The 70,302-nt window shown below is 38.9% G+C and overlaps 6 protein-coding genes across 8 annotated transcripts; 2 read left to right on the top strand and 4 right to left on the bottom strand.

The window, feature by feature from the left end:
• The first annotated feature begins 2,116 nt into the window (after positions 1 to 2,116).
• Positions 2,117 to 6,668, top strand: LOC140935705 (uncharacterized). Its single transcript, XM_073385278.1, has 3 exons — positions 2,117 to 2,231; positions 4,496 to 4,660; positions 6,257 to 6,668. Exons 1-3 carry the CDS (start codon positions 2,183 to 2,185, stop codon positions 6,478 to 6,480), a joined length of 438 nt encoding a protein of 145 aa, XP_073241379.1. The 5' UTR covers positions 2,117 to 2,182; the 3' UTR covers positions 6,481 to 6,668.
• Positions 6,669 to 21,740: 15,072 nt separating this feature from the next.
• On the top strand, positions 21,741 to 25,348 carry LOC140934671 (uncharacterized). Its single transcript, XM_073384255.1, has 4 exons — positions 21,741 to 21,807; positions 24,436 to 24,670; positions 25,044 to 25,062; positions 25,148 to 25,348. The coding sequence occupies exons 1-4, from the start codon at positions 21,759 to 21,761 to the stop codon at positions 25,346 to 25,348; spliced, it is 504 nt and encodes a 167-aa protein (XP_073240356.1). The 5' UTR covers positions 21,741 to 21,758.
• LOC140933569 (uncharacterized) lies at positions 24,722 to 30,924 on the bottom strand. The gene is made up of 4 exons (XM_073383175.1): positions 30,646 to 30,924; positions 28,409 to 28,600; positions 26,631 to 26,825; positions 24,722 to 25,811 (listed from the first exon to the last, which is right to left on the bottom strand). The coding sequence occupies exons 1-4, from the start codon at positions 30,689 to 30,691 to the stop codon at positions 25,453 to 25,455; spliced, it is 792 nt and encodes a 263-aa protein (XP_073239276.1). The 5' UTR covers positions 30,692 to 30,924; the 3' UTR covers positions 24,722 to 25,452.
• Positions 30,925 to 33,501: 2,577 nt separating this feature from the next.
• On the bottom strand, positions 33,502 to 38,715 carry LOC140933568 (uncharacterized). Its single transcript, XM_073383174.1, has 4 exons — positions 38,532 to 38,715; positions 36,080 to 36,195; positions 35,331 to 35,604; positions 33,502 to 34,614 (listed from the first exon to the last, which is right to left on the bottom strand). The coding sequence occupies exons 1-4, from the start codon at positions 38,683 to 38,685 to the stop codon at positions 34,361 to 34,363; spliced, it is 798 nt and encodes a 265-aa protein (XP_073239275.1). The 5' UTR covers positions 38,686 to 38,715; the 3' UTR covers positions 33,502 to 34,360.
• A 1,943-nt stretch (positions 38,716 to 40,658) lies between these two features.
• On the bottom strand, positions 40,659 to 48,155 carry LOC140933566 (uncharacterized). Of its 3 annotated transcripts, none has more exons than XM_073383171.1 (9): positions 47,995 to 48,155; positions 47,710 to 47,853; positions 47,457 to 47,576; positions 47,168 to 47,289; positions 46,978 to 47,033; positions 45,349 to 45,414; positions 43,870 to 43,948; positions 42,637 to 42,733; positions 40,659 to 42,196 (listed from the first exon to the last, which is right to left on the bottom strand). In XM_073383171.1, the coding sequence occupies exons 1-9, from the start codon at positions 48,079 to 48,081 to the stop codon at positions 42,044 to 42,046; spliced, it is 924 nt and encodes a 307-aa protein (XP_073239272.1). In that variant the 5' UTR covers positions 48,082 to 48,155; the 3' UTR covers positions 40,659 to 42,043. The 3 variants fall into 3 exon arrangements, with proteins under 3 accessions (XP_073239272.1, XP_073239273.1, XP_073239274.1); XM_073383172.1 differs by having other exon boundaries at positions 42,637 to 42,731; positions 43,874 to 43,948; XM_073383173.1 differs by having other exon boundaries at positions 42,637 to 42,728; positions 43,874 to 43,948.
• Positions 48,156 to 52,121: 3,966 nt separating this feature from the next.
• On the bottom strand, positions 52,122 to 65,915 carry LOC140933565 (guanine nucleotide-binding protein G(q) subunit alpha-like). The gene is made up of 7 exons (XM_073383170.1): positions 65,612 to 65,915; positions 64,851 to 65,035; positions 64,511 to 64,665; positions 63,744 to 63,872; positions 62,987 to 63,116; positions 59,775 to 59,928; positions 52,122 to 56,117 (listed from the first exon to the last, which is right to left on the bottom strand). Exons 1-7 carry the CDS (start codon positions 65,727 to 65,729, stop codon positions 55,927 to 55,929), a joined length of 1,062 nt encoding a protein of 353 aa, XP_073239271.1. The 5' UTR covers positions 65,730 to 65,915; the 3' UTR covers positions 52,122 to 55,926.
• Between the last annotated feature and the right edge of the window lie 4,387 nt (positions 65,916 to 70,302).

Genomic DNA, 70,302 nt, shown 5'->3' with positions numbered 1-70,302 from the left:
CCTGGAACAGGCCATCAATGGAGCGACTAGCTTGTTTACATTAACCATTTACAATTTTTTCTGGTTTAATGGTTGCTATACCTTAGTTTGACCGGCGTGCGTAGTAAACAGAACTCCATGATCTTCTTATAAGCAAGTTTGCCCCTCGAGATGAATATTTTGTCGAAATGATTTGCGATCTAGATAGAATTTCCCAGTAAAGTTTGTGTTCCCCAATCAATGAGCATGCCTTAAACCAGGAAAGCAATATTTAAAATTAACACTAAAAAAATTAGAAAAGTATTGAAATTTCAATTTGAAATTTATCATTAGGGCATTAATTTTACATGGTGTGAGCGAGGCTTCTTTAATTTGGCATCGAGAACGACTGGGTAAACTATTCCATAAATTAACTACGGACAAATTGGAAATTTTAAAGGCAAAATTATTAAGGGTGGATTCTTTTATGGTTTTTGCGATATTTTTAATTGTGTTTATGGCAAATGTGACGGCTATTTATTGATTACGATGCAAATGAATCCGCCCTAAAAATGTAGTACGTGCTCAAGAGCAGTAGTTTTAACAATAGCTATAATTAACTTATCAGACTTCCTAGAATAAAAATATCCCATCTTATTATAATAATGATAAATATGATTGTATGTATAATTTTTACATGTTAGTAGGGAATGTAACTGATCCTGAATTCGGTCGCTGGCTAAAAATGCAAGTATCTCTTGAAGCAATATAAAAAGCTGTTGTCTTTACCTAGTAAACACAAAAGTTGGCGTTGAAAGTACTAAAATACATGACGATCGCTGCCAAGTAGTCATCCAAACTGAACTTACTTCCACATCTGTCTCGCTTGAATCGATGATGTCCTGGAGAAAGTATGTGTTGATCGCTCTGTTTAGAAGTTTTAGTGCAACATAAACATAGAATCAGCTGTAGAATGAACTGTTATAGCCAAGTTATATCAGTCTTGATAAAGCACCCCCAAAATTGAAACTTGACTATAGACAGGAGACGGTTCTGTCGTGAATTGTAATCCTGTCGTAAAATTGAATTGCAATAACAGTCGTGGTAAATTGTAACAACATTTGTCGAGAATTTGTAATAACCAAGCTATCACAAATTGTAATAACAAGTTGTCGTAATTTGTAATATGGCGGTTAGCTGCCGTGAATTGTAACTTATGACACTCTGTCGTACTTTGCAATACCTGCTGTTAGAGCTTATCAACTGTAACTGAGTTTTGTTGTCCATCAAAAACATGTCAGCTATTATTTAGCCAACATTATAAAAAGGTAAAGACGCACATGAACCAAAGGCTCAAACATGAAGCACCTAAGAGTATTGCTACTCCCCCCTGGACGGAATGCTAGTCCATCGCAGGGCTACCCCCAAGCAGTATGTCGCCGGTGCCCATTTATGGACGGACCATTAGAGAACTTATCGGGGGGGGGGAGGTACAAAAAAATATTCGCGCAAGGGAAAATTAAATTTAAAAAAATTCATGCGCGCCAATGAACCCTAAAAAATATTCATGCTATGGCCTAAAAAAAATTCATACAGGGAATTTGATAACGAAAAAAAATTCCTGCGGCTTGAAAATTCCCGGAGGGTGTTATCCGTCTTATCGCGTTATCCGGAGGGTGTTATCCGCCTTGGCCTACGGCCTCGACGGATAACACCCTCCTCCTCGATCTCCACAATTCTTCATAAGAAGGCTATAAGATACTCAGCCTCATTCATTAATCGCGCTGGCTGAGATAAGAACTAGACAGATTTTAAGAGAAAAAGCGGACTGCGCCCAGTCTAGCAAGGTAAGTCGATTTCCAAATACTATGAACAGCGATAATAGTATTTTTTTAAATTAAGCGTAATTCCTTTATTCATCATGATAATAGCTCAGGTTCTACCCATGGCGTTCATGGTAACCAATGAAAAAGACTCCTGTTCAGTATCTTAGAATAACAATAAGCGATGACAGATCTAGAAGCTTTCACCGAGTATTAAAATGTCACTAGAACAATAGGAATTTTTCCCTATGGACCAACTGAACGCAGGTCTCGTACTGCCTATTCAGTTTAGAGGTCCCGCAAACATTGCATTTGCAAGCATTTGCATTCCAAGAAACCTTGGCGGACGCAAAATCTCGCAGTACTTACAACACCCCGTGAGACAGACGCTGCAAGTCAACATGAAGATCTTGTTGGCTACGCTCATTATCTTGATTCTCTGTGCAGTAGGTATGGTACCTCCTACTGGAGTTAATCTTGATGTAATGCAATGGACTTCAGGTCATTTCCAGTCATACGCATTTCGCTGATCTCGCTACAAGTCGTCTATTCACTGCACATCAAAATCGTTTCGCAGCAGTGTCTATTCGCTTTAATTCGGAATCTTTTTGGTGATTATAAAAGGACCGTTAGTTTGCTACCTTTGGCGCATTCTCTATTTCTGTATTCTCCCTTTCTAGCATACTTTTCTGTGGTGGATTCGTTTCAACGTTTGTCGCTGGAAACTAGTCTGTTATGCTCTTACGTGCAGGAGGTTATTACACTGGCTTTACGATGGATAAACTTCACGAGTCAGGGGAACGGAGAGTAAACCGTCAATTACAGTGAAAATATGTGTTTTAAGCGACTCATCTCCTATTAAGAACTCGCTAATCTATTTCGTGCCGCAGTGAAACGAAAAAAGCTTTGCAGCAAAAAGACCAGACACCGCTAATTAAAATTAATCGCGCTCGCCAACAGAACTTTCATCTTTATTCTTCAAGTTCGATTGACTTTTCTAAAGTTGTGAAACACATCGAAAAGCTCGTGCCCCTGATGATGCTAGTAGTCGAGGGTTAGCTAGTTTTAGAGCCAAATACAGTAGGGCAAAGAGATCTAAATAACTCTTTAGAGGCCCTATAAATATTTAAATTTTATTCAAGCAGTTTTATACTTCAGTAACGCTGAGTTAAGTGCAAGTGCTAATGAAGGTGTACATGTTAGCCAAGGTGGGATTGAGATTCTAGGGTTTGAGTTAAGGACGTAAGTCACAGCCGCAAAAAAAACCCAACCCACCAACGACAACTTGATTGTCCAAGATAACGTTTGCCTTACACCGGTTTCGCTACTTTTTCAAATTCGCCGGCTACGGCTACTTCGCTACCTACATATACTTGGCTCGCTGCCTATTTACAAAGTCCAAAACTTACACCACCAGAGGGGTAGGCTTAAAAGAACGAGAAAAGAATTATTTTTTCTAGTCGATTGAAGGAGTTATTTTCAATGGTTTATTGAAAGTAATGTGTAGCGAACGTGTTTCGAACTAGGAGGTAGCGAATTCGACGAGTAGCATAACCGCTAATTGTTACATAACATTTATATAAGGTTCAAAATCTTGGCGCACGCTTCTGTCTTAGTAGAAACATCTAATTATGGCCAAAAACAACGCCACTCTCTTCACAAAAGGACTGTGTAATTCATGTTGTCGAAGGCGCGGTGCATTCCTTTCTTTCCCGCCAAAAAGCACTTGATAAATAAAGATAATTTTGGCCGGACGCATAGTCGAGATAAAACAGGGAAGTACTTTTCCCATGGTGCAAGCTCAACAAAGCAGAGCATTCAAACGTACTTTTGCGAGATACGAATTCTCCAATCTGATATTTTCTCTAAGAATTTGTCAGTGAAAGGATTTTACAAAAGATCGCAGCATTTTCCTTCTTTTGATCATTTCAATGATTCTCAAAACTTTTTCTCTTAACTTATAAGAAAATTGATGTGCACTCTTTGGTCTTGCAGTTATCGGTTTACATGAAAAAAATAAATCCGTTCCGGACTCGGCGCTTTTACAGTTTTTACAAAACAAAGTCGTTACAATCTACCTAAAATTGGCCGTGAAAGCTTGAAACTAGTATGGCATGGGTTAATAAAGAAATATGGGACAAATAAGTTTCCGTTTGGAAATAGAACCAACCGGTAAAACAATAATGCCTTTACAAACTTTCAGTTTCGGACATTTTCGGACCCATTGGCACGACCTAAAGCTTTACTTTAATGGTTAACAAGCAAGAGTTATAACAAGTCTAACGGCTTTTATAATTCACCAGCAGTTTCAATACCAGAGTAAATGTTGGCTGGACTATTATGGACTCAGTGTGACATGGTTTTAACTGAGTCTGTGGACAAAACTCTATTGTGTAACCATTCAAAGGAAATGTCTTTTTTGATACTTTCGCCTGGAACTATTTGGTTTTCAGAGTTTATGATAAAATTTAGGAGTTTTGTTTGAGTTTGGCTTTGCTTTTGGTCGTGGAAGGGTTTATAACAATAAGTCATCTTTTAAAATGCTTAATGAAACCCATCTGGGAATGAAAACGTCGACCATACAAATTAAAGAAATCAATTTTTACTGATACTTTCCATGGGCCAGGAATATTTGCTGGTGTAGTACTTTTACTAGAAATATGTACTAAAAAATGTGTCACCTGATTATCTCTTGAATTATCTCACTGTTTAAGCTTGGTCGCTTACTTGCTATCGATGCGGTGGAACCTCTCCAGCATGTACCAGTTCCAGTAAAGATACAGTGGCATGTGGCGACGAATCGCTACCGAAAGCTGAGTACGGCTGTAGGGTGTACACGGTTAACTACACTTCTCTCAATTCGGTCATCGACATCAAAGGTAAGAAAAAGTACCAACAAGGTAACGTTGTTACAGAACTATTGCTCTCACAATTTCCTAAACAAACAACAAGACAACAACAAAATTTCATTTCCAGAAAAGAATAACACTGACACGCAGGCTAAGTAGCAATTACTAGGCTAGGCGGGACAGACGAACAACTGAGGGTTAACCTTAAAAGTTCTTAAAGAAACGCTAACTTATAAAAAAAAAAACCCGTGACGCAATCGTCGTTAAACCTTAATGATTATTTACGCCCTTGATCTAAACGTTAAGCACTTAATGGGAACAGGAGCCCTGCCCTACACTAAAACCTGGTTCGCTACTAGCCCACTAGTAGTGAAAAGCGGGGGCTTTTTGCCGGCAAAAAAGGACTCATGTCTAGCTTTAACTAGCTAAACTTTCTTTATTCTCGATATTTTTTACCATTTAGTTGGATTTTACTAAAGCGATTATTTCCTCGAGCCCGAACGGGCTCGGCCTCATGGGCTATTGACTCAGAGGCCATGAGGGCGAGAGGAATAATTGTTAAATATTACTTTAAATTTGGTAACAACACATCAATCACTATGCAACAAACAAGTGAATGGCGAACACATGACATTTACCCTATTTACATCTAGAAACTTTAAGAGTGCGTAATTTATTGTCTCACAACTACAAAAACTTAAACAATTAACAGCTAGCATGCGGACGCAATCTTTTTTGGTAACCGAACTAGCTATGCGCATGCGTTCAGTCACTGTGGAAGAGTCCTGCGTCTTATGACCCATAAAACTAGCCAAAAGTGCAAATTATGCTAGCAGTGCTTTTTTCTATAGAAAATAGATAAAAATTATGTTCGTAATGAGGAATTATGCCACAAATTATGCCAGTACAATCTATTAACGCCTAGCATGGAATCAGTGCCTCGGACATTACGTGGGTAGTTCAAAGCCAAATTTCAATCTCAAAGTAGTACGTTTCTAGTTTGTTCTTGTATTTAACCCGTGTTTTAGCATTAAAATTGTTTTAAAAATCTATCCCCTCACTTAGTTCATTCTTATTCATTGATCGGTTAGTTATTTTTATATTTGTTACTCATAGAAATTTTACTAATAAATAAATAATTACTTGACTTTTTTAATTAACTGAGGATCTTTCTGTAAAAACCCTTCGTTATGTCAGAATCCTCTTTAATTTTTTTTTTCACTGCGGTTTTTCTGTAAAACCTTTCGTTATGTCAGCCTTCTCTTTAAAAATATATATATAATTTTGTTTTTTTCAACGCGGGTAACCAAAGGAGCCCGCAGTCCTAATCTCCAGCCTTCTATTACACATGCGCGGCATGTATTTAACCAGCATTCGTTTGGTCTTCCTCTAAGGATGAATGAAAATGCGCAAAACATAACCTGATCACTCGCATTTTGAACCATTATTAGTCTTAATCTGATCATGTTCGTTTTGACCTTCTATCATGTGAACTTTTCGCAAAGACTGACATTGTTGCAGTAAGAGCCGCATTTTGACCTTGGATCGATCTAGCCTGCACTCCCTTACCTTTGGTGATAACTAGTTTATCAGATTCCAAAGAATTTTTCTATTTTTGGTTATCAGGTTGCTGTTTTGTTGAAGACTGTAAGAAAGATCCGTGCGAGGGATCTGTACAAGGTGCAGTTTGCTCCAACGTGGCTAGCTGCCAATCAGACAAGTGCAACTACAACTACACCACTGCAATGGCTGGTCCTCGGCCGACGGTTTCTTCAAAGGCTAACATCGTTTTTTACGGCCATCAAGTTACAGCTCTTATCATTTTCGCTATTCTTTACTTGTCCATGTGAGAAGATAGTGTCAGGCGCATTTTTCAAAGTTATTCTTTTTCACAAAACCGTACTTCTTTATCAGTATTCAGTTTGATGTTTGATTAAGGGGCTAAACCAGGAAAAGGAATGACCACTTTGTTTTCAAGGCAAGGGCTAATTAATGTGTGATTCAAGTTTGGTTATGAAATAAATGACCATTTCTATAACTAGAATCTCGTATATGACTTAAGGTTGCAATGTACACCCAATCATTGTTTGTCCTTTGGGAGGGGACAACGCTGCCAGGTTACAAAAATGAAGGGGCCCTACCGAAAGGCACAACTAGAATCTCGTTTTGAAAATTTACTTGTACCTTGAGATTAGAGCGGTTTTCACTTGACTGTCGAAAGTAATTGGTTTTGGTTTTGGTTTTGGTTTTACTACGCCCTTTGGTTGGCTAGTGTATTTACTTTGGTTTTGGTTTTACGACAGTCAAGTGAAAACCGCTCTACCTTAGTGGTATTGATTAGTGGCTTTGAAATTTTTGATTACAATAAAGATCGTGTACAGTTTAAAAACAGTTCCCGACATTTTCGGCATTTTCAGTCCTCCCGTACTGCGAATCTGGTAACGCCCTGATATTCTGAATTAAAGATCACCTCAAAGCTTACGCTAGAGGCATTATAATTATATCCCATGCACAGTATAGCACTGGCTCTGAAGAAGACTTGTCCTACCAGTAGTTGAGCGGCCTCCGTCAAGCAGCCGCGGCTAACTTTGTTGTCACCCTAAAGAGTTTTATAAGCCTGTTGAGTACAGCTGACCCTCTCTTCAAACAAAAGGCGGGGAGACGGAGACTCTCACCCCCCAATATTTTTGAGGGGAGGCGGAGGCGGCTGTATATAAGCTATCAGAGGCCGCTTGATAAACTTGGTTTGGCATTATTTTAAAAACATGATGAAGGAAAATAAAATCCAATTTAGAAGGGGACGACTGATTGTGGACCAGTAATGCCGCTCCCGTTGACTGTTGGTGTCAAAATAACATAACGTTTCAGCAAGAGATTATGCTAATTTATGACAAACCTCTACTGAGTGGTACACCGTAATTTTTAGGGAGTTATTATAACTTCAAAAATGGAGTAAAAATTTTAGGTACAGGATAACCCCTTTTTTGGGGTTATTTTAACTCCTAATTTAACTCCGAATTTGGGGTCATTTTTACTCCTGAAAAAGAGTTCTTTTTACTCCCAGTCTGGAGTTAAAATTACTCCGAAATGGGGTTACTTGTACTCCTTACATGGGTTGTTTTTACTCTTTTTGGAGTTAATTTAACTCTGAAAGTGGAGTAAAAATTTTAGGTACAGGATAACTCCTTTTTTGGGGGTTATTTTAACTCCTCAATATCTGGGGTCACTTTTACTCCTGAAAAAGAGTTCTTTGAACTCCTTTTTGGAGTTAAAATAACTCCACGAAAAATAACTCCACTGTAAGGAGTTAAATTAGCCCCACTAGAGGAGTTATTATAACTCCCTGAAAATTACAGTGTAACCACCATTAAGCGGCCTGACTTACCGGTACCCCGGGGGTGGCCAGCGCTTAATGGAGGTCCAACTGTATTGCCCTGATCACTGAAAGTGCCTTTTTTCCGAACAGATATTTCCTAGAAAACGGTCGTTGGATGCCCTGTGCTAAATATATTGAAAACACTTTTTAGGCTATCCAGAATACTTTAATTTAGATCTCTAAGTGGCGCTATAAAATTTGTATCTGTTCGGTCATCCAAGGTGAACTTTAGTCTTTTCGAAATTACAAGGGCTTCAGTACTTTGCCGAAGCTTTTAGATGCAATTTAAAGTTTTACCAAAGTGAGAACTTTTCTGATTCCTCTCTCTATCACATTTTCTGATTAGAAAATTTTAGGTTCCCTTTTCTAAGAAAAATAACTCAACCTGTGGAGTGAAATGCGAAAAATTAAACCTTTGAAAATCGTAAGAGATTTATTTGATAAGCTTCGAAAATTGTACATGGATGGAACGGTCATCCAGAATTTTTTAGCCTTCCTCAACCTGTAGACAATTTTAGGCAATTTTTGCTTCTCCGTGAGATATTTTACAGAAAACCGTCGTTGGGTGCCCCTGGAAAATGGATGCCATGGGCTCTATCATGCTAAGGGGTGGTTGCGTCAGGTCCACGATGAATTTTCCTAAAGACAGTTTATAATCGTTGTCTTTTGTTAAACTCTAAGGCATTATCCTAACTATTAATGTAAGCCACACTGAACATTTTTTATTTTCATCAGGCTACGCTGTTTTATTAATTATCCCAGTTAATCAATAATACATGAAGACATGTTTCTCAGCCGCAACACCATACCCCTTCTTATTAAAGAATCACTGACCCTAATACAACAGGAAGCTGACACGAGATCAGCTCAAACCAAGTTAGTTAGCGGAATATAGTGTGGCGGTCAGATTTTGAATATTTTCTTAATTGCACGGGACAGTTCGTCAGCAGCAATATCGGAGCTCTCGTCTGCACCAACACTGGAGCCTTCATCTGCGCCGATGCTGGAACCTTCATCTGCAACTACACTGAACTCTCCATCTTTAACACGGTCTTCATCTTCCGAGAGGTCTTTACTGGGGAAAGCAAGCGCGTTGGAGAACAACACTGCAACGGATAATTGATTACAACGACATCGGTAATTTTTTGACAGGATTTCGATCAAAACACTGTTCTAAACAAGGCTAGACTAGAATTGACCTTAAGTTCGTGTGCCACATACAGCAACTCCAATACCACATCTATCCCCTTAAAATAATCACTGCACTTTATTTGCCAGAGCTGAAAACTATCTTTTGAAACTACATGGGATATAACATCAAATAATAAATTTCCCCTAGAAGTGTTCAAAGTTAGTAGCGGAATTTTCTGGAAGGACGGATTGACTGAACTTTAACATGGATCGATGAAAAAGCACGCCTCGTGCCTCTTTAATATAGGCTTAAGAAGAGTTTTATTCAAAATTACACATTAAAGGAGGTGAAAGTTCGTCCAGTGTTACGTCGATAGTATTTTGAGTATTACGTCGGTACTTGCACGATTAGTGACGCAGAGGATTCCCAAGAAGATTTCTTTACCTTTTCTCATTTACTTTTTCATTTACTTACCAAACAGGCAAAAGACAAGAAGTGTCCTCATCGTAGCTTTCACTGGCCGGGCGTTTTAGGATACCAAAAAGCGCTCAATGCGGAGTTTACAAAGCGATAAAATGCCCGTTCCCTAAAAATTGCTTTTATTGCACTTTAAGTCAATAGGAAAAGACTAATCAGTGCGCATTTTGTCAACAGTGTAACGATTTTAAATTACCTTAGTATCTCCTAGATACTGAATGAAAGTTAACTTTGGATTGGTGATGCTGCTTATATATTAGCCGGGGGAGCTGATATTTGGTCAGCATAGGTAAGGGCTTGATGAGTATGCGAGAAGAACAAATTAAAAACCACATGATTTCGTCGTCAAAAATTGCTCTTCCCCCCGGCCACAAATATATGTCTTATTCAACTAATTGTTGCAACATGCTTGCAATTCAGTTGCGCTCCTGATCAGCATTTCAATTTGAAAAAAGGAATTTGGTCAGTGGTATGCTAATTAACAACAGCAACAATATTAAAGGGTGCTGGATAATTAAGTACCGTTCACTGATTTGAATTAGTTGGGAACGGTATACGTCTCAAACCATAGTCAGTATCCGCCTTTAAGAGAGTGAAAACTGAATGAAGAAAGGGAGCGGAAACAAATCTAGATGTCTGATACAGGATGGTGTCCTTTAAGCCCCGGTAAGTATCATAGTGTGGAAAATTAATTAAGAGGCCGAGGGTAATATTCTTCCCGAAACCCTTCTTCCCACCCTAAGATATACAGAACAGTTTTTTTTAAGAGAAGTACGTTAACTGTATGTTAACCGCACTGTACAAAAAAAAACGTTGGTATTGCACATTTAAACACTCATTGCCAGCCTTCTCACTCTTCTAAAGGCTCCCGGACCAGACCCCGTGGTAGGGGGATGCCCGGTCTTTTTCGACCCTTCTCGCCTCAGTTTGATCTAAAAATAAGGGGGGGGGCTCCCCAGGCCACTCCCCTGTATCCGCCATTGGGGAAAGCACATTTCGAAGTAACTCTATTAGCATGACTCAGATGTAATCTAGGGTAAATAATTCGTTCTTGTCAATGAATGTAGTCAGTAACTCTACCTGAAGAGAACTTGGAACTTTCATTTCGTAACCTAAAGTTACCTGGTATCGTCATTAACTCTTATTTATCTATGCTTCGCTGATTTTTAATTACAGCACTCAGTGGACTTTATTTCTTTAATTAAAGCGCCCAATGAATTTAAGTATGATTAAATACGCTAATGTGCTTTATCACATAATTGCACAACTCTGTTTAACCCAAGTTTGACGATTTCTTCGAACCTTCACTAACGATGAGAGCACGGGGGAGATGATATGAGAAAGTTCTTTCTCAGTGGAGCACTGAAATTCAGGTTTGGAAGTGTGGAATTTCTATGGACTGGGCTCAAGCATTTACTTGATTTCTTTTATACCAATTAACAACTTCTAATCTAGTCTATTACAATCTTTTGACCGGCCTTAAGCTTGTAATACTGCCGTCTGGGCTTCTATTGAACATAAAAAATCATGTTCTTTTATGCCAGGAACCGGTCAGATATTTTAAAAAATTTCACGACAGTTAATTTTCTTTCTTTTTTATAATAATTTTTGGTATCATAAATTATTTTTACCATGTGTTCTTTCGTATATTGTCTTTTAAATCAAACAATCATTGAAAGTTCAAAAAAATATTTGTCCAGAACTGCACCTGAAATCACAAACGCCGTAATTTTTAATGAAAAGGTTTGCCCAACGGGCTATTGAAAAAAAAAGAAGAAATATTGAACTTAGGGAGGGAATCTAAAAGGTCATGTAATTTACAACATAAACTAAAAGCAACGGTATTTTACGTAAATCCATGGAATAATTTTGTTATTTTTACCTTATAATTACAAGTAAACAGCAAGATAATTTATGACATAGAAGCGAAATAACGGCTGTAGATTACGTTCACATTATTGCAAAAAGTCTGTGAGTAATTTTTTTTCATTACTAAGTATAGCTGAAAACTCTAAAACCAATTTGACGCCAAAGTTATGGATCAACTGATTTATGTTTCTGGGAAACTGCCTACCTACCCCTCCCCTAACCCAACATTTTGCCCTAAGTGAGAAGAAAGTGTTAATGTTGACTTAGGGGAGGGGTAGGTGGGTAGTTTCCCAGAAACCTACGTTGATACAAAATTATTTCCCAGGTACAGGATAAGTGTCTGCTTCTTGAACGCTAAAAACGTTAGTTATTGATGTTTCTTTGTAGCTGCCCAAAATTTCAAATCGAGATTTCTCGAAAACGTTCTTAGAAAAATCGCTTAAATACAACTCGAGAAAGTTTTATGAAATTCTCAAACTCATTAATAATTTATAAAGAAAATTGATGGAAATTGAGGGAAATTGATGTTTAACGAGTGCTGAGTGGAAATCAGATGAGAAACTGATCAATTTTGTATACTTAATTTTTCCTGCTAAAATCATATTTTTGAGAAGTAATATCAAGCATTCGACACAGTGTTTCATCACCAGATGAAACACCTCGAAGTTCGTTCAATATACACAAAACAAAACAAATTGCGATCAGCTTTGCAGTAATCTTTGAACTTCTCATTTTTTGGTTCATAATATTTTAGCGGATTAGATCTCTTTCTAGAGATCCAACGTTTATAACCAGCAGGATCTGCGTCCACGGTTTTTGCAGTTAATTTCATTAATTTCTTCGTCCAAAATACTCCGCTGCGCGTCGTATTTTCAACTCTCTTCTCGATCTCGGTGTTTCATCTGGTGATGAAACACGGCATCTCATACTTGATACATTACTTCAAATCTAACAAGCAGCTTCATAGACGAATGTTATAGACGAATGTCAGTAAATTTTTTAAAAAAACGAGGAGGTATAGGTGTTGCCATGGATACGCCGATCTCGGAAAACTAACCTTAGGGGCCGACCATTTAACTCTTGAGGGGAGGGGTGGGTGATTTTCATTCATTCATTCATTCCTTCTTTATTTGCCGTATATGCAAAATTTTACAATGCAAGGTTGGAATCATGAGATCATGAAGAATTTTTTTTCTAGCAATCTGGTGGGCAGGATATTTTTTTCCCTTTTTTTCCCATTAGCTTTCTATTACATTTGTGCTGCATGCAATTTTTTTCTTCCGACAAGCGCTTGCAGGAAGTTTTTTTTCAAAATAATCCACCCCCCCCCCTCGAGAGTTAAATGGTCTGCCCCTTATTTGGAAACTCTAGTCTGTACCCCTTAAATTGGTACAATTCCATTTTCTGCTTTGTTTGAGACATATTTACGTTTCGTGTTCAAAGAGAGCAGGTGTTGTCATTGAGAAACTGGGCCCAACCACCTTAATTAGGTGCCGAAGTCAGAGAAAGCTTAAGCAGGGGCTTCGAGAGGAAAAAAGTCATAAAGTGAACATTCTTTAAACTAGTTCTAGTCCTCGCAATTTATCGTTTGCATTTTTTAACTGTTTCCAGAGGCCTTTGACAATAACCGAGCGCAGCCTAAAATTAGACAAGTATGCCCGTCCCCAGGCTCCGCCGTCTAATTGGAAAACAAGAAAACCTTGGGGAAGAGATTTCCGGTGGAGGCCATGATGCATAGTAATTTTTAATTCATTCATTCAGTGCTATGAGAACTAAATTTGTGTTCTCTTAAGTACCGACATTGTTCATTCCCTCTTTATTCTTTGTCACTGTTAAGGTGAATGATATTATATCAAAACAAAACACTGAATGTCAGGTCCCTCGGGAAACCAGTTAGTTTTGCTTCCCTCCAGTCCTATTGATTTCCTCAACTTCGTCCCGGGAGACATCAGGACTCTCGGGAACAACAAATTTAACTGTTCAGGGCCCTCAGACCTGACATGATACACAGCATGTCTCGTAAATTTAAACCGCCCAAAACTCACATCAACAAACCACAGCATATCAGGAATACATCAAGTGACGCTGGTCACAAGGATCGCGTCTCCGGAGACGAAAACAAACAGAGAGGACCGAGAGTTTTTCCAGTGTCACGCAACAATAGCAATTAGCAATCATTTTGGCGTTGTCTTTTCATTGGATCTGAATGAAACCTAGTCTGTTTGTTCTGATGGCAGTGTTGTTTGAAACTCACTGAATTTGAAAAGGATAAACATCGTCTGCGAATAGAAATTGCAAACCCTGCAAACAGGAAGTTGAAAACATCGATATTTTTAAATAGCTAAACATCCCCAGTCACCCTTCCCATGCAACATAAATCGACGCGGTGCTCTTGAACTATAATGGTTGATTTTAGTCATGCAAATTTTCCCCGAAAATTACTGAAAACAATAACTTGGACGCCGAGGCGCAAGCAGGCAACCGGCATTGAAAATAATGGCACGTATGGTTGTGCTAGGATGCTGTCTCGTTATTATACCGGCCATGGGTAAGTTAACTTCACTTTTTTACTGTGTTCTAATATGATCACTGCTCAAGAGATGATTCGATTTTCTTGTAATACCGTAGTTTTATATAAGGACAGTGAACTCGCTAGCTCAGAAGGTCAGGCGCACTTGTTTTTCTACCGAGAAATAAATAAATTTAACAGCTCATTTCATCGAGTCGCAGCTATGGTGGAAGAGCTAGTCCGTACCGGCGGGTTTCAAACTTGCTCCCGTTTCGCCTGTATAGTATAAATTTGAAAACAGCAGATTCAATAGCTCTACTCAAGTTGTACACCAGTTTTATGGCGCAGAGTGTATCGAAAATGAAGTCTCCTGGCTGACAAAGAACAGGCTTTCCGAGGTCGAAACGTAGCAACGTGTCATCATACGAAGTAAAAAACTTGCAATGGTTGTTCATACCTCGCCCAAAGTGTCACGAAATTTATGTTTTGTGGTTACATATACATAAATTTACTTTTCCCTTATAATGTTATTCCATCATTCATTCGTGGGCGATAGTTTAAGGACGAATGCTTTTGGCCTCATTTCATAAGCCAGGTTCTTCTTGTTATCATTTTTCGGTACATAAAGAAACTGCTATTAATAAATATACAGAATTCGTTGTGACACTGAACACTGGCGAAATATTTATTGTTGATGACAGTGCTGTAGAAATACTATCTTAAGGTCCTTAAGCTGCGTTAGTTTTGAATGAATTTTGTTGTGCGTACGTCCGATCAACTTAGTACTACGTTCGATTGCCACTAACGCTACAGCACGTAATTCTGAAGAAGTCACGCGACATTTCAAAATGCCCTGAAAATCAACATTTCCCACAAAAAAAACTACCTAAATTTTTTTCAATTGTTTTCTAATTTCATGTATTGTAACGCACGTTAATTTGGAATGAAATATATGTTTCCGAACAATTGTGAAAAGTAACCTTTTCCCCGTCGTTTATTAATTATTAAGAACTAAAAATTGCGAATATTTTTTGAATAAAGATGTCGGTTGCTTGAGAACTCTTAAGACGTCTTCGGTTATTCCGTATCTAGGTTAAAGTGTTTACATTCTCAGCATGTTTCTTTTGTGTGTGTATGCTGATGTGTTAAAAATATTCGATAAAATGTTCGTGTTGCTACGAGTAACATAGAACTAACTATACTCTGTATCAGCTATTCTCCTGTCGTCAGACGAATGTAGTATTTAATAGCACTCTTCCCTTCCTTTTCCTTTCTCGGGTCATGTGGTGAAGGAGTATTTTTCTTTTTATTATCGCCCCCGCAGGGATTTCGACCAGAGGGCGAAATCCCGAAGTACAAAAAAAAAAAATATGCTGCGCAAGGGAAAATTAAATGAAAAAAGATTCATGCACGATGGAAGATTACAGAAATTCGCTGACAATCAAATTCTGTGCTGATTGATTCCCTGCTCACGTATGTCCTTCTATAAAGTTTTAAAAAAGACTAGAACGCGCGAGCGTGAATTGATCAAACCTTTTAATTTCTCCGGCAAATAAAATTAACTGAACTTACATGGTTCAATTTTGACTTGTAACCATGCCCCCCAGCACCCCTCCCCCCCCCCACTCCCCGGGCACACTCGCGGAGATTTGCAATATATTTTTGTCTTTCTTGGAGGCCTCAGATTCCCCACCCCCGGGGTTTCAGAAAGTAGACCATTCCCCACCCCCGAGCTCCTAATCGACCTCATATACGTTTTTTGCTCCCTCTTTTTGATCCGTACAAGAGAAAAACGACACGTTTTCAAAACTTTTATATCCGTTTTCCAGAGTTTATTGAGAGAGGGATAATGGATGTCATGATGTAGTTAAAACATGAACAATAAATATGAAAACGAAAACGAAGAAGAACAACTCTTTAAAAAGCGACTCCTTGATAGAACACTTCAATAAGAACACTGGACCGAATCTCTGATTCTCTCTCTATATATACTGTGTATCAAAAGCCAGGAGCCGATTACTATCGGCTCCGACAGTCATCGGCTCCTGCAAAAGCCTTGTATTCGTTTTGATATAAGTTTTCTTTTCATTATTTAAACTTGGCCTGAAGAAATATTTCTGTCCTAGTTTCCAGAAAATAAAGTCCATTCGAGTACGCATCATATGCACATTCGTTTCAGATTTTAAAACATACTCTCAGACTTAAATTTTGATAAGTATTTCCTCTCCAACCACTCTCCGACAAATTCCTGCGTTTTTCCATAAAAATCACGTAATCTTGAGGTCCACAGCCATCGTGTATACCGCGCGAGAAATGACACGTACTTCTCAAAATCAAAGAGGAGATATTCTTGATTTGCCTCACCACCACTACGCTTGCCCCAGGACAGGACCGCTTCAAACAATTCCCCACCCCCGGGCCCGAGGGGCTGGACTTGTCCCGGGGGTTGCCCAAGGGGGATGGTAACAGCTCAAATTGAACCATGCACGAAAGTGAAAGAGAAATAGCGAAAAATTCAACTTCCAATTAAATATTTTTTTGTGGTTTCAGAATAATAATTCTCGAAACTGAGAGTGTTTTGATCAAAGCTGTGTAAATCGAACTGAAAGAGTGCATGGAATCATGCGTTTCCCGTTTTTATCTCACCTGTTGTATGGAATATGTGTGAAAATCTTCATTATGAATCGGTATAAGAGCTATACAACGAGCAAGAATGCTATTGACCAATAGTATGCAGAGCGGAGACAGCTGTAGTGTCAACTATTACTAGCTATTATTATTATAAAACTTGAAAGTGCAACCTGTGTCACAATGTTTTCTTGCAAATTGTGTTGTAATTCAATGTAGGCGCGTACATGCGAGAGATAGCCTGCGTAGCAAGCGTTTCCGTGCGGTTTAGGAGCAAAGAACGAGGAACGAGAGTCAAAGACCGCGCGAAAAATGGCGTTAGTAAAAGAGCGGGGAGGGCGTGGGGAAGAAAGGAAGGAAACGCTTTCAGACAAACCCCGGGATTTTGAAAACCGCCCACTCCGCCCTCTTTCATTTTTTGGCTCTTGTTTCATTTCTCGCGCGGCCAAAACCGAGAATCCCGTTCCTCGGTCTTTCTTTGCTCCTAAACCAAACGGAAAGGCTTACTACGCAGGCTACGCGAGAGAGGGAGAGAACAAATAGATAGGGAAAAGGAGAAAGAAAAAAGTGGTTTTATAGAATCACCACGTGACCAGATTTTCCCTTTACCTGTCATTTACTGTTCATTCTATGTAAACGAATTTACCAGCTTCACATTAATATTTCATCCATAAGAATTAGTTTGCACAGTTTTTTCTATTTTGAAAAATCGTCAACTTGAAATTGACGTTTGCCTTTTGCTGTAAACGTCATTTTAGCTATCATAAGATATCGAACAATTATTTCAGAAGGCACGGCCTCCCTTCTTCAAGGTCTTACATACAAGGATAGATAAGGTTAAGCTAAGACGTTACAATTTGAAATAAATGATAGCTTGCGATGTGGTACTATAATAACACGTGAAAAAAAAGGTAAAAGTGAACGTTAAAAGTGATATGAAACAAATACTGTTGAAGCACTCTATCCTTTATTTCAAATTGTAACGTCTTAACTTAACCTTATCATTGTATGAAAAACCCTGAAGAAGGAAGGCCCCCTCTTCCGACGTATTAATAACAAAAAATATATATATTCCCGACTGTAAAATCAGCCTTGCCGATGGTCGCGATGCTTCCAACATACGCCACATCGCCTTTATTCAGCGCGGGCTTTCTACTCTACTACTCTCTCCTCCGCAGGGGCCTCTTTGTATCGTTAGGAGTCTTGGGAGAGGGGAAAAGAAAGCGCGCAGGGGACTTCCCATTGTCCCCCGCGCACTAGCTATTTTTCGATTATTGCTATTTTTATTGGGTGAGAAAGTGCCCAGCGGTTTTCTTGATAACAAGGGTTTGTGGGGGTTGCTCAGTCTCGTGGGCTCACAAAGCCCCCCTTTGGTCGATGTTATTTTGTATTTGCGCTTTATTGGGATACCCAGCATGAGCCTCTGCAGAGGAGAGAGACTGTACTACTACACACACCTTGTTATCATGATCGCAGAGCGTGATAACACTCCATATAACTTGAATAGTGTACTTTTGGCAGTGATCATTACTTTAACAGCACAATACGGTGGAAGCTCTCCAGACGGACACTCTCGTAAGCGGACAGCTCTACTTACGGCCACCTTCACATTACAAGAGCCAGTTTTTCTCAACTCCCATACAAACACTGTATTTTTACAATCCCTTAAGTGGCAAGCTCCAGCCACGGACACCTTTTTTGCGTCGCTAGGGTGTCTACTTACGACAGTTCCACCCTCGCGTGGGGTGATTTTCACGCGCGCTCGCGAATCCGATGTTGAATCAACACATCAGCCTGAAATCATCAACCAATCGTAACTAAGGTTCATGACGCTAGGTGAAACGTGATTCATTCATCCCCGGTTGACCACAGACTGAATTATCGCTCAAGTAAAATATAATATTTCAAACTCAGCTTAATTTCATTAGAAACGGGTTGACTGTTTTGTGAGAATCGGGGCTAATTGTAAACGTTTTTGCATCTTGATTTTCCAGTTTTTTTTTTTCTGCGGATGACATGAAGCTACACGTATAGTTAAGATTTTAAGGACTCCAACGTGGGATCGTACTCGGTCATGACAAAAAATGCACAGGTTTTTTCCGCGTCACCTGTCTCTTATTTCTTTTCTATTTGAGTCGCAAGTCGTTAAGGTTGTTGGGAATTAGAGACCCTCTCCTCTTTCTTTCTAAGGCCAATGAGCAGAATGGATGAGCTTATTAATGTTACCCCTGAAGCTGAGAAAAGGCCATTGTGTTTATCGACCTTATAGAAAAAACGCTTGCTTTTCTTGACTAGCTGGGGAGATGCCGATAAACTGCATGTATATTGACTTCAGAAAACTTTTGTTCTACATTAACCTGAGAAAACATCCGATATCTCACGACGCCACCACTATCTTCCCGGGTAATGACCTCTTAAGAACAAGCGCTGAAAGTCCATACTAATGACGTGTCACTACCCAGATCTTGCATCTGAGTGGATGAGACAAATTATCAACCAATTGGAAGCGCTGCCCAGATGTGGACAGTGACACGTCATCAGTGTGGAATTACTGCCCTCGTTTCTAAGACGTTATTTCGTAGAGCAACTAGTGGTGGCGTCGCGATATGTCGGCTGTTTTTTTCTAGCTCGTTCTACATTGTTATTGATGTTATTTTTGTTTTGTATTTTTTTTTTAAGTTTGGTGTCTTAAATGTTACCGCTGTTATGATGCAGTCACGCAATGTCATCCCAGCGGTAACAGGTCCACAGTTCTCGAGTGCACTCCGACAATGAATCGATGCTACATGAGAAAAATTACGGAAAAAGAATCTGAAGACCAATTGGACGTAGGCTGCACGAATGAAGCTGGGTGCATGATACACGATAAACAATGTGCCAGCTCTGGAGACTGCACCTCTAGTTGTTGCGAGTCTGACCTTTGCAACAGCGGCCTATCGAGCAAGACATGCGCAATTTCAAGTTCTCTTCTAATAACTGGATACTTCGTAATCAGTTTTTTGTTGTGAGTTCCTTCCGTTCATCAAGACATCTTCCAGGAAAATAACAAGGACGAAAAATTCCCTGACAAGAATTAAAGACAACAAGTTAAAGTAATCATCGTAAATGTACGTCTTTCAAGTGTTAGAGGGCTCGGGGGATACTTGAACCGAGTTCACTGGGGATGCAGTTACTGCTAAGGGTCTGAGCTCTGACCCTGTTGAGGTTAAAAGAAAACGGAACAAGACCTGATCTGTTTAGAACGACGCGTTCTTTTCTAGAACCCTGTTTAGGACAAAAAACGAAATACCTGCTCCTTTCCGTCAGTGGAATCTTAAAAAAAGAGACTCGGAAAGAACTCGCATAAAAATATATAGACCCTTTTCAGGACAAAGAGGCCACATAGTAAGCCGTATGCAATCCAGCCATATTCCCCTCGCCCAATTATCCGTGAAAAGGAAATGCCTCCACTTCCTCTCGGGGCCTGGGCACTAAACTGTTTGGGAGATCTACGCAAACTAGGGCTGAAAATACTCAGATGGCTAAATAGTAAAAGAAAACCGCGTTTATAACTGTGACAACACTTCTTTTACAATAATGACAAAAATACTGAAAAAATACAATATATGACATGAAATTATTTTTATGACTTATTTATATATTGCTGCCTAAGTGTAAATATACCATAATCTGATACAGGCCTATTTGGAACAGCTTAATTTACCATCTACCGAATCAGGAGCCGATTACTGGATTACTAATCGGCTCCTGACCGAATCCTTTTCTATCGAATGAGCTAATGTAAAAAAGCACAGGACAATAATGTCCCTAACTATCTTTTATTTAATATTAAGTCTTAAGTCTTTACTTAAGTATTTTCTTGAATATACAAGTATAAATACATACCTGAATCAACATGTTTAATATTATTAGTTAAAAAGTAAAAGTATATTAAAAATACAGTCTATTAATAAAACTAGCTTTAGAACGATGGGTTATTTTACATTAAACGTTATTTGGCAGTGCTAAATTAATACGTGCTTTCTTTTTCAGTTATGTTTTTCCTTTTTTAAGATTGTAAATACACTTTAAAACAAACAATGAAATAACCATTAAAATAAGAATTGGATTCGGGACTTGTGAATGAGGGGCCTAAATCTAACGCATGCGCAAGTATGCAAACAAGCAAGCTGTAGTCATGTTGTTTCATGCGACCCTTTGGAATGTTCATGATGTATGTATTAAATTCTAAGATGAGCTGAATAAACTAGGTTTTTATAATTGTCGTAGTACAGTAGGATGAGATACATTTTAGGGGGCTTTGTATGAAATAGGGTGGCCTGCACTTATTTTCAAATTCTTGGGCCAAGATTATGTTGCTGGTAAGCCGAAAGAGTTTGGCGCACTAAATCTTAGCTATGCCTCAATCCTGAATATTTACTTCGGTCTCAGAGGGTTCAAGTCTTCGCTCCTACTTATTCACTTCCGCTAAGCCGGCGAATACCGGTTCAGACTGCGTCAAACAGAGACACAAACCTATCCGATATGTGACGCTCCAAAAATCATCGTTCCTTTGTGAATAGAAGCCCTATCGCGTATGGTTTTCATGCCGGCGCAAGTTATAGACAAAGTGTAAACATAACCTGAAGAGCCGAGGTTTCTAAGTTATAGTGATTACAGACCAATCAGCCAATCGACACACATCTTTGCTGTTTTCGGTTCTAAGGTCAAGAATGAGCATAGTATTAACATGTCATAAAGTTGAATCCTTGGCTTTGGAAACCAGAATACAGTTCAAGGAATCCGGAATCCCCTAATGATTGGAATCCTGAATCCAAGTTCCACTGACAAAGATTCCTGAATTTATTAGTACCTGGAATCCGGAATCCATCGCGGGGAAGCGTACATGGAGTGAAACGTTGACCCGGCATTTTCTTGAAGTTAAGAAAGTAGCTTTACATTTGTTTCATTTTAAAACACACCAGAGTGATTATTAAGGGTGTTTTTGAAGTCAGCTAATGAGGAACTATTTGAGCGAAAGATATATACTTCCAACAGCGTCCTTTTGTTTTTCTTTAAGGCAGCTGTGCAAAAAAACAAAGTGTTTTCATTTTTTTTCCAAATCACTCTAATTCAAGATTTGGCTGACGTACCTGCTATGGCTCTTATTCTTACATCACTTGTCTTCATTTGGCTCTTTCCAAAAGGTATTTACAACGAGTCTCATGATTTCTTTGTTACCTAGTTGTTCTACGGCTACAATAAGATCCAATAAGGCGTTTCATGAAGTTATCTATATCCACTGAAGACTGCAATGAGAACATTTGTAGCTAACAAATTCAAATTTAAAGTTTTGATGATTGTTTACGACTTTTTTTCGAAGTGATTGTAAAAAATGCTCTAGAACAGCAGTTTTTTAGCCTCATAGTCACTCATTCGTTTTAGAGCGATTGAAAACCTATACGCCCATTTTGTAATCCTGCAACTGATCAAAAGAGAATCAATTTTTTAAATCAAGTTTCAGTTATTCATGATCAAGCAATTTTGAATTTATCTGCCAGTAGCTGCCAGTATATCGACTGATTGGCCAAAGCGGTGTTTAGCACGTTAAAAGAGGAAATAGTACTCAGTAGCTCTTAATTCATTCTGATACGAGCTTATAATTCATGATAAAAAGCCAAGAAGCTCATGGTTTAGTATAGTATCGCATGTGTTTCAACCGCTGGACTGTTACTACCTGAATTAAGTCAATTTTATAGCTGAGGATGAAAAAGATCTTTAGCGTTCTGAAACCTGTCTTCAAGTTTCGTGGTTGCTATTTCGCTTAAGTGCGTTGAAGTAAATTAAAAACAACTTACTTCCTTCACTAAACTAAGGGGGACTCTCGAATATCATTGGGCCTAGCTGATCTCTGTTTTGATTTTTGCCCTTAGAGGCTCTAATGATTTCAAAAGTAATGAAATCTGAAATCTGAAACGACCAGCTAAAAAGAACTGGTTTGTAACCTGAGACGCGACTTGCACAAAACAGAACCAGGTCTTGAACTTAAAATATGATCAAATATGGCTTCGGTCTCGAAGAGCTACTGTGCCGGAACATTCAAGAAACGGGCCCCTACAGTTGTGTATTACAGGTGATGGTGTCAGCAGGGTGGCCGGTGTGTCGCGGTTAAAAATGTGGTGATTATCGAATCATTATATGTGGATGTAGCTACAACCAGTTGCAAAAATGATGAGACACTCCCACGGAAAACGACCTTTCTTGCTTCAAATCGCTCCTGGTCACAAGTCGGTAAAATATAATACTGAACTCCCTCCTCCCTCCCATTCCAAGTTGTTCCTCCAAGTTTTGAGTATGGTCTTGTATTGCTAACAACTTTGATAAGGGGTGGAAGGGGGAACACAAGCACAAGATCATGGACAGGCCATTTATGCCAAAATACGGTGCAGTGTCGCAAGTACTTTTGTAACTGGTTGTAGGAGGGTGCGGGGTGTGTGAGCGGGTAAGACACGTGACTATGGTTTGACCTATATAGAGTTCGTTTCTTAAGGAAAAATCGGATTCGCATTCTTAAATCCAGAACAGATTTTTCGTTCATTTATTATAATCCAAAAGCGAATTCTGGACCTCACGAATCCCCACTCGGAGTGGATTCATTCATTAGATCAAAATTTCGGATTCGCGCCCAGTGAAACGCATGGATGGTCAATCATAAAAATCCGGATTTAGAATAACATTCCTAATGAATTCATTCAGAATGGCGTGGATTCTTTGGATTCAAAGTGATCCATTTTGGTCGAGAAAGACAACATCTTTTCGGATACAGCAAAACCTTGCGACTAAGAACCTGGATTTTAAGAACCCGTTAGGCTAAAATTTGCCAGTTAAGCCCCCTCTATAATAAAAACCTGTTTAAACTAAAATTTAAAACAGGTTCCTATTTTCTAAAATCTATGAAAAAATTCTGTACACTTTGGCAAATAAGGTAAGTCAACATTCAGAATCGTCTTTGGAAACATTGGTGCCTTATCACTCCAACTGCAATGCAACGGTACGCAGGTTTTATAATGAGGAATAAGCTGAACCACTACTCTTATCTCTTATCTGTATACACAATACTCTTATCTCTGTTGTATTTTTTCTTTCTTTAGAAAATAATAACCTATTTACGAACCTAAACAGGCTAAACTTCTGCTAACTACCATTTATATAAGAACCTGTTTACACTAGCTTGGAAAAATCCAGGTTCTTAGTCTCGGGGTTTTACTGTACAAGAATTGGCATTTGAATTACCCCCCCCCCCCCCCTTAATTTTTTTTTCCCTAAAAATCTTATCTTTCATCTGGGTACCAGGGCGAGACGGGGAGGAGGATTGTGTTTTGGAGTCGGCCAGGCTGAAGCCTTGCGGCCTTATGTCCTGAGCCGGGATGAATAGGTTAGTGCGTGAGCAAATGAAAAGCCTCTGGCACCAAGTGGTACTAGCATCAGTTTCAAAGTTTTACAACAGATGCTAAAGGTACATCCATTACCTGAGAAAACAGCCGGCATTTTGCGACGCCATTATAATTTCCCCGCGAAATGACGTCTCCTTTCCCAGATATGGGTAGTACTTCTGATTGGTGCGTGTCGCGGCGCGGGAAATTTGCTTCAACCAATCAGAAGCACTTAACCAGTTCCGGGTAGTGACACGTCATCAGTATAGAATTTCTGCGCTCGTCCTCAGACGTCATTTCGCGGAAAAACCAGTGGTGACGTCGCAAAATGTCCGCTATGTTCTCCGACTTCTACATCACTGCGAAATTCATGATCTCAGTCTTTGGTGTTGTGATTCGCAGAGCTAACAGGATTAAAATGTTATACATGTGACGGAGTCGCGGACTGCAACAAAGAAAAAAACGAGGAAGTATGTAGTCAAGAATCGACTGCCATGGACAGATGCCTGTTGATGATTGACAAAAAAACCGACAGGGTAAATGTTAATCTCAATTTCTCTTCATTAATTCGTCGCTCTAAGTATTTCAAGTCCCACGAACAGCTACTGCTTAAAACCACTTGGATAAACCTTTCAAAGCATCATTTTCGATATTAATTCATTATTTATTTATAGTCATCACACGTAAGAAGGTAATTTTAATGCAATGTAAGAAAGTGAAATGTAGAATGTATGATAGGTCTGGTCCCGCGAAATATTTCTATTCCAAATTCGCGAAATTAAAGTCGCGCGAAAATAAGTGATAAGTAATAAGGTACGCACTATTGTGCGTGCAGTTAATCTATTGTCTCCTTATGTTTAGTTAGATAGCTATTTTGCACTAGTTGTTATAATCTGTTTTACGCGTCAATTAAAATTACTCTTATCTGATTTGTCCCCTTAGAAATTTGGATGACCTTTGGAAATCGTTATTTTCCTGTCTGAATATGATGCCTCATTTTTATACTTTAGGGCCTGTTTTATACCGGCAGTTTTGGCTGCGCTGATCTTTTGTCTGTATAACAGCGTGTTTGAACTTATAGTTCAGTTAATATGTTAATGATTATTTCTTTCAGGTGGCAAGGAGTTGTTCCAACGACAGGTTGTGTGGAACTGCTACCCAAACTTGTGCACAAACCAATGAAGCAAGAACTGGGGATTGTGAAGTCAAATGCTGTAAAAGTGACCTATGCAATGCTACCTCCAATACATCCCCTCTTTCTTTGTTTTCTCTGATGACCTTTGCAGCTACTGTTTTGTTAACAGTTGTTTGTTAAATGTCATCAGACGTCTAGTCGGCAACACTTCTACGCAGTAAAATCCAGGACCGTAATTAGGACGCTATTAGTGTCCATCATGACCATGTACACAAACTGCACGCTCACGTTATCTCGGAATAAAATTTTATAGCTGCGAAAACAGTGATAATTAAAACCAGTCTCACATTAACACTCTCTTTGGCGCTTCTACCCTTGTTGCAAAGATCTCCATGGCAACATTCATACGAGCATGTACCAGCCAAAACGGTATGCTTATTACAGTGCCGATCGGAATTATAACAGTCAGTTTGAGCAGCGCAGTCTTTTATAAATATTTTCTTGATGTTACTGGAGGCGTTCGAGCTTTCTTGGCCGCTAAACGTAGCACAGTGTTCTGTACCGTAAGGACATATCCTTTTAACTCTCTTGATGTTACACTGCTTCCATGATTCTGTGCTTCGACAGGTGAAGCAGGTTGCTCCTGCAAAAGAAATTCACAAAAAATTGGCGCCTGCAGTATTTGTAGAATAAAAGCTTGTGGCCGAGCAGTGAATTAGAGAAGTAACTTTAATTAAACATAAAGTTAGGAGTCCCAAACTCACGGACACAAACCAGTAAGCTACTTACCAGAGTGGTCGAGAATTTGAACTCCAGGATCAGAACGTGAATTAATCCAATTGGTGGTCAGGACCGGACTCTTAAACTCGGGACTGCGGATTACAATTTCAAAGCTCTAACCCCCTCGGTTAACTCCATGTTTTGTTTAATCCATGTTCTATCAATCCAGTCCATTTTACCACTACAGTCCATATCAAGTTTTATCACATGTCCGCTCGGTTTCGCTGCTTTCTGAAGTTAAAGGCAAGTTACTGACATAATACTGGCCAGTCAAGTAACAAAATTCTCCTTTTAATTATAACCAATTAAATAAAAACCTAGCGGCTTTAATGGAAATTGTATACTCAGTCTCTAGACATCATACTTATTTGATCGTTTTCATTGCTGGAGAATTGTAAGTCATATATATTCGTTGTTGCCATTAATATCGTCCCGAGATGGACAATGTGCACACCTTAGGAGCGCACTATTAGCAATGCGGTAAATATTCCAAGTTCTAGATTGTACACTGTTAGTTGGTGAAATGATTGTCCTACAACTCCAGGGCGCGTATAGTCACTTCACCACGTGACTGTGCAGGTTCTCAACTGATTATGCAGAGGCAGGGGTATTGACTTTTGTTGGCACTGAATTTTAAACCAAATGTCTCTTTCAAGACAATGGCACACAGAGGTTTACTGACCTGCGCAGTAGCCCCATCCTGTTCCGTTTCTTGTTTCATCAAATCCAGCCTGGGTGGCGCACCAGTGCATCTTGGGGGATTTCCCCTCTGATGTCGCGCAGTTTGTGTACTCGATACCGCGATATTGAAAGGGAAAGACACAGCAAATTCCGTCGGTAGTTCTTACAAAGCACTTTGATTTCACATTGATTCTGACTGACAAACAAAAGAGGTGTCAAAAATTAAAAAAAGGATCTTGAAAAAAATTTGAAACGTGCAATCTGTTCAATCAAATAGCTCACACTTGTATTTGCAAAATAAATGGCTGCTTCAGTTTGAATATTGAAACCTTTCAAGACCTCCATTCAGACCTTTTTCAGCCAATAGAGAAGGGAAGTGTGACGTCACAAAAATTAAAATTTTGTGAAATTATGGGATTGGTTAGCGTATTCAGAAAGAACAAGATAAAAAAAGCCCTTTTGCTAAAAATTAGCCTGTTAGTGCAAACTGGCGAGGAGATATAAGCACCATTTTGTTTTGATGACCTTATACAAATCCATCAAGAGGATTGGATTGTAACGTTAACGATCCACGTCTATTTCTTCTCTTCTCTTTCGATCTCTTAATTCGCTCCTCTATTTTTAAAACCTAAAATAAAAAGTAGTTTTCCCACAGTCGCTTGTAAGAATTCCAATAGTCGTGTGGTTTATGAACTCGATGCGTGAGTTTTACTCGAGTTCACGTTAGTTTCATGGGATTAACAAAAGGAAGTTTAGCGTTCGTTTTATTTCGACACCCAAAGTTAAAAACCTCGTTGGGGGGGAGGGGGGGTACTTATACAAGTCATACAGGTATGTGCCTCCCTATAGCAGGGTTTTTGCTCCATAAAACAAAACTGAATGCACGACTGGCACTACGGCAAAGGGCGTTTTGGTCTGAAAACGGGTATAGACTTTGCTAGGCTGATTTTACAGTGGGGAATATAGGTTTTTCTTTTACCAATATTTCGGAAGGCACGGCCTTCCTTCAGGGTCTTACATACTATAATATTGGGTAAAGAAAAATATATATTCCCTAATGTAAAATCAGCCTTGCTTCGTTTGTTTCTATATATCCTATTATAGCTGATAAGATCCTTTATTAGGGTCCGGTCCTTCTTTTATGGAAGTTGATCCTTGCTTTCAAAATTGAATAGACTTTGCTCAATTTGGTCTGGCATCGGGTATGGTTTTCAAGGGAACTACTGGAGCATATAGAACGTATTGATCCCTTCAATTCCAAATGAGTAAGAAAGAAAAGAGAAATAGGCGACCGGAAGTGGATTTTACGAAATCTTTCTTGCTACTGTTCTAATCTAAGTAACGATGACATAATTCCTTAGAGACCAGGTCTGAAAATGGTTATGGATTTTAGAGGCCAGGGGCTCGTTTCTCGAAAGTCCCGACAATTAACGGGCCCGGTAAGCTGTCTCCGTTTACATTAAAGATCGAGGTTTCAATAGTTTGGCATCTAACATGATAAAACTGTCAGTTAATGAAACAAAATAGAGTAGTTTGCCTGCCAGGACCCGCGCTCTTATTCTTTATGCCTTTCTTTATGGGAGTTTCGATTTGAATATTTGATTTCGGGCCCGAAAAGTTACCGGGACTTTCGAGAAACGGGCCCCTGGTCTGGAAACGGGTGAGAAAAAATGACGTCTTTTGGTCTGAAATAGGGTCAAGACTTGGAGAACCGCGCAACACGCACACTCCCACCAAGAATTCACAGGAGTACCCCCCGGGGAGTTAGCTGAGCCTTACATTTGCAGTATCCCCAGCCTTCAGTGTGATTTTTATCGTACTTGTAGTCTGTAGCGCACCAAAAGCGATTGTTAACATCTCCATGACTTGTGCAGCTTTTGTATTTCGTGTTCTTGTAATAAAATGGAAACTGACAGCAATTGCCATCAAGAGTTCTTTGGGCACACGCTACGTTTTTCTCGCATAAATAACCTGCAAAAATCAATCAATAAGAAATGAAAATTCATCATTATAGTTAATAGGTTAACTAAACTCTTTCTTTTGATTATTGTAACTGCTTATCTATAATTGTAGCTCTACTTTCTCATTGACCTACCGTTTGGCATCATTTCGTTAGGACAGCACAAAAAAATCCTCGAGAAATTAAGACAACGAGTTTTCCAGTGTTTGAGCTATTGATGATATATAATGACCCGTATTGGACATATAAAAGATCTTTTAAGAGCCCAGTTACCCTTAACAATATATCAAGCCTGATATGAATTGTAATGAATGACGGGCATTCGCACTAACGATAGCCAGTATATACTACGATGAAAATGTTAAGAATTTTCCTAGTGTGAACTGCCACAACGTCTGACCGTGCCCTTAGGTGACCTTGGGTGGGACGGCAAAGCGTACAACTGCAAAGGCAACCTGACTTCTATTCTACTCTCTCGGCCCTAGGACTCGTCTCTCTAGCTAGGGGACGAGTAAATGAGGGGACCGTAGGAACGATGTTGTAGATTCTTTGGCTGACTAGCCTGATTCTCAGACGTCCGAGGTCGTTCTCCCGAGGGAGAGAGAAGCAAATGGCCCGCATGGGCCGCAGCAACCTCGAACGTCTGAGAATGAGGCTATGGCTTAGCTTCGTTAAAATACATCTGGCCAAAGTTTTGCCTAGTCACCAGGTCTCATTATTCCGCGCGGCCTACGCGTTTCGTGTCACGTGGTCCGTGCTGAATGCGTTGACCGAGACTGGGCCTGGGAAGACGCCGTTTAATGACTAGGCAAGCAAAAGACAATTATACAATCTCGATCACCACTACCGCCTCACAATTACCGTATAACGAACAACGAGTAAAATCCTTTGCGTACTAAATCAGGGCGAAAGTTCAGACAAGGGTTCAGAATATTATGTCTCAAAGTTGTGGCGGTTCCATAAAACTGTCAAGCTAAAAATACCGATTGCTTCAGTCATTGTTACGTACTGACTAAAGCCGACTCATACCACACCGGCCATTTGAGAATTACGAAGTCTTACGGAAATCCACGACAGCTTCCCGAAAAGGCCCAAAGAACGTTTACTTTGGAATATAGATTATTGGGTAGCATCATAAACTTGGATGGAAAACTCGTGAAACATTTTATTTCTCAACATCACATAACACAAGGCAGTGTCTCCGTTAGATAACAATAATATTTGGGTGCAAATGCACAAAAAAAGAGCTCGTCTCATAGCTAGAGTCGGTAGTTCTGTCGGCAAAACGGCAGGTGGTCCATGGGGAAGCCTACACAAACACACGGTAGGACTGCGAATTTGTATTGGAACCCTAAAATTATGCAAATTTTTTCTTTATCGGATCATTCGAGTCATGCTAGATTTGCGGAAAATAATAAATGACTTGGGCATTCGATTCTCAAATGCTTTGAATATATTTATTTTAACTTGGACCTGAGGAGTTCCAAAATATCACCCTCATTTTCAATCGCCGATGCAGCAGTTTGACAATATGCACTAACAGAGTTTCACTTCAACGGCAAGTTTCAAAAGCAGAAAAGCTTCAATGCTCCCAGTTACAATAACGATTCACTTGTTTCAGTTTGACAGATCAAGGCTCAGTGCGTGCTAGTTTCAATAGCTAAAGCTGATTATTTTTCTCATGTTTATTTGGCGGCAATGAAAGTGACTGTGTATCACGACAAAAGCGTCATAAAAATTCAGTTGACCACCTACGAAGGATCAAAGCGTTAAGTTTCTTAATTGAACGCAATGAACGGTTCAAAAGAACTTACGAGTGCCAAAATATAAAGACATATTCGTTAAAACATAGCCGGAAATTAGTACCTACGCGACCAGCCGTTTTCTAAAGGGAAACTATTGTCTTTGAAAAGACCCGGATAATTCCAATGATAACTAGGCTTCATACTGATATCTTGCCAAAAGCGCCGGACTTTTGTCGATCAACTAGCAGACGGGCAAAGAGAGACGAGTAAGATTAGGATTTTTAAATCGGTCTCTTAATTTTCTTACTTACCTTCTATGAAAAAAGCCACAGCAGCAAACAAACAAGCAACGTTCATCTTTGATGGCACAAGCGTGATGCACACCTGGTAATATTGTTATGACCTAAATATGCACTACATCAAAAATGCCACATTATTATACTTTGTCATGATTAATATTTCATGCCACAGACAGATAGAGAGAGAGTCTAATATAAGTGATTCGACATCCGTCCAGAATTACAAACCGAAGCGTAACACAAGCGAATTTTTGCCGTCCCAGAGGAAAATAAATCGATCGAAACTACACGAAACATGGTGTGATGCATGGACTCTTCGGATTGAAGTGTCATGTGACCCTTGTTTCGTTTTCGTATTGTGTCGTTTAGTCCTTAAATTTATTCATTGACCCTTAAAAAACGGAAATATTAGTGGAGCTAAGGCCAGGGGTGATAACCGTATTTACACCGAAGGCATTAGAGATACTGACTTATGTGATGAAAACCGTAAACAACGTGATAAATCATGTGCACATATACTTTGCTTCCTCGGTCTTTTTGAGGCCGTGAGCCTTTGACGCTCTTTTTGTCGAGAAATGAAGGAGTAATGAGTGGAAGCCCTCCTAACGGACACTCTCGTAAGCTGACATGACAGCTCTACCTACGGCCACCTTCACGAAACCTCGTTTTCTCAACTCCCATCATGGGAGGCTAGAAGAGGTTGGATGTATATTCTCTTTCATATCTCATTGAGGAATGCCTTCAAGTATTCTGTTTCGTGCCTTTTAGTTATCGTTGTACTCTATCCAGGTGAAGTATAAAACGCATTGCCGTTTCTGGAACTGGATGCCGATATTTCCAGGCCCATAAAGCTGTTTTGTTTTCATTCAAGATTTGGAGTTCAAAGGTTTGAAAATTATACAATTTAAAGCTATCAGCTAAAGAAACGAAATAGACTGGTTAAAGGATTAGAGCCCGCCTTACTTTTCTTTAGAATGTTTATTTTGAAATATGACTTCGGGCCGGTTAAACTACCGGGACTTTCGAGAAACGTGCAAGAGTTCCTTTTCGATATTCCCATACAATTCTTCTAAATTCAACCATATCTTTACACAATTTGTGTGGCTGTGGCTGCGGTTACTTGTGGTCCATGGGGCATTCTCATGCATGTAAAGCCCGTTCTTACAGTCATAGGTGCGCGCGCACATGTCATGAAAAGAACCAAACTTAATGAAGTTGTACTGTATCGTTTAAGAGTTGCATTCCTCCATTGAGGTGGATTGCGCACAGATATAACATATTTGAAAAGATACGGCTGTAAATTAGCATTCGCATTCGCCAGCGTGCGCGCGAGCACTACGATTATTTATTATTATTAGGATCTTTACGTAAGGAAGGAATGTCCCAGGAGGAAGTAGATCACCTTTTTAACGCAATAGTTTTACCAAATTTTTCTTACGCTCTGCCGGTTTATGGTGCCTCAGATTCCGACCTTTCTGTAATACAGAATTTTTTAGACCGGTGTATGAAAAGAAAGTTTATGTCCAAGAATGTAAATATCAGGGACTTGCTAGAGAAGGCGGACAAGACACTCTACAAAAAAAGATCGAATGAGCCCGAATGTCCGTTCTTCCAGTTTTTACCTAGGGAAAAGAACAAGAGGTACAATCTTAGAAATACGTCAGTCTCTGTCCCTAGAGTCTACACTGACAGGTTTAAGAACGTTTTTAGTAACAGAATAATTTTTAGATATGATATGTAAATAGTTTTTTGAGTTTATATTGTAACTTAGGATATGTAATTTTATCTTAGGAAATAAAGATTATTATTATTATTATTATTATTATTATTATTATTATTATTATTATTATTATTTTTCGAGTACGAGGAGGGATAGAACCTGGCCTTGCGTGCAACGAACATTTTAGAAAGTACAACTCGCGAGCAGCAAGCACTTCCATTTTGTTTCTTTACCTGATATTTATGAGCACGGTAAATGTGAAAGCCTTGGTGACTTTTCTCAGTGAGCATTTCAACTCAAAGATGAACGCCAACAGTTCATCAGTTTTGCTATCAATTTTCTGCCGCCGTATAAGACACTCTAAAACGAATCAGCAATTGTGACTGCAGCTATTTCACCTCGCGATTCTCGTATTATGATGATCCTGAAGGGATGGTTGTCTTTGAAGAGATTCCTCAGGTTCCTAGCCCTGTAGCAAGAAAAAGATGTAGAGAAGATGTGGAAGAGATCAGGTAATGGGCCAGGACTTATGGCGATAGCACACGACAGCTGAGCGTGAGAGCGAAATCAACCAAAGACAACCCAAGCACTCTGCCTAACAGCGCTTATGGCCGACGGAAGCTTCCAAACAATGCACCGAGTTTGGAGGACCTCAATGAAAGATTCGATAGGAAAGCGTAACAGCTGAGGTGAATAGAGAAACTGTTGAGAGAGAGGGGAGTATTACACTTGTTACGAACAAAGACGATGTGATACTCATCGCTGAGTTCAAAGGGATCAGTGGACCCTTTATTTTAGGAAAGCTTGCCCAAAACCTTAAGAGAACATCGCCTAGAGTAAAAACACACCTGTAGGCCCCACTTTCTAAAGACAAGAATTGCACGTACATGTACAAAATATCCGAAGAACCTTTAGTTCACATTTTTATCCCAATTCTTCCCATTTCGTTTGAATACTAAAGAATCCGTGGTAAGATCCAACTATCCCCCAAACTACTAAACAAAAATTTTCCAATTGAAATCCCGAGACCGTGAAAACCCATAACTATCCTCCATGAGGATAGGATAAGGATAAGAAATTTATCACAAGAAACCCAACAGGAAACAAAATAAGGAAAAAAAAAATGCATGAATGATTGATTTTTTATTAATATTGTAGTGATATATATTGACAAGGCTATGCGAGGTAGCCACTGTTCCATGTAATAACTGCTTAATACAGTAAAAAAGCACCATTCTAATTTCTTACTCCCTTACAATAATGTACCGTTAATGATCGATTAAGCGCCGCTACTCGAATAAGCACCGCGCCTTTACCCATAATTATTTTATAGGCGCGGCTCTCGAATAAGCGCCGCGGCGCTAATTTGGGTATTTATAAATTAACGCCTCACCTTTGTTACGGCACTTGATATAAAGAGAGATCGCTGGAGAATTAAGACCTCGAGTCCTCGACCAACTCGTGAGTTCTAAAGTTTTAATTTAGGGAAACTCTTGAAAAGCTATTGAAACCAGTTCATCTAACAGTTTGAGGTGTACGTATTTTACATTAAATTGTGCATACCCAGAACGTGCCTCACTAATTCTTTCTATATTCCCCTCGGTGTTTTACCCGTAGTTAAAATAGGCGTCGCTCTCGAATAAGCATCGCTCTCGTATAAGCACCGCACCTATAACAGGGAAAATCAAATGAGCGTCGCGTCGCTTAATCGATCATTTACGGTAATGAAAACAACCTTAAAAAGACCAAGTCACATTGTATCATTTTCAGAAACCCAGGGCAGCTACAGGCAGAGACATTTTTTGGTCAATCAAATGAAGGCACTTAAATTGTTCTTCAGGCTAAGATTCTTGCCTGTAAAAATTTATTCCATCCAAATTAGTTCCCTATGGGTCTTTGATACAACACCATTGAATAACATCAGTAAAAATATGCAGATTATACAGTCAAGTAAAACTTATGCAGGGGGTCTGGTAGGACCTAAATTCGTTATTAGCACAGTCATGATTACTCAGCAACAAGCCTAGCTTTATTCCATGAATTTCTGATGATTTGTTCAACATTACGTGCCTCGGGATGACGCAGGACATGAGGATGAAAGGCACCAGGATTGGGCGGCTCCCCTTCTTTCTGAGCACCACTGCTATCATGGTCATCAACGTACATCTCCAGCTCAGTGGCAGTACAGCAGCACAAACATTTGCGAGTTGTCTTCAACTCCAAATCCTTGAAGAATCGATAGTCCATGTACTCTGTTCGAACTAAAGAACAATATTATAATAAATGAGGATAGGCTAGTTAACTTCTTCTTTTCTTAAGACAATCTCATTACACAGGATGGGTAACATGCTTAGACCCATAAATATAACTAATAACTAGTGGTGTGCCAATCATCAATTATAATCAAGCATTGATCAAAATCTTTCAGCAATGCGATAATCAGTTATGGAAAATGTTTAATAATAATATTGATAATCACAGGAAAAAATCAATTTGTGTGTTGTCTATTTGAAAGTCTCATCATTTAGAACAGAAGATTTAATCACCCAAAAACACAGAAAAAATTCTGAGTTGTAGGGGAGAATTGAACTCGTGTTCTAGATCGGACAGTCTAACCACTAAGGGACTGTAACAGGATTGAATCCACTGATGTCCCTTTTCTGATATTGCCAGCACTCTCAAAGATCTCAAAAATTGTGTCATAAAAAATGTTCAAAACCTAATATTACCGGAAACACAAACATGTGGGTCCTGACTATAGTTTCACGGCAAAGCAGCTAAGCAGCACAGCAGTTAAACAATGGAAAACTGATGATCGATCATTTTGTTCAATTACTTGCAAAATTCTGAACAGCTAATTCCATTGTTCATAATAATGGAGGGAGAAAAGGTCTACTATCTTTGCCCCGTGGAAAGAGATCACTCCTGAGGAAGGGACAAGAGGTCTGTTTCAGTGACATACTGACAATTTTCTCACCTTCCGTCCACAATCCACAAGGAGGTTCCCGTTTGTAGAAAACACCCTGTCCTGTCACACGCCAGTATGTTTTTGCCAAGCAACATGGGCAGAAGTACGCCACGCAACATTCTCCACAGTCCTCTTTGTAGGCAATTCCAGGAGCTGGAGTCACTCCCGACCACTTTGCAGCACTAAGTTCAGCTTCTCTCTTTTTCTTCTTCAATAATCCAATGAGCTCTGTCAAGTAGATTCTGTCACCAAGGCATGTGATTCCAAGTTCATGAAGATGACCCTGTAAAAAAATAATATTAATTAAAAGCAAATAAAACAGTCTGATCTTCAGTGGTTTTCATCTAATGACGATAATATTTACCTGTATCTAGATTCTTCATAATTTTCATCTTAATTTAGGAAAAGTGTCTTGTCTCTTAATTCATTCCCATCAGCACCAGCCATTATATAACACTTCAAAAGGAATTATATATAACAGGAAAGTGAAAGAATACAGTTCATAATTAAAACCACAACAGGCTGCAGGTTGTCTGACAAAATACAACATGTTGTGGGCTTTTGTGCTTGTCAGACAATATCTCCAAGCCCTTGCTTCAAATTACACGGTTTTAATGCTTCTTGGTCAGTTCAACCCCCTTTTGGGCAGAGACCTCCCTAACCTAAAAGGCCATCATAGGGAGTGCCCCTGGGATGAAAGTGTACTGTGGCATAATATCAGATACCCTGTCCAATAATTAATGCAAATGCACATGTACCTCTGTGAGAAGCATAAGACATTTTCCATTGATCTTGTTCAAAGAAAACATTTCCGCCATGTAACCCAGTCCAGCACGCTCGAGGAAGTTCTGATTAACCTCGTGCACAGACCATCCTATGAAGATTACAAATAATGAAATGTACCAGTACTAAAACAGAAGATTATCTTAACTTGATCCAAATCACACAATTTATACATGTATATGAAGACAGACTCTTTTGCAGAAAAAGCATTAACTTGACAAAATCAAACTAAATTAAAGCATTAAAAAGAGTGAAATAAAATGAAGGCAAATTGATCACACGTAGAACAAAAGAAGTACTAAAAGGCATAATGAACTCCATATAGTATTCAGGTGTATTTGGCTCGACATCTTACTTATTCTGAGGCTGCTTAAGACGTGCAATGAATTTTACACCAAAATGAGGCTCTGCTTCGAAGAACACAACGAACCTCTTGTCTTGTATATTTGTATAGATGTGCACTTTACAGTTTTAGAGTTCTATTGGCCCCATGTGGGCAGACCAGTGTGGGTAGGTGCTCTGCAGACTCTGCTCCAGTGTGGCTTATCTCCCAGTGAGTGGGTACTAGAGGTAGTAGAGTCATGGCCGGCCATTTTTTGCCTGTTTTTGTTTTAAGTTTTGGTCATAGTTACAGCAGCTGTTCAAAAATTGCTTTTCAACTTGCACAGATATACGGCAATCTAGGTTGGAATGTTAAGGTTGGGGTGTCTGCTGCATAGAGGAATATGAGGGAGGATTACGTCAAAACTAACTGATAATATATTACTGATTTTTGCTTCTGTCAATCATGAAGCAAACAAGATGGATCAGAATCTACCAATTAACCTACAGAGGTGACCTTTTAAGCAGCTGAAGAAGACCCTGAGCCCTGAGGTCAGCTAGGCAGATTGACAGAAGCAAAAAACATCAATGGTTAATATTTTTACTTTAGAGTTTGCGTGTCATTGAAAAGCTAAGTGCAGTAATATGGCATATCATTTCATATTTGTTTTGTTTATACAGTCCAACTTCCACCATCTGCCATGAACGACCGCCAATCCAAAACACCAAAACTTTCCCAGTCAAAGCCTTACATGTACCGTTGGAACCTCTAGTAAACGACCACCTCCTGTAAGCAACCGCGACCACTTTTTGAGCCTGATGGCTAACAATTCTTCATTTTTTTTTAACTCTTGTAAGCGACGACTTGACACATTCTCTGATCTTTATTTTTGCTGTGTGCACTATGTTACTTAGAATATACGAAGAATTTTAGGGACAACATGGAACTACACATATCCTACCTTGGACATTGCATGCAATAAAATAATTATCTTCCATAAAGAAGATGTGCCTGGACCTCTTCTCGGAAGACTCACCCCCTGTGGTTCGATTCTTGCAAAACAACCACCTCCCGTAAGTGACCACTTAGTCTTTGCATTTTGGGTGGACGCTTACAGGAGGTTTGACCGTATATTGATAAGTTTATGCCACCAAAACTTCTATTTTAAATGATGGGCATGAGCCTCATTGACACCCAGCCAGAAGTGAACAAGCTTCTTACACTTATGATAATGGTGTGGTAAAAGGTTAAAATGCTTATGATCATCACAATAAATATTGACTGTCATGTGAACAAAGTCAGATCTTAATACTTGTCTCAGCAGAACTAAACACGATGACAAATGGCTCAACAATTTTTTTTTTATCAACAAAGGCTGTAGATAGATGAAACTATAAAAGAAATGAATGTTTTTATAAATTAAATATTCATATCTCATATAAATATTTAAAATTTGCAAATATGAATACTTAAACGTTATTCAATGAAAACAACCAACTTGACGTTTTTATTCATGGCCATATGATAGACATTTACTAACCAGTCCTGATTTAGATGAGCTTTTCTAAATTAAAAACTACTGAAGCTCATCAGATCATCAAAGTTGTTAAAGCTTAGAAAGAATTCGCAGCATGTTGGGCATAACAAATTTTAATACCGTTTGCTTTGCCTTGTGTTTGTCAAATAGGTTCAGGTTTTTATACCCTTAAGCGAGAAAACAAACGATCGAATAAAATTTAGCTCGAGAATACATGTTGCTAATATCGTTTTCTAGCAAGAAAGTGCAAGAAATACTAGAATAATCTAATATTTCCATATTTATCATGATCATGACAACGCCCAAGTTCATGATAAAATGCAGGCGACTTACTGTGTATGAGCGACTAAAAGGCACGATGAACTGCCAAAGGCTATTTCTAGTGAAAATTCGTGTACTTGCGCGCTTGGTCTGGTGATCCTGTGTATAATCAAGAATTACTGACTCGAAAAAACACAGATCATTACGGCGCCATTTCAATCATACCGAAGTAAGATATACGCGTATTCCAAGACGCGAAAAAATTTACATAAGACTATTGTATTAAAAGGTTAATACTTCTGCTTACCTGCTACCGTATTGGGATCCAAGTTAAGAACATACTCTTCCGTTGGTGAAAGTTTTGCAGGCTGGCTTACTATCACCGTTCCTTCTTTCGACGCCATTGGTGGTTCTCCGCCGTTTTTCCCGGGCAGCGATTCGTACTGCTGTTTGTTAGCCATGTTAGGCTAATGATTAATTCAATAGGTGCGGCCTATTCTTAATAAGTAACTTGTCACGCTAGCTTGAGTTCTGGACAATTCGGGAACCTTTTCATGGTTCACTTGACCGTAAATAAATGTAGTTTGCTTGGCTTCAGTAAAGTTCGCAGTTGTGTTTTGCACATCGATCTAGGACTCCATTTAAAAGTGAAAAACTGCCAAATACAGAGCTAGTGTAAGTTTATATTGTGTTTGATTGTGATACAGCGACGATGACAAAATGTCACACTTCGGCAAAAAAGCACAATGGAAGAAACGCAGGCGCACAATCTTGTTGAAAACCTCCCAGGGACCGTGGAAGTTTAAAAATACTGTATTACAAGAAATACGTATCTCGCAGAAAGAAAAACAGCGAAGAGCAATAATTTTTTTTCTTCCCTAGCAACCTCCCCACCAACATTTGAAGAAAAGAGGAAGGGGCAAAGTAGCTGAACAAAGTGGAGGCATAACCTCCCGCGCACACGTTCTAGCCTAGCTTGGGGACGACCAGTTAACTTTTGAGGCGGGGGTTGGGGGATCTGTGATTTCAGGAAAAAATTATCCCGCCGGACTGATTTCGAGGGTAAAAAATTCATGACGTATAATACTGGAAAAATTCTTACACCGTTGTATATCAGCAGATAAGAGAAAAAATTCTATCAACAGAGGTTTGAGAAAAACAATTCGTACCCAAACCAAATCATACATACTCCCCACCCGTCTCAAAAGTCAAATGGTCGGCTTCGAAAAGACGTGTGCGTGAAAAAGGACTCTTTTCGCGCTTTACTCCCTCTTTTTGCGCCTGCCACACATAGCCAACTTTGCAGGCGCATAAAAGGGAGCGGGACCCAAGAGGGAGAAAAGAGCGAAATCGAGAAGGGAAGAACATTCTGTAACTTACCTATATTCCTATTCGTCGCACTCAGCAGGAGCCGCTATAAGGGAAAGTACGTTTTTATTGGGGGGCGGGGGTGGGCCGGGGTATTTTAGATTTTTTTTGCGAAAAAAGTCGTGGCCCTCCCACTTCCTAGAATGGATTAATGCAATGAATCTTCAGAAATACCCAAACAAAAACATCTGACCCTGCCCCCCCACTACCTATCCAAGACAAAAATAACCGGAAGTGAAAATAACAAACTGGAAGTGTTACTCATATAACTGGGTTCATCTGCGCACGAAGTAGTTGATTGTGTGGCGTGTGATTGTATAGTGAAAACTTGAAAATGGGCAAGGATGTACGAGGAATAGAAAGAGGGAAATATGCTTGTGGTGAACGCGAGTATTTAATGAGGTCAGATGGAGCCACTTGTGGCTATTGTGGCTGTTTGCCGACTCGCCATTCTAAAAAGAATGCCCGCTATTCCTCTGACTCTGTTGGTGGCACATCGGCTGCGGGAACAAGTGAAAGCACAAGTCCAGAGAAGTGGAAAGATGAAGACCGAGGGTAGCTTAAGTGAAGAATCCTCACCGTAAACTGATTTTATACCAGAGCCCCGCGCGGAAACATCAAAATATGGGCGAAAGCGGACACGGTGCGAGAGAGACAATTATGTTAGTTGGGAGAAGATAGTTTTTTGATGTATAAATTTTTCGACACCTGAAAATAATTTAGATTAATCTTGGCTGGAGAGGCGACATGGAGTAAGACAATAATAAAAATTAATTAAGTAGCTGTGCTTTGACCTTTTGCTTGGGCACTGGCACTGTGCCCAAATTTAGGCATGGGTTCTTTAAAGAGCACTGTGTTCACATTAGTATCCAGCGAGTATTATACTCTGATAACGTGCTCTGACACCAAGTGTGAATGCTTCCAAAGACCCAGGGCAGGTCTTATCTGTGAACAATTAAGATCCAGCAGGTAGATAATGCAAATTTTCTTGTTTTACTTGCTTGTGTTTGCTTAAAATCCCGTGCCACTTAAAGAATTATACAGATAGTTAACACGTGCATGTATCTCTGGAAAAGGAGTAAAACAGTTTATTACATAAGATCCCAAAAAATGTACACTGTAAAGGTGACAATGACAACTGCCTTCCGTCAAATGAGATCAAAAATACACAATGTATAGGGACAGAAATAATATTATTGTGGCGTCCCTTACTGTCCATGAATGCACCTCTTTTCTCCTAACCACTCCTTAGGGTTGAGGTGGCAGAGAAGTCAACACTGATGTTTACATCAAATCAATAACAGTTTTTTGCTAAAAATAATGATAAAGAGCACAGGAATCTTATGTAAACAACCATGTTTTTCAGTTTACTGTTATATGCATCCAGTCTCTGGTTGAGTTGACTCTCTCAGGGGTGATACTATTTTGCCTGTGACTTCGCGTTTTCCTTTGTCTGTTTTAGTTAAAATGTTAGTGACTAACCCAATATTTTGGTGTCCAAGCTTTATAATCGACTTAATCACATACATGTATGGTACAAAAAACGAACAGGCAAAATATGTCCACATGAAAATACAATAACATTATTGCAAGTGTTTACATACCAAACCTTAGGATTTTAATGCTGAATCTTTGGGAAAAATGCAATAATAAACTAATGAATAGGAGAGTGCTTTGCACTGATCACTGTTCTGGACCTGTTTTCACAAAACAAAATCATAAGTTGTTCAGAGGTAATAAACAGGCCAGGATTATGACACTATACACTTGTACACCTTACAGTGAAAACCTTTGACTAATGGTAGGGGAAGTATCCAACCTACCCAGTAAGCATTCCTTATGTTAGCTTGGCAGCTGTTGAGGAAGGTGATATAAAAACTTTTCAAAGCCTGTTATTGGAAGATTTTGCAGCTTAGCAAATCCTTGAACACTGTGTGCCATTCTATCTACACACAATGCACATGAAATACTTGGTATCTTTTCTGTCGCCAACTTTTCAGTCCATTGCTTACACTTGTACAAACCAAAACCTGATAATAACAATCCCTGTAGGTGTTACTGAGTCTTCTTAATTTAGAATACTATTCCTAACATAACTGGCTTTCATGTATACTCTTATGTGTCAGAAAAGGGCAGTGCAAGTTTTAAAATCAATATCTCCCACAGTGCTTCAGCAGGTAATATCCAGTCACATATTATTTTTTCTCAACCACTAGCCACAGACATTATCAGTCATTAATTTTTAAAGAGGTGACTCCAAGTGACAACTACAGGAATGAGAAAATAGTTCATTTTAGACCATGAGACAGTTCTAAACAATAGTCTCACAACAGACCACTTCAAAGGCTTGAATAAGAAAGACTTTTCCACCATAGTGGACATCTCTATACGTAAAGAGCACACCCTCTAAAACTGGGTTTAGTAGCGAAATGTTTGCTGGAAGAGTTAATGTCAGTCATCATCATCATCCTCATCTTCGTCTTCCCGCTTTCTCTTTTCGCCTCTTCTGTCGGCTTCTGGTGTCTCGTCTTCCTCATCTTCTTCCTCATCCTCTTCTTCATCATCTTCCTCATCAGGATTAAAATCTTCGCCTTCTTCTTCATCCTGGACAAAACAAAAAAGTTCTGGTTTACAAAAAGGCATCCCTTCAATACTAGGAACCTGTCACAGCAAACACCTTTTATTCATACCACACAAACCTCTCAAGGCAGGCAACTTAACTTTTAAAGAGAGAATGTTTTATTGTATGGTCAACTCTGCAGCCCTTGCATCAAATTGACATAACATGGCTTGTTTAACTGAAACTCCAACCACATTAACTCACTAACCCCAGCAAATCAAAGTTTGCACTAACAAACAAACCTTTTGTGATAATTTACATTAATTCAGAGACATTGTGACCAAAGACATTGAAACTTCATTCAGAACTTGAAAGAACCCCATGATTATTGACATGATATGCCTGGGGCATCATCAATAGTCAAAGACCCCTAAACACCCTTCCCAAGTTTAATTATAAATCTGTTATAAGATTAAATATGTACCTCCAAATTTTCTTTTTGCAAATAATCTAGACCTGGCTCATCCTCTTCTTCCCCTTCATCTTCTTCCTCCTCCTCTTCATCATCTTCCTCACCTTCTGATTTAAAAACAAAGAGAAATCACAAAATACTACTGCTAAAAAAGTATAAACCATCAGGTTCAGTGTTCTCTTCAGACTTTTTCTAGACTTTTTTCCAAAACAATGATTTCTTTTTCCAGACTCAAGGTTATCAATTAGTTCATCAATAGACACCTTTAAAATGCAGGAAAAAAAGCTATTTTTCATGATGTACTGCAAACATATGGGAAAGATTGAATAAGATTTGACAAAAACGAAAAAAAATTATAAAGCACTCGCTGTGTAGCTTTGAAAAAAAAAAAGACTCAAGACTCTTTTCCCATTTTCCCCAACTTTATCTCCATTTTGCTGACTTTCTCAGGCCTGGAAAATGGCTGGGCAATGCAAGACTTTTCCAAGAATTCAAGACTCTGTATGAACCCCTATCTTTAAATTAGAGCAGTGAATGCAAAGGGGGCATATGTGACAACTTGACCCAAACCTATGCTCAAAACTCACTGAAGATTCTCAAACAAGTTTTTTTTACAATGCTGAACCTCACTCTTAGTAATTCAAGTGAAAGATATCATTATTTCTGGGTCATTTGACAGCTCATCTGTTTGAGGGCAGTGTCCTAGCACAGCCCCCCCCCCCCCCCTTTACCACATCTTTATCAAATGCAAACACACCAAGCAGTTTTGGAAGGAATTTCCATATTACTTTTACACATTGACAAGAAAATTTGTCTGTCCGTCCTTAAAAGATGTCATTACAAGAATATTATATACAAATTGCCCTTTGCTGAATTATTTGATACTGATCGCTAAACTATATTTACGGGATTGTAGAAGTAATCAGACTCTTCCAATCATAACTTCCTTTTCATCCAACCTTATAATAATATTAAGTATGAAACAGAAAAGTATATATGTGTTGAAACTAATAAAATGGACAAATTTATTAAGAAGTGGAATCTGCCTTTGGACTCTGTACCCTAGAAACGTGTGTACTTGAAATGTATTTTTTATTTTATGTATAGTTACTTCAGCATAAACGTTTATAGTGTATTGTACTGTCATGTATTTGTTATACATTGTAATGCAAATAAAATAATAATAGCAATAATATAATTTTAAAAAAGTAGAGTCTGTAGATGATGAATTCCATTCTAAGGTACTCACCTTCACCTTCTACTCCCTCCTCATCATCACTTGATCCTTCCCCTTCGTCTAAATCATCTTCATCATCATCATCTCCTTTAATTTAACAAATTTTAAGTATAAGAACAGAGAGTATACAAGACCTTAAAGCACCTGGTGGTCTCTTGCTAAATACTGTAAATGCTTAACAGCTGAATTTCATATGCCAAGACCTTCAGGGGCTTCCTATTTTTTTTCTCCACACAGCACTGCCTTTTAAATAATTATCTGTCATTGACCTTCTGCTTGACAGCAAGGCAACTAGAGATTGGCAAAGTAATCAGGGTACCATGGACAGTAGCAGTATTCCATCACATACTGTGCACCAGATACTAAAACAAAATGCTGATTTAGAGTAATGATTTGTAACACGGTATTTGGAACGCAGCACTAACAAGTGGTGTTGTGTAAATTAAATATAAAACAAGTGTATAGCAGGCAATATGTTTTCAACCACACACCTGTAAGTAACTGGTTAACACCATCTGAGGAAACCCTCAGGTCAGGGTAAATTGTTTCTTCTTTATTTAGCTGGCTAGCAAATTAAATAGAAAAGGGCCCTATACTGGCACACATAAAATAATGCCAACATGTTGTCATATTACAATCAAGCATACACCCATAGATTCTTTTCACAACTCATTTAAATATGCTACTAAGCAACAACAACTTAAGGAAGCAACCTGGTGGAGTGGTTTAAGCGCTGCAGGCACAGAGTTCCAGCCCTGCCCCTAACCCCTAGCTGGACTACTTCTGTTTATTTCATTATCCACGGTCCCGAGTTCATTTCCTTGATCACGCTTAAAAATGGCGAAATGACTTGCCTCCAGCCAGTTGGAATTCTTAACCTTGTGGGCCAGAATGAAAACTACTGGTTTACCTATTATTTTCAACTACTGCAGGACAAATGTAAGGAACTTTTCACTTCATTTTCAAGGGCCCAAAATATTTAATTCCCTTAGCTCTGAAATTCACAATGGCTCTGGTACTGCTTTGATCAATTCTACACTTAAGTCATTTTTTTCTTGGAATAAGCACACTTTAGCTCTCCTAATGCTTGTGTGTAGTTTTTTGCTTCTTTCACTTTTTTTTCTCTTTTATTCTTGCATTAGTGTTTCTCACCTTTTCTTTCTTGTTTTGCACTTACACGTTCAGCCTTTTCTATTTCTATCCTATTTAATGATTATTTTCTAGGTTATAAACAAATTGTGCATACTTAGAATTAAATTGCTGATGTCAGTATTGTAATTATTGATTAAATAACATTATTTTAAAGGTGGTCCTATAAACAAGCCTTATTGGCTTCCTTGGGCTCCCTTCCCTCATCTTTATTAAAATTTTATATGTATATTTTGTGTGCATGGCAAAATGATAATAAAACAATAAAACAATAGGGACCATACTTGAATTGGCTTGACTGTAAATATTTTAGAATTTAACTGTAAAAAATGTTTCACCTTCGCCCTCTTCATCTTCTTCGTCTTCCTCCCCCTCATCATCATCATCGTCATCACCCTCCTCATCTGTTGAAAATAAACAAAATAACTCAGCCACAATACAGATAATAATAGCATTTAACCAATCTGGGATGTCCAGTAATGTGGTAGTTTACTAGTTTGCAAGGCTGCTGTGAGACCTAGCCCAGCAACAAAAGAAATTTCATGAGCGGTAAGTATTGGTCCCTGCAAGCAAAGTTTGCCAAACTAGCAAAAGATTGTTTACCCTAACCTAACATTCCTTTCAAAACATCCTTCTACAGCAGGAAAAAAGATGCCATCTGATGAGCGAGTGCTGCATGATAAGTTTAATTGACACACATTACAGATGTGTACGTTGGGTTGGAAAGGTGGAATTGAAATAATCCAGGCATTCATTTGAAGTCATAATTCAAGTATCATAAAAAGATTACATAAACTTTGTTCAAAATCCAGTAACTAGAGACCTAAAAATGTGATAGATGCCAAACTGCAGTTTTGACAAAGGCTGGGTCCATTTAGGCAACTTGCTGCATTAAACTGAGAAAATTTGGCACACAAGATGAACAGATGGAATAAGATTTTTCTTTTACCAACAGACTACTCCCACCTATAACGGATCAAATTCGATAGAGATTTACAGTCCCTATACTTAGTTTTATTAGGTGTATTTTTTGTATCATTTACAGAAAAGAGCATTATGTATAAGCACATTTCTCCAATGCCAAAATTTCAACACAAGCATTTCGTGACTGTTAATTTTAAGCCATGAAGTACATCCCCTACGAACTAAAAAACTTAAAACCAACGGCTTTACAATCACCCATTCTGACAAGACTAAACAGAAGAGAATAATAAACATTCTAGTGTATCTAAACAAGAATTGCTTGAATATTTCACAGTGAGAAATTTGTGCTTCAAGAAACAACAAACAACAATTAAAAAATCACCATTTAACGGCTGTAGGTTCTGTCAAACAAAAAGAAAGGAATCTTCCACTGAAGTGAATAGTAAATGAACTTAATCTCACCATGTAAAAATCCACATAAGCTGGTTCTAGCTGTAAAAACGTGGAATATGATCTTATTTCGAAATCTAACTAGAAATAATCGCTATTAAAATATTGATGTCTTTACTTTCTAGGACGGCCGTCAGTTAAAATCAATGGATCCACGAAATGAAACTTTGCAGCGACAAAACCAAACTTAAAATATTCTCGAACTTCTAAATGCGCGGGAATTTCATTTTGGAGCGTGGCGTCCGCACAAAAGCCATTTCAGAATTCCATTTTCTATCAGGGCAAAATATCGCATAAAAATTCTCTCTTGCCACAATAAATGTGAAAACTCACGAAGGAGCACACCTTTCTCTTCGATAACACTTCACTGCAATCAGTCCATTAGGCGGCAACAAACTTTTTTCACTCAATTCTTCTTTATTGTGAACTCGCATATTTTAAATCAAACAGCGCACCGCGCCAAATAATATCCCAAACGCTTCTCGGGCAACGAACGTAATTCAAATTGTAACCACTGAGGAAACGAAAGCGAACTTTCGCTTTGCCTCTTTGGTATTTCATGAAATCAAGTACATCAAGACAAAAAGCTGTACCTTCTTCGCCATCCTCCTCACCCGAGGAATCCGTTTCGTCAGCTTCATTCCCGTATCTAATGGCGAACGAGAACAAAAATTATTTCAACTCCGCATGAAGGGTTCAAAACCAGGTATTAACAGAAAGAGCTGGACGAGAGCGCAAACACGGATGTCATTTACGCTTTCCTCCTTCAATTTCCTCGCTTACCTATCATAGCCGTCAAGATACTTCAAGGATGGTATCATCTTGAATATTTCGGCTCTGTAACCTTCTATCGTCGTTACCTCACAGTTTAGCAAATCCAAACTTTTTAAATTTTGCAGTTTTGACTGTAAAAGAAACACAGTACGTGTAAGAGCTGACTGAAATAACTGGACTCCGAAAATACAAAACAAGCGCTTCGCAGACAAAATTTTTGCTTTAATAGTATTAACGCTTCCACACAAGTTAGCCCATATAAGCTTATAACAAACAACAAGTTGAAATTTGTACCTACCAATGGTTCTAGAGTTTCGAGATCTTTTATTCTGTTATTGCTAAGGCTCAAATTTGTTAATTTAGGTGATCCCTGAAGAGACTGTAGTCCCGACATGATCCTATTTTCGCCAAGTTCCAGCTGAAAACAAAGATATCGAAAGAACATAATCTAAGCGGCTACAAGCATACACGACCAGAGAAGCTGGGGTGCACCTCTATGTGAGTGTCGTGGAGCAGAAGTCATGAGGAAGGCTCAACAAAATCTTACTCACCCGCCTTAGATTTGGTAAATTGGGAAAACTTTTCAAATTTGTCAGCCCAACTTTGATCAGCGACAAGACCTCCAAGTTAAGAAATTCATCTGTTAGCCCAACGACCGTTGTAGAATAACAATTGTCCAAGATGAGCTCTCGAATCTGCAAAACAACAAAAGCACATGGAGAAGCGTCGACTTACAAATTTCGTCGATTTACTGCGCTTTCAACACGTAAATCGAAACAAAAGCTTCAATTATGGTTAGATGGCATCTTTAGACCTCGAAAGGGACGGGGGGTTACCTCCTCTGGCTTTCGCTTGCCGCATTCTAAAGCGATCCGTTTCTCCATCCTTGTGTTGTTCGTTGTAGCTGGAGTCGCATTATCCATTGCACCTTTCTCCGGAATCGAGAGATTTGCTTTGCCTCGCGCCACGGCAGCATTGCCCCCAGAGGGGGTACAATACATTGACGCTGGAGGCCCCGGCAAAATCAACGAATATTCTGGTGCGACACACACGCGGTTGGGAGAAACAAAGGATTGATCAAGAGCAAAAAATCGATCATAAACACAAAAAAAACGTCCAAATATGCATCAACAACATTGTAAAATAATTTTTTGGGAAGTTAGACTTATATAGCCTCGAATAAATACCTGCGGAAACGATATCTCGAAATACAGTACTCAGTTCAAAACAAGACATCAAAGACAACACAAAGAGAATCTACAAGTATTTACTGAACAACCGAATACAGGAAATAAACTTTAACGGCAACTTATGGCAAGATAAGAAAGTATATACGCTCAAAATGTATAAAAACATTGATGAAATTTACAAGAGAGCGCGCTACTGAACATCTGAATTACTGAAATAAAATTCTCCCTACTCACCACACTACGTCATGCTTCCTCAAAGTCTGAATCACGTGACCAAAACAGCCATCTTGGTCGCCTGGAAAAGCAAAATTTTTGACAATTTTGCCTTCATATTACAAAAATAGTCGAGAATATCGTAAAATTCTGGTACAGGAATACAGAGAAATACACACCAGGGCTATGGCCTTTATATTTCCGTCTGCAAATCGACGAAAGGGTGTAGGTTGCACACTCGCCATTGTTTGCCCTCGGTACAAGCCTTCGCGACACGCAATTTGCGAATTTTTCCACCATCCTCGATAATTGCGGCAGAAACGCATTTCCAGCAGAAGGCTAAACATTCCTATACGAGAAAAATGATTGTATCCGGTTTTCTAAGGTGAAAACTACACTCTGGGCGTGTCTACAGAATTTTCCTTCAACAATGTTCGCTCTATTTCATAAAGCCCATCACAGCGCTTGCTGTTTTAGCGAACATTGCAGCAATACATAGAACCCCCTCCAACGATATCCCATAATTTCCCAGCGATTCTTGGCTTTGTCGCCGGTTGAAAGATTTTCTCAGGCTCGCAGAAGGGTGAAATTTCGATTAGTTTTAAACAGCCTATGAAATAAAACGGAGGCGCAATGTATCATCAAAACTGTTAAATTTACATGGGAATCTTTTGGAGGAATAATTGCGTTTACTATTCATTCAGTAAACAGCGATTCAACTTATAGCCTTTTGTAGCGTTTATCACATGTTTTTCGAAAAGAAATGCTCTTAAAGTCAGTGTTTGAAAACGAGGCTGAAAATTGGAATTTTGTAGCTTTGTTGTTAAAGTCGGTTTTAATCGGTGAAAGTGTCCTGAAGCCGAGTGAATCGCTTTATTTTTTGATATTATTCATTTTAGCTTTAAAACATGAATAAATAAACAGAAAAAAAAGGAATAAGAATTGCCGAGGTTGTATACGTTTCCGGCTAGAAGGTCGCCTATTTTCTCGCGAAAACGCTTGATACACACTCCGGTGAAATGCTTCGTTCCCAATTCAGTATCGCGTACAGGAAAAAGCACAAAAATAGCTGGTTTCAAGTAATCCTTTGCCCAACAGCGGCGGGGCTAAAATACAGGTCACAATTCCACAGGTCAGAGTATAGGTCACTATGGTACAGATAAATGAACAGCATGAAAAGTGCCTCCTAACCCTAATATCTTGACAAAATGCGCCATTAGATCGAGGGGAATATGTGTGGTTTCGTAATTTATCGATGGAGCAGTGACCTGTACTCTTGACCCGTGGAATCATGTGACCTGTACGCCAACCAAACCTGGTACAGAGTGCGACAAGGATAATGAGATACGTTTGTTTGATTTAATTTTAGGAACAAAAAGGCTGATGAAATAGACCACACCCTTGGGTCCCCTCTCTCTGATAAAATTTAATTTAATTTATTTTTAGACCACAGATTTAATAGTGTACTAAATGGGGTTACATTAGGCTTATAGAGAAATCTCACTGATACGTTTTCCTCCAAAGGAGACCTCAAAGTGGGTCCCACCCTTATAATCGCAACCCCACTGTGTGCAACTGAACTAGTACCAAAGGACATAAGGACAACCACATGAGCCTATAACGTTTTTAACTAAACCGAAAAAAATACACTGTCGTTTGCGTTTTTCACGCAAGTACGAATTGAGGTCATTCGATTTTTTAAGTATCCGGCTTACTGTAGACGGGACCGCCACTTTACGTGCTCATACGGGTCACGCGAAGGTCTAGCTCTCTGCAAGGTAATCGTTATTGCCTTTATTTCGAATTCGAGTTGATTTAAAACAATACTTAAGGCATGATGAAACAGTTTTATAAGTTGGCTCCCAATTAGTCCTCACTGTTAGCCTTAACTAGCGGGGAGGGAGGGGGGGCAGCTGCCCCCCTGGAACTGTTGAGCCAGACAAATCGAGTCTGTTTATAGATTTGTTTTCTTTAGGCTCGATTTTTCGGAGACATATCTCATGACAAGTGCTAAAAATAGCGTTTCAGAGCCTCCAAATTGGATAATTTTCTGGGGGAGGATACCCCCAGACCCCCCTACAAGGCTCTTGCCTTCGGCACTGGCGTGCATCACGGTCTCTGGCTCGTGTTCGTACCATTTGTCTGTAATCTCTATATCATGATCTTTACTGGATGCTCCAATGGAGATACGCTGCAGCATTATTTCGCCGAGAGGCATGTTAGAAGTAGAAAACACGTCCTCAAGAAGAGTGACTTCGGGGAATGAGGGTGGATTTCCATTTTTTGCCGTAATTTTACGTGCGCAGGAGGTATAAGGTGGCAGCAAGTTAACGTTTAATTTCAGAGCATCTCACCCAACTTTTATGTTTACGCCCGGCCCTTCTTTTGCCCCCACTTTATTACTGTAAACCCTCCACTCCCTCTTCCAACGTCCCCCAGCTAGCATGCATGGAAAACATGTCGTGCCGAGTCAATAAACACGGCGCGCGGGTGCGTACGCACGTAAATTTTAGGCGCGTAAATAACATGGAGGCAGTGTATGGAAGGTCGCGCCTAAACGTAAAAGTTGAACCTCGCTCAACTTTTACGTTTACGCGCGTAAAATTTACGTGCATAAGTACGTAAATTACTCGACAGTGGAAAACACCTCAACCGACTAGGGCAATAAAGCAGATTTATTACTGAGCAGCAAATTGACTACCGGAGGTCGCGTTCAGTTCTAGCCGCGCGCTTTCGCGTCCTCATTTGGGACTGCGTTGTCTTGGCTTAATCTGCCTAATTTTGATAGCTATCAAGCAAGGCCAAGACTGCGCAGTCTTTTATTTTTCTTTTGAGTCACAGTAGATCAAGAGCACGCGTGATTTGCATAATTTTACTTTCTCGCTTGCCGCACGTGGCGCAGAGGAAAGAGGCAGGCGCGGTCTAAGCAATCCCCAGCTCTTTGTCAAGGACAAAAGGTGAGTAACAAAGAGAGGGGCAAGAGGACGATCGCTAGACTCGTCTCTCGTCCGAGAGCTCTCGCTTCCGAAATCGTCAGTTTCCTGGGAGGCTAAAGCCAAACAAATGGCGGCAACTGTCAAGTCACAAATCTCGTGTTCCGGGTGGTTTCAACACAAAGTCATTTTATTAAACAATGATTTAGTCGATCTGCCACGTTTTAACTCGGATATGTACGATTCTATTCTATCTCACTCTACTTCTCGTGCGAACATTCTAATACACAAATGACCCTAAGATTATTTTGGGGCCAAACTCACTTTCAGTTTTCCGTCGTTTTCGAACGAATTGTAGTAGACATAGCCTGTTCTAGGTGTTCAGATTGTGGGGACGGCGCAGAGAGATGCGAGAGAAACAGACAGCAAGGGGAGGGGAGGGGTGAGGCCGAAGGAACTCCTCACCCCCTCTCCCACTCCTTACTTTTTTCCCGCTCTTTGACTTCGTGCCGCACTGCACTGTTTAACCGCCTGTAACAGGCTAAGTGAAATAACACGATCCGTTAAGCGGGGTAGCAGTGATAAGAGAGAAATAATATCAACACACACAAAATCAACAACAACAAATTGTTTCCCATTTTCGGTCATTTTGCTATGTTTTAATCTTTCTGCTGCAGAAAATTTACAATAAAAAGTCCGTCAGCCTAGATGAGTAGCGACTTCACTGGGGCCTTAAAAACCAGTACAACATTTATCACAACAGAAAAGTTATAAAAGTACAGGATTTACATACATATAGTAATCTGACTGAGTTACGGTCCACAAAAAGCACATGCTAACGTTAACAGAGAGGCTACCTATAGAGCTGACTTAATCATGAACGAATAAAAAATTTATTGCAATTGTTTGCCAGATATTCTGGGTCCATAACAATAATAATTTATCTATTATTTCCATTTCTACTACAGTTCAAGAGTGGTCAGCCACAAAGGGGAGGGGAAACGAAGGAGGTGAAAGGACATGAAATTTTCCCTGTCATACTGAAGGTAAAGAAATTAATGAAGCCATTTCATCCTCAGTGGCGGATCCAGAACTTCAGATAAGGGGAGGGGGAGGGGTCTCCAAAATTTTTTTTTTCGGCCCTTCAGGCCTCACTTTGGTCTAAAAATAGGGGGGCGGGCTGGGTTCCCTGAGCCCCTCCCATGGATCCGCCACTGATCCTTTTCACTATGCCACTGTTTAAGATCCTGTTTAAGGTACTGTGACTGAAGGACCCAGCTTCTCCCGACTAAAAGACAGCATTTTTCTGATGGGCCTGAGAGAAGCAAATTTTTGGCCAAGAAATTTGCGAAGACTGCGAAAGGCTGATTTTCTACTACTGATAGAGAAAGGGCCATGCCAATGAGGCAATAGCTCTTATGGTTACAAGGGAGCTACACAAAACCAACACCAAACTATCCATGAAGAAGTGGGTCCTTCCTGTTGCTGCTAGCTTGACTGTGGCCTCCCAGGCAAACGTTCTTAGGGCTTCGTCACGCGTTTGTTGGGGAGATTGCGCGAAGAGCCAAAAAGAATGTCTGCATGGGAGACTAGTTAGAATACTTCCCCAAAGGAACAAGCTGACAGCATAAAGTCGTATAAATCCCATCGTGACAGCAGAAGGGTAACGACTCCATAACAGTTTATAGCAAAAGGGCTAAGCAGGATTCCGTGACTTAATCTAGCGCAGTAACTACATAAAAAATGAAATTTTTAATCCACATGCCTCCCTTAACAACTCTTTATGTCTCTGTTACCTTTGATGTGATACCTGTACCCCCTGGCCAACTGAAATCCTGCACAAGTAGCTATGCGCCACATGAGAGGTCACAACAGAAAATCAATAGCAGAAGTTCCAACAAGCCCCACCATATAATTTCTCCTAACAACATTACTTCTTAATCAAACTCATATGTTTAGAGAATAAAAGAAATGATCACCAAAAAGATGCAATGCACCATCATAAATGTATGAACAGTGTGGAGAGAATGCCTGTTGACTTCCAGTGGTCCCTCCATACCCTACGTACTACCCGGCGAGTAAGAACTAGGTTCAATTACCAGCTGCTGTTTGGGAAATGAGCCCACGCCCCTCCCCTGAACAGTAGGCTAATTTAGCAACAGAGTGGGAACGTCAGCTGACGATGGCACACGCAAATCAGACAACTGGCTTGACCAATGGCAGAGCGGCAAGTAGGGCCCCGGAAGTCGGGTTTAGTCAAATGACATTCCCATTCTGTTGCCAAATCAGCCAATTCTCTTCTCGGGGAGGACCGAGAAAGCAGCGAAAGTCGAGCCTAAGTAAGAACCTACTTTTCTCAAATTGACCCACAGAGGGTCTCACATTAATAGTAATGAGCACAAATTTAGGCTATTTAGGTTGGTTCTTATTTTCTGACAAAAACATTAAATTGAAGTGAAGAGAATGTGGTGCTATTCAGGCTATTTCTTACGGAAAAAATATGCATACAAAGTAAGTATTTATGTTTAAATGACTATGATAAGAAAAATTGAAGCACTAGTCATGTAAATGTTGATGTCCTTTTTCAGCGAACACATTATTTTACACGGTTTCCCAAAATAGAAACCTGTTTCAATTTTCAGGCCAAAATTTAATGGGTTCTAGTGTAGAGTTGTCTAATTGGCCAATTTTAACCCAACAGTTTCTTACTTGCAGGGTAGTACTGTAGTGGAGAGAGTGAGTGAAATAAGCAAGTGTACAAAAAGTTACCACTCACAAAGAGAGGACATACAGCTAAATATGTCCCCTTCTCATGCCCAAAAATATGTGCTGTTCACTTCCCAGGGAAATTATGGGACTCTTCAAGGATTAACCTTTTAAGTGCCAATAGTGACCAAAAACAATTTTCTCCTAATAATATCCATACATTGTCAAGAGACAAAGTTATGAGAATTAATAAAGTGATCACCAAAGGGAAAATGCCATGATCTTTTATCAAATTCTCTCAAGTACTTCTTAAGAAAATCTATGGAGATCAGTTTGGAGAATTTGTATGTGGATATTGGGGCTTAAAGGATTAAGAGTAAACACTAAAGCAACATATTCAAACATTTAAGGCTGGCAAAGGTATTGCAATGGAAGAGTCACACAGTTACAACTGAAAGGCCAAAATACAGAATTTTTAGGGGCAATGTCTTGGCAAAAGCATGACGAGTAGCGGTTTAAAGCAACATTTAGCCACTGCTTTACATTATCTTTGAAGTTGACAAAAAAGGTTCTTAGAATTTTTCAAGGTGTTTTGGATGACACTGCCCCTAAGGGTAAAAAAACTGCATTTGATGCTTCCAAAAGTTGCCCTAGCAACTGGCAAAAAAGTTGACATTATTTTATGGGGGGCACCAGCAATTAGCTGCTTTCTCAAGTTGTAAGAACAAAAGTTAAAGATGTGCTTAGAAACACAGTGCAAGTAATCTGTACTATCAGTATGACAGTGAAAGTGTTGGGACTTGGATACAAGAAATCCTAATCCCTATTCTAATTAAGTAATATAAGCTTTTTATAGATTATACATGATTTACAGTGAACACTACACATTTCAGCACATCTTGCTGAAAACAATGTGCCAGTGTATGCCGAAAACAAAAATGTAAAAATAACGATAATGCACTCAACACAACAAACAGTCCAGGCTGAAGCCAGCATACCCAGAACAGAAGAAATAACAAGAAACTACATGTCACTAGCTGCAGTAAAGATAAGTTATCAATATCATATACATTTTGTTTATGGCCAATTGAAGGCAGTCAAGTAGCTGCTGTTACTGTTATCTCCGCAAGACAGCACTGTAAATAACATTTTACAAAGCATCTCTTTGCAAAAGGAATGAAAGATAAGCAAAAGAACACAAAACATTTTTTTTCCTAAAGCCAATTAATACAAAATTTTTGCAAGACTGGGTAAATGAGAATTTTGATCTCGCTTTCAGGAAATACATACTTTTTAGCTGAAAGTCGCAACAACAGGGGAGCGGGGAGCAAACTGCATAAACAAAACTAATATTTTTTTCCATTTATGACATATTCTAGCTATATCTAACACTTGGAAAATATTTCCAGTCACTTCATTTCATACTCTTAAAATACACGACATTCAACTGTGTTGAACCATACTGGAAAAAAATTCACAGTGCCGCACTTGTCTCATAACTTGAATACTAGCTATATTCGCACACAGAAACTCTTGCTCTTGGGGAATTTTGTACACAAAAGCAAGTTACTAGAATCAGTTGAAGACAAGCGATCTTAAATAAAGAAATCTCTTTCAACCACTTTTGTAATCTTCTACAGTTTCCATCCCCTAATTGAATCTCTAACAGCCTGCCTGCCATTGTTTCTTAATACAGATAATAACATCTCTGTCGGACCAACTCTATTCAAACTAGATTATACTCTTTTAAGTTTAACTGGAGTATTGTGTCCTTCACTGCCGCAAATACAAACCGGATATTTTCTGTATCTGTGGCACACGTGAAGTGAGAGTAGATTATCTTATCTGAGTCTGGATTCAGGTCAACAAACATTTTAAGGATGAACTCACGAGCTGCCTGGGCATCACACTGGGGCCCTGCAAAGAAATTTCATACAAATCACATTGATATTTGACATTACAAAATCTCTACAAAAACTGAACACCTTGGCACACCAATGCTTAATCCTTTAGGTCCCAAGAGTGACCAACATCAATTTTCTCCCAACAACATCAGCAGATCATCAAGGGTAATGGTGAAGAGAATTTCTAAATTGATTTTCAGAGGGAGAATGCTTTGATCTTAAAACAAATTCTCTCAACTTGTTCTATGGGAAATGTATGGAGATTAGTCTCGAGAATTTGCATGTGGATCTTGAGACTTTAAGGGTCAATACAGTCAAACCCTGTTAACATGGACACTGAAGGGGCCATAGAAAGTGTTCGTATCAAGAGCGTCATGTTATTGATGTCAAAAATGTCAAAAAACACTTTTTATTAGAACAACATACTAAAGTAATAAAAGAGGAAATCAGCATGGTCAAACTTAACATATCTAACTACCACAAAGTCATCATTCAGTTGACTAATTGCCCGGGAACACTAAAAAAGAACACTCACTTATTACTACTTAAGGAAAACCATTCTATGCATAACTAGTGCGTTGGCTGAAAACAGCCTGAAATTGGCATATAAAATCATCGTATCCAGTGCTCGAACTTAACGCTTGTCCACTCGTCCAAAACAAGTAAAGAATTCTGAAAATGAGTATTTTTCTTCCCCACTAGTCCTCTGGACAAGTAAAGTTATTACTATCTGAGAAATACATGTAATTTTTTTTTGTATCATACCAATACGTTTTAAAAACCTTGAAACAAATGAAAGTCTGGGTTCTACTTGAAACAAAATGCACTGCAGGATACAAGATGGCAGCTTTTCGTTTCGAAGGTCTGTGTCTATTTTCCTTTGGTGAATTAAAACGTGAGCCAAATTAAGTCAAAAGGGAAACAAGTGCAAGGCTCACTGTAGTCCTTCTTTGAAGGAAAGCAATCAACAGATGATAAAGAAATTAACACAGCATCTGAAACGCCTGCTCCGACAAAAAAGAAACACAAGTTCCTGGAGGCATGGAAGGATAAAGACAAACAGTGAGGTTTCATGGAAAGGAAAACAAAACGTTCTGAGAGTTTTCTAGGGAATACAAAATTCCTGAATAGGAAAAACACACAATACTTCCATCGAACCTGAGGATCGGAACGAATAATTTGCAAACAGACAGCTTGAAAGCACATGAGAACTGAGAACTCATACTGTAAGACACTTGCTTTGGTAGCTATGTACAGGGTTAAAAAAAAATACTACGGTTGTGTTTATTAAATTGCAGTTTCATTTATTAAATTATTTGAAAATGATAAGAGTGATCAGTAGTTTTGTCGTTGGACCAGTAAATTTTAATCCCACTGGTCCTGAGGAAGACCAGACCCAAAAGTTAATTTCGGGCACTGTACTATAGCGCTGGGAACATCGACATGTCAACTGAAGATTTTTTGACCTTCAAGAAGGAAAAGTCCATTACAACAAAGTGTCCGCATTAGTGAGGTTAACTTTCTATGAGAATCTATCCATTGGGCAAATTAGATACAGGTGCCTGTTGTCTGCATTAACAGGCGACCGCATTAAGCGGGTTGAATTTAGAGAAAATGTTTCGGACTTTTCCCAAGGACAAAGAGAACTGTCTGTAATAAAAAGGTGTCCATATTAAGCGGGTGTCTGCAAAGCGATGTTCCACTTTATCTAGAGCACATTCCCCTTAAAGGAGCTGTGTCACAAAATTATCAAAAAACTAACAGTAGGAACTGCCACCAAATTCAGTGAAACGTAGTAATAACCACTCCAAATAATTATTAACTGGCATAAAGAACAAAGCATGTACAAAAGAAGGCAGAGATGGATAAACTTGACGAACATTAAAACAGATTGCAATTGTGGGTTGGCCTAACAGTTAAGTTTTACTTCGACTTTCTCGCCTTTTCCACCATCAAGAGTAATGATTTTGTTAGCTTTTGTTTCCTTTTTTTTTCTTTCTTCTTCGTTAACAACTTTTTTCAATTAAAGCAAATTGTTGTGTTTTTGAAGTGTTCCGTGTGTATATTTATTTCATGGTGTGATTGCATTCGAGTTTTATTACTGAATTCCAGTTCAGTCGTCTAGAGTACTGCATGCAGTTGACAGTTTGAACATAACACATGAATTATGGTCAAAAAGAGAAAAGCAATTCTGCCATAACATGTGGACATTTCGAGACAACATTTCTTTGTTTGCCAATTGAAAATCGTGTTTTACTTTTTGCATGAATTAAAAAAAGGAGTTGTGACGTTAGTGGACAGCATTAACAGCAGGTCGATTCAGATGTTATTGAGGGAGTAAAGACAACTCGAAGTAATCATCTGTAACCCAGGCTAAGGACACACTTCAATAGGAAATACCGCTGGATCATCTGACTAATTCTGACTCCATCGTAAATGGAGCAGAGTACAGTGTAGATCACTAATCCATTAATCTGGATTTGGATTCTTTGGATTTCAAATCCAACGAATCCTTTTTGAAAAGGACTCACCAGATCAAAAACCTGGATTTGGATTTGCAAAAGGGAACACAAAATCCATTTTAAGATCCAGGTCCAATTGGATTCATCGTAAGGAACACACCTTTCATATAATGCTTGGGGGGGCATATTTGTTGGACAAGAAGCAGTGATTTTGTCATTTACAGGTTATTTCTTCTCTAGTGGCAGATGAACAAGACAGCCATGACACAGCCCCATTTAATAAGACTGTTATCTTGCACCAGCCAAAATGAGCACCTACTATGCTCAACTTGACTGGTAAACCAAAACATACCTTCTGAAGATATTCCCTGGAAAACACAATCTTATTACTAATAAACCTAGGGTTGTTTTACCTGTTATGATCTGATGTCTGTTTTAATAATTGATACCTTTACCCAAATATTTTGGAATTTCATTCTACATATAAACCATAATTTTATAGTAGTAACCCTCTTGCCAGCAGCTATCCCAAAAAAAAAGTGCCTTGGACAACAGCAGCTTGGATAGAACAATGTTTTTAACTGAATCTTGCATGTACTGCAAACCTCGTGCAATAATTATTAAAAATACATCATTACAAAGACAATCTTACAGCAAACAAAGGAACCAAAACAGTGATATTTATATTACTGAATATATTCTCCAAAACTATCATAATGCACAACTTTAAATTTGTCTTTAAGGCATCGCTGTAGTATTCAAGAGCATATTTTGTTGTTTATGGTTAACAGCCGTCTTCAAATGTCTTCTACAGCTATAGGAGTTATCAATTGTACTTTTGGGAAGATATTTTCTTTCATCTCTCCCAATTCTTGACAAAATTTACTTTTGAAAATTGCCTTTCCCTCTGGTTGTTGTTCACAGACGCAAAAAAAACCGCTTTCTTTATCTTTCAGATCGTTGAACTCGAAACAGGCCACAATTTTGTTTCCAAAGCATCTGCTTTCACTTGAATGAATTAGTTTTCCCATGGATGGAAAGTAGGGCCCAGTAATTCCCTGACAAAGATAGTTGCTTCGTTTCACTAGAAAACCGGCACATAATGTTACAGACACTTTTTGTTTTCACTACACAACCTGGCGTGATGGTGAAGGGGTTCAAATAACACCCTGCTAAGAAGCTACTGCTCAAAGATAAATAGAACTCACCATCAAACTCTGGGAAATATTCCACCAAATGTGAAAACATAATTTTCTCCTCCAACAAATCCTTTTTGTTTAAAAATAATATGATGGAAGAGTTCTGAAACCAGGGATACGTGATAATAGTACGAAATAATGCCTTGCTTTCCTCCATTCGATTCTAAAAAGACAACAAGAGTACAGCGAGTGATTAGTGCCTAACGACATACAAGCGAAATACAGTAAAACCCCCTGGCAAGTGACCACTCCAAATGCAAAGATTTTGTGGTCACTTACAAGAATCAAACCACCTCAGGCAAGTTATGGCATGGGTTGAAATGCTAAAAAGGCCTCCCATAAAGAATGCAAAGATCCTTTTTAATGACGTAGAAGGATCCAAGAAAAGGGTTCCACAAGGATATGATAAGACATCTCCTTAAACCATGACGTCACAAAACCTGTTTTCTCAAACGGGGCAAGGTTGTTAAAATTCAGCCTAAAAATACTTGTCATCAAATTGTCAGCGAAACTGTCTGGATTGTCAATTAGCCTTGCACGGTGGATTAAAGCATTTTTACTAAGAGTTATAAAAGTCTTTTATAAGTCACGTGACCTGTTTTTCTTTATTTCGTAATCCTTGCAGCACTTAGGCATGCATGCAGGGCCATTTCATAATATCCAGGCCACAGGAAAAACACTGTTGCCTAAGAATATTTGCTGCTCTTTCATTTCCTTTCCCCCGTTTTAATTTGAAAAATTTGAACATTAACAATCATTTGCAGGTCACATGACTAATATTTCAACAATGAATAGGTCACATATTGTTAAGGCCACCAAGCTAAAACTGTTTGCCAAGTTTCGTGAGGACTGATCAAAACAATCCGTTTCAATTGCCACTTGGCCAAATTATGCAAATTATGAGGTGACCCATGCCTTAACATGTATAAGACGTGATGTCTTTTTTCATGAAGAGGTCCTGACTTATCTCCTTTTTGGAGGAGAATTTACTGCATGTAATTTCTAAGTTATCTGTAATTCTAGGTTGTCTCTAAATGTTTTTTTTTTATATTCCGCATACCCAGAGGTGGTCATTTACAATAGGTTTCAGCTATGGCACTATGACTGGTGTTTTGTTAGCCTGCGTGGCAGGCATTCAGAAGGGAAGGGGGAGAAAATATGGGCACAAGATCGCACGAGAGGGAGAAAGAAGGAGTGGAACACATGCAAAGACACCAATTTTTACCATCCCGCTGACTAATTATGTATGCAAAATACAACACAACTGTGTGCAAGTCTAGCTGTCAAATAAATCTGGGAGCAATGCATGTTCCCTAATCGTATTTCTCGCACAATTTTTCTTTCGTTTTCTTAAAACAAGTACTCAAAGAAAAGAAGAAGGTCCAACCGCGGTTGTCCAATGAAGGAATAAAAAAGGCAATAACACGTGCTTAGTTTGTGAAACTAGCTTAAATTTAAGCAATAGAAAATGCAGAAATGATTTTTTCAAGCTGTTGCTGAAGGAATTGGGCTGGAAAACTAGGCTTTTTACAGCTTATATGCAATGTTTGTCCGACAAAAATTAAAACACTTTGTTAACTCTTTGAATTCCTATTGGAACACCTTGGACCCAGAGGAGCATACAAAAGAACGCTGCAAGTGTCGAAGAGCAGAACTTCCAGGATCTGACAGAGAGCTGGAATAAAAGGAAGTTCCCACAGGTTTTATTACCAGCAAGAATAAGTCCTAAACCTGAAAATCACTGAGGATTAGATCGCTTCGTTGTCAACAATCTGGTGGTTGTTAATGCTGGTCAAACAGCAGATAACTAGTACACAGGCAGCATGATTTCCTTTTCTTTTAGCCGTTAAAACAACAAGTGGGTAAAACTCATCTGCCAACTGGTCTTTTGTTTCATACAGTTGTTTAACTGCTTCCTTCTACTCTCCTTTCAAGCTGAACTTAATGTCCTCAGTACCTCCAGTTTCTATTTCTCACAACAAATTGCGGTAAGACAAACTTGAAATCTCTTCCCACTTCACTCACCATATCTTATGACTACTGAATGACGTTGATTTCAGCCAATCATATTAAGGTACTAAGGCTGTGATTGACATGTTTAGAACTCTGACCAATCATGATTTTTACAAGTCTCTGGTAAACGTGAAAAATGAAGAAGACAGGTGTTCCCTACCCTCCCCCTTGCGCACCTTTCACACCTCTCGCACAACTGGAATCCACTCCCCCTTTCCTTTTAAACACCCACCATGTAGACTAGTGATTAAAAAGGGCTGGTTGCTAATGAGGGGTGGTTGGACTGAATGCAAATTAGAGTAATTGGCATGCAAAAACAGGGCTCGAGATTGCAACTGATATGGTCACCAATGTGACTACCATTTGCTCCTTGGTGAATAAAAATTCTGGTTTAGTCACCACTTTGGCGACCAGATTTCTCTATGATTTAGATTTAAAGTAAAAACTAAGTTTTCACCTTATCTTGCTTTGCTTTCGTGAAAAAAATGTGCCACATTGCATAAACAAAGCCAGTTTACCTCCAAATTTATACTGACTTCTGTCCGTGATATTCTCAAACAATCAAATCTGACGGATCGTGCCACACTATGAGCTGCGTCATTTACATTGTACAAACTGGCGACCAAAAAAAATTTGCATCTGGCCACTATTTCTCCAGTTGGAATTTTTTTAATTTCAAGCCCTGAAAAATCCTACTCCCTTTAACTCTTTAACTAGAAATGGAAGGGGCGTGAAGAAAAATAGCCAGCATGCAGTTGCACAAGTCCTAGTCCTGCACACTGTGTCCTAATTTGTCTGTTTGTCTGAATATTCCAGCCACAAATACTTTATACTGGTGACCATTTAATAACAATCTAGGTCACCAAAAGGCGACTTTGAAAAACGTAATAGCATTTTTCTCAGACTCAATTTCACACTATCAGCTGGTTAATAAAAGCTCACTCTGACAATGCCAAAAATACTACCGTAAAGGCAGACTATCAATGCAGTAAAATTGATAACCCTACACCATTCTATTTATTCTTGTTTGCAGGCAACACAACTAGCACATTTCCTCATTCATTTTATAATTCAGCTGTATCAGCAAAACATTAAACAAAGCACAGGCGTATCCTTTACACCCTCAACCTTATAAGACAGTTGTTGATATTACCCTAGTGAGGATAGTCGAGTGCATAGCACCATAAAATGGCAAAGTAAATGCTTACCTCATTGGCAGATTCAACGAGAACCTGGTCATATTCACTGAGCGCAACAAGGAACATAATCGACGTCACATTTTCGAAGCAGTGAATCCATTTTCTCCTTTCTGATCTTTGCCCTCCTACATCAACCATTCTGCAAAGCATTTAACATAGTTATATACTTGCAAATTTCATTTTCAATTTCTTTCAGCTGAATGTGATTCTAAGAGTAAAGATTGGGGGAGCAGGAGAGCTCAAATTTCCAAAATACATGTGGAGATCACTTTTAAGGAAAGGAACTTTATTAATATTAAAACAGGTCAAAAGATTACAAAAGAGATCCAAGCTATTACTTCAGTCTTTCATCACAAGATAAAAAGAACTTTAAAATGTCAAGGGTTACTTGGGAAATGATGAGGTACTTTGTAACATGTTAACATATTCATCCATGGACCAGTGGGTTAAAGATGGGAAAATATACAAGGATAACTGATCAGTTCAAAATATTCATGGCAAACAAACTTTGCCATTCAACATTTATGCAGATTCATAGCCATGAGATGCATAGAAAAGCAAGCAAACTACATTGACATCCTGTGTGGGAGAAATTTCCTGCTCATTTAAGACATATTTGAAGGGCAAAATAGAGCCCTCATAACATGCAATAAATTTAATTCCATATGACCCTTTATCAGCTCCAACAAGAATCTAAAAGATTGCTGTTGCCGTTGCTTAGAGATCAAATAACAGTATAAATGGTGGAAAAGAAAATAAACCTTACCTAAAAATTATCGTTTCGAGATCGAACGGATACTCGATGATCCCCGAGGTAGGGGCTCTTGCTCGAAGAACATCCTGTTCTGTAGGGAGATAGTCGGGCTTGGCTATTCGATCTAAATCCGTGAGGTAGCTAAAAGATCGAGAAAGGCAAGCTCTGTAAGAATATACAAGTTAAGCTACGATAATGTAAAAGAACAGAAGTTGACTCCAATAAGCGCGAGAGAAAATTCTCAACTGTTGATAGTTCGCAAAAATGATTCGCGACCTAAACTTTTATCATCTCCAAGGCATAAATAATCGAAGCTGAACTTCTTCCTTGGGTGGTTTAGAGATGGGGTTAGAAGAGGCCAACTGAAACAAATTGCATTTTCAAAAGCTGCTGCTCATTATCCGAACAAAATTTCAAGCAGAAATTGACAAGCCATCTTGCCGCGCGAGGGTATCATAGCTCGCGAACAAAATATTACTAATTCTAAAATGACTGGTGATACATGTTTTAAAATCAAGGCTGAAGGAAGATAAAAAGAAATAAATTTGACTACTAGCAATAACTTTCGGAAACAAAAGCATTCAATGAGGATATTCCAGATGGGATGAGAGAAAAACGAATGTGGCGTGAATATTTGGTAACTAACTCCCCAAGTTGTGAGCACAAATACAGAAGGCTATTTTCGAGAGACGGATGTTCCAGCAAATCCGTCAGTTGAAACAAAATATTTCAATAAGAAAAACGTATGGGAAAGGAAACGAACATTATGATAATCTTACTATTTAGCAGAATCGCTGAGTTGGTACTCTCTTCTTCTGTCGTAACATTCTTGCATGCCTTGGTCACACCAAAGTGATTTAGTAGCTTCGTAATATGAATTTTCGAAGGTCGTTACATTTTTAGGATCTATTTCTCTAATGTACTTGGCGTTCTCCTAAAAAAAAATGGAAAATAAACGTCAAATTTTAAGGAACATCAACACAAAATTCGCACACAAAAAAAATGAAATTCAACTAAGCCTTAGAGCCTTCAAGAGCGGGCAGATTTTCAACCAATTGAGGAATAAAATAACGTAAGTTAAAAACAAGGTCATAAAGTATTCGAGAAGTCTATTCAGACCTTATTACTTGGATCCTTGTAAGGGATATTCAAAGATTCCATTGCTGTCGTAAGGGAGTGCATCGCTGTTATTATGTTCTGGTAAACCAAAGGGATGTAGCTTCGCTTGTCTTCTTCATTGTAGCCTTGGCCGTGTATAATTCTCATCTGTTTTATAAACGTACTTTTGCCTGATTCTCCAGTTCCTGTAAAAAGAGTACATCCCACATTAATTATAGAATCTCGCTTGGAAACATCCCGCACTTGCTAACGAAATGTGTACAGAAACAACATTCGCTCCAAGGTTCGACATTTCCATGCTGAGACTACAACTTGAATTTTGCTGGTCGACAATAAAGCCCTTTTAACTTATTTATTCAATATGCAGGTTACAAGAAAGTTTTAATTTATTTAGGGGCAGTGAGGATTAAATTTGGGTATTTATACCAAACATGATAGAGCGCTAACAACATGGAGTCGAGAAGGTCTGGAACAATCGAACCTTGCCAGAGCGGTCAAACACACATTCACCGATCTCGCAAAGTCAGAAAACCGAGCGTTCCTCGCTTGATTTAAACAAATCTACATCTACATGAGTGTATAAAGCATATATATGTATATATATTTCTATATAAATGTATATGTTTTATATTTATGTTTTTATCTGTGTTTTGTCGAGCGAGCATCTCCATGCGACCAGTTTTGAGCAACAGCTAGCGCGGTTCTTCCTTTACATTCGATCAAATATGAATGCGTTCGAATACAACATAAGCCATGCTCACCGAGTAAAAGCAATTTTAGTTCTCTCCTTTGATTTTTCTTGTCCTGTCTGAGCTGTTTTTCGATCTCTGCGTTGATTCGTCTGATCTCCCTCTGTTCTTCGCTCAAGCAGCACGTCATCTTGAAAGAACAAATTGCCCCCGATCGCCACAACCAAAACCAGCGATGGCGTCAAAAGCAACGACAGTTGTCCTTTTCGCTCCTCGAGCCCCCAATGGAGCTACGAGTTCACTGTTACCACCGAATTTATTCTTCCAAAGTGATGATCCAGCTCACTTGTGTAGGGCGTAGGCGAGCTTCGATAGCTTTTTCCCAGAAATCATTGAAAAGCCTCCACAAGCCCACAAGAGCAGCCCACCCATATAAGGCTATGACCTCCATATTTGGATGCAAATTGTCCTCGCCCCAGACAAGAAATGCAGTTTTTTCCGCCCCCTAGGAACGCCTGGCGATAATTGAAGCTGTTTTCTTCCGCCATTTTGTGTTGGAAAGGAGAGTTAAGATTTTGTAGCGTTGGCGAAGCGGAATTGACTATAAAGGGACGAAATGATGAAGGATTTATTCTTTGAAATCCTTTCTTTGTCTAAAATGACAGAAAGAATCCACAGTCAGGGAGAAATGATCTTATAAAGGGTGATGTATAAACAACCACTTGACAACTTATATACAGACATATTTATCCTTTAAGAAAAATAATATTCATGTGCATCGCTTTTATATCATCGTTGATAATTTAAAATGTTAAATGATATCTTTTCATTAAATTCAATTTCAACTGATTTGCATTTTGATTATTATTCCTTAGATTCAAGTTATTAGCTTGTAGAAAATGCTGTCTTAATGTCTGGCAGCTGGTTAAGGTCTTCAAATCACTAAAGCCATCAGGAATTGAGACTGCAGTAGGCATGTTTTAAATCCTGTGTGTCAGAATTATATAGAGAGCAACCCATAGCTACAGTCAGTGTGCCACTTGCAATTGATTTGCTCTATACTCCCATCCCCTAAAATTGTTTTTATCATATGATTTGAAGGTAATACAAACATCCATATTCTTGACCCACACACTAGTCCCTTACCTGATCCACTATTAAATAAATCTACCTGTTGTAGCAAGTTGAAACTAAGATGACCAAGCCTTGAAAATAGCCCATATAAGACTGCCAGGCAGTTAGACACTTTATGTGTGAAAGGAATATACTATGTTTAGGGTCCATTTTGTGTTTACTTCACAGTGAATAAACACACACCAGGACAAGGCAAAGAGGTATATTTCTGATGAAGGTCTGGTTTGAAAACCCATTCAAACTGCATTTCGTGAATTGAGTATCTCTAGCAGCTGAATGTGTTTCCTACTACAAATGTGCATACACACAAGTGAATTGTTATTATACTGAAGTTACATAAATTTAGCAACCTGCAGTTTTCATTACAAGCAGCAAGATCTCCATAAATGTTTGTTGACAGTTACAAGACCGCTTGAGTAGAGTCCATGTGGGTCATGTAAATGCAAATCAGAGATATTTAGCACAAGTTTAGTGAAAAAGTCTTGATAATACTTTCGATAATCATCATCATTATCTTTCCCAACATAATCCACAGTGCTAATACCACCAAGGTGTGTTTCAGTTGGTTCCTGCAAGAACTTAAGAATGCAGAAATGTAAGCCAATGTCACTACTAGCGTCCTACAGTAGATGACAACCATGTGCTATACTCACCTATCTACCTCCAAATTTCTATCCTGGCCTGGAACCTGGGCTGCATTGTATCTAGTGCCAACAAAACACTAGTCAGAATAATTTGAGTTAACACTCCTTGCAGTTCTTTTCACTCACATGCCACAATAAAATAAGAATTATAAAAGGATGATAATAAAGAGCTCACAAAGATCATAACTTATCATGCTAAAATGAAATTTAAAAAGACTACCACTTGGATCTCTGAGAATAAACAATGTATTAAACCAGCACAAGCCAGTGAAAACTACAGAGCTGCTAACAAAATTTCACCCAGTAATTGCAACAGAATTTGCACATAGGAAATTATATTGCTTTGGGGGCGGGGGGGAGCAGTCTGGGGTTCAATTCCCAGGACCAGACCAATACTATTACTTAGTGTCTTAAAATAACTGAGAAATGAAAGTACTTTCTTTGCCCATCCTGTCGGCATTTTATTTAAAAAGTGAAATGAAAATAGAGCCTGATCTCAGGTTAAGAAAATAGTGAACTTTTTGCATGGTCTAGGATCATTGGCCACCCAAGATGGTGGTCCCGGTCTCGTCTCTGGAAAGAGACGTAAAACAGCCATCTTTCCTGGCTCCTCATTGCTAGGGATGTTTCGCTTAGAGAGACATCTATACTTCAGCAATGTGAATTCCATACTGATGACATAAAATCTGTTTGGAATCTGGTCTGAGGAGCTCTGATTGGTCAACATAGTAATTGTTTTAGCTGTTGTGTACGAACAACAGGCAACAGGCAATGGCCATTAAGGTCAAAGGTCTACTTCAAAACAGTTCTACTTGTGGAATATATTCTTTTCTAGAAGAAGGACAAAACTTAACCATAATCGATCAAGAGAAACATAAAGTCAAACAAGTTTTCATTTGGAACCCCATGACTATGGGATTAATTATGTCAACATTGATTTTGATCATCATTATGGAATTTCTGTCAGTGAGGCATGGTCATCCCGCCTAGCAAAACATCCCTCACGACAAAGAGCAAGGAGAGATGGTTGTTTTCACAGGCTAGTAAAAATAGTGTCCTCAATAAGTACTTTCCTGCTAAATACAGTCGAACCTCCCATAAGCAACCAACCAAAATGCAAAGACTGAGTGGCCGCATACCGGAGGTGGTCATTTTACAAGAATTGAACTGCAGGGGGTCTCTTCCAAGAAGAGGTCCAGGCACATTTACTTTATGGAAGATAATTTATTGCATGCAATGTCTAAGTTAGGATATTTGCAGTTCCATGTTGTCACTAAAGTTCTTTGTATATTTAGCGTCTAAGTAACATACTGCACACAGTGAAAATAGAGATCAGAGAATGCGTCAAGTGGTCACTTACAAGAGGTGAAAAACAATTGAAAATTATTAACTGTCAGGCCCAAAAAGTGGTTGCAGTTGCTTACAGTAGGTGGTCGTTTACTTGAGGTTCCAACTGTAAGGCTTTGGCTGGGAAAATTTTGGTGATTTGGATTCATGGTCACTTACGAGAGGTCGTCGCACCTGGAGGTTTGACTGTACATTGATATACAAAAAAGTGGAATTTTTAGCCAATTAGGAACCTTTTCATGTTGTAAAACACGGATAGTTTACCCTCTAGTTTTAAAACTACATTTGCATGCAATAATTTTAAATAATCTCTAGTGGTGGCAAAAAAATTTCCATGTGTGATTGGTTTTTTGGTTTGCAAAACAGAGGCAGTACCTTCATCTATCAGTTATTTTAAAACCCCACGTGAGTAAAGGTCCCTGGTATTGAACTCAAGTCCTCTCGCTCTGCTGCCAAGTGTTCTATCGACCGAGCTGGTCCTGCCAAACTGAGCTGAACTTGTGTCATTTAATTACCCATACGGAAATGAATAAATATTGTGTTTGTATTTTAGAGCTTTGCATTTTCTGTAGAATTTTTGGGTCTTATAACTTATCTCTGTGTTATCTCTGTCTAATTTATCTCTATCTCTGTAGATAAAAGACAATTTTAAAATCCTTTAGTGAAAATGAAAAATAAAAGTATTTTTTTTTGCATTATTTTTCCCTTTAAATTGTAAACATCCAACAGTCTATTTGATAATTGGGACAAGGAAGCCGACCTTATACGTAGTTCATCCTCAGCTGCCCCAGCAATTAAGAGATTAAGCAAAGGCGTTTTTGAGTCATGCACATCAACTTGAAGCGAGGCTTTTACCCTTTTAAATTTTGACGATTTCCAAATTCGTCATTCATACTGTCTTTGTCCCCTTATGGAGACTACTTGCCCAAAAATGTTGGCGAAACCACTGCCGAATATTCCAAAAAGTCCACTTCCGGTTGATGTACGTCTCTCAAAAACTTCAGTTTGCTTTTTAAACTCCCTATTATTTCCAGCGTCTTTCCTCTTTCCTTTAGTTTGTAATCACCTTACCCCCAACCCTCCCCTTTTTTTTTCCCCCTCCGTCGTATATCACCATGATCATCACTAACTTAATGGATAACTGGTGGGGTTTTTATTTATTTATTTATTTTTATTATTTAAATTTTTTTTCTGGGAAGGAAGTTTTTATTTATTTTGAGTTGAATGGTATTCAAAAAAATTTGATCTCGTAAATTTTTATTTGAAACTCGAGGATCTCGTCTTCTTGACAGATCTCCACTTCAGTGATTTTCGTGGTTGATTTTCCCATTGATAGGGTCAAAACGTGGTCAAGACAATAGTACACTTCAGATCGATGATTGTGGCTTGCGAGAAAAATTGTACCCTCTCACCTGTTTTGTTCTTCAGTCAAATTGTGTTTAATTCTTGTATGATTTCAGGGGCGGATCTAGGGGGAGGGTGCAGGGGGTGCGCACCCCCCCTGAGATGACCTGCGGTTTTCTAATACAACTGGTATTCTGTAAAAAAAAAAAAAAACTATGTGGTTTATTGGTGTTGAAGTAGAGCAAGAGACGAGTGCACCCCCTCCCAAAAAAAATCCTCGATCCGCCCCTGGAT

Source organism: Porites lutea, chromosome 4, assembly GCF_958299795.1.
Source record: "Porites lutea chromosome 4, jaPorLute2.1, whole genome shotgun sequence".
NCBI classification, from domain to species: domain Eukaryota; kingdom Metazoa; phylum Cnidaria; class Anthozoa; order Scleractinia; family Poritidae; genus Porites; species Porites lutea.
This window is presented reverse-complemented; position numbering and strand designations above follow the sequence as displayed.

What these genes read in the sequence shown, in the direction of transcription:
- LOC140935705 (XM_073385278.1), top strand. Translation starts at nt 2,183, where the DNA reads ATGAAGATCTTGTTGGCTACGCTCATTATCTTGATTCTCTGTGCAGTA. An exon ending in CTTGATTCTCTGTGCAGTAG is followed by an intron (nt 2,232 to 4,495) that starts GTATGGTACCTC and finishes TCACTGTTTAAG; the next exon opens with CTTGGTCGCTTACTTGCTAT. An exon ending in TTCGGTCATCGACATCAAAG is followed by an intron (nt 4,661 to 6,256) that starts GTAAGAAAAAGT and finishes TTTGGTTATCAG; the next exon opens with GTTGCTGTTTTGTTGAAGAC.
- LOC140934671 (XM_073384255.1), top strand. Translation starts at nt 21,759, where the DNA reads ATGGCTCTTATTCTTACATCACTTGTCTTCATTTGGCTCTTTCCAAAA. An exon ending in CATTTGGCTCTTTCCAAAAG is followed by an intron (nt 21,808 to 24,435) that starts GTATTTACAACG and finishes TGTGATTCGCAG; the next exon opens with AGCTAACAGGATTAAAATGT.
- LOC140933569 (XM_073383175.1), bottom strand. Translation starts at nt 30,691, where the DNA reads ATGAACGTTGCTTGTTTGTTTGCTGCTGTGGCTTTTTTCATAGAAG. An exon ending in TGTGGCTTTTTTCATAGAAG is followed by an intron (nt 28,601 to 30,645) that starts GTAAGTAAGAAA and finishes TGATTTTTGCAG; the next exon opens with GTTATTTATGCGAGAAAAAC. An exon ending in AGGATGGGGCTACTGCGCAG is followed by an intron (nt 25,812 to 26,630) that starts GTCAGTAAACCT and finishes TTTCTTTTGCAG; the next exon opens with GAGCAACCTGCTTCACCTGT.
- LOC140933568 (XM_073383174.1), bottom strand. Translation starts at nt 38,685, where the DNA reads ATGGCTAACAAACAGCAGTACGAATCGCTGCCCGGGAAAAACGGCGGA. An exon ending in GTCTTATGCTTCTCACAGAG is followed by an intron (nt 35,605 to 36,079) that starts GTACATGTGCAT and finishes ATTTTTTTACAG; the next exon opens with GGTCATCTTCATGAACTTGG. An exon ending in TTGTGGATTGTGGACGGAAG is followed by an intron (nt 34,615 to 35,330) that starts GTGAGAAAATTG and finishes ATTGTTCTTTAG; the next exon opens with TTCGAACAGAGTACATGGAC.
- LOC140933566 (XM_073383171.1), bottom strand. Translation starts at nt 48,081, where the DNA reads ATGGATAATGCGACTCCAGCTACAACGAACAACACAAGGATGGAGAAA. An exon ending in ATTTACCAAATCTAAGGCGG is followed by an intron (nt 47,577 to 47,709) that starts GTGAGTAAGATT and finishes CTTTGTTTTCAG; the next exon opens with CTGGAACTTGGCGAAAATAG. An exon ending in TGCAAAAAGAAAATTTGGAG is followed by an intron (nt 42,197 to 42,636) that starts GTACATATTTAA and finishes TGTTTTGTCCAG; the next exon opens with GATGAAGAAGAAGGCGAAGA.
- LOC140933565 (XM_073383170.1), bottom strand. Translation starts at nt 65,729, where the DNA reads ATGACGTGCTGCTTGAGCGAAGAACAGAGGGAGATCAGACGAATCAAC. An exon ending in ACTAAAATTGCTTTTACTCG is followed by an intron (nt 65,036 to 65,611) that starts GTGAGCATGGCT and finishes CTCTTTTTACAG; the next exon opens with GAACTGGAGAATCAGGCAAA. An exon ending in CTCGAAACGATAATTTTTAG is followed by an intron (nt 63,117 to 63,743) that starts GTAAGGTTTATT and finishes AATGCTTTGCAG; the next exon opens with AATGGTTGATGTAGGAGGGC.